We start from the raw sequence: 72,089 nt of genomic DNA on the forward strand, positions 1-72,089 counted from the left end.
GTTCTGAAGACTAGAAGAGATTTCGGACGACTTAGGAAAAGCATGCTATCAGAAATCTGGTACATGTGATCAAATGGAGCCTTTATGCGATCGTATTTATGCTCGCAACTTCTCTTCGAGGTTTTTTAGTTCCAAAAATTCATCTGGGAGAAGGAAATGAATATATGCGATCGCAACCTATGTAAATTCGATCACAACTTTGCCATATACGATCGCAAATTTTCCAAAAAGTTCCAAAAAGTATCCCACTTTATTAAAAAGGCCAGAGACGGATTTTCTTCAATACATGCATCACATGCACGTCGTTTGTTTTTGGTGTTGGACGTATAAATAGACCCACATAACTTTCCAGTAAGTAGATTTGGTACCTTATTCGATTCCTAAAGTTCCATACGATGAAAAAGGCAATTTTGGAGGTGTTTCTTCTCTTATTTCAACGACATCTGAAGATCTGAAGACTGTGGATCATCTCCTTTAATTAGATTAGTAAGATTAGCTGTTTAATGTTCAATTCTAGTAGCTTTTATCAGATTTTAGTCATGTCTGGATAAAACCCTAGTTTTTAGTTATGCATTAAACTAGTACTTTTTACGTGATTGATCATTAGATCTAGTTTTTGACTTGTGTTTCTATCTAGATTTTTCACTTTTGTTCTTAATGAACGTTTGATTTTAGTTCTTGTTAGTCTGATCACTTAGCGATGATTTTATTATTCTAGTTAATCAATTAATAGAATCCATAATTATTCTAATTACTTGGTATAAGAAACAAGTAATAAATCGGTTCCGTATAAGTTAATACCCTAAAATAAAAAGGGGCCTATAAATACCTTTAGATACATGGATTTAAGGTAAGATCAAAAATGGTGGAACATTAAGTAGTTCTTAACAATTTTCTTGTCTGATATCTAATTTAGACATTAGAGAGCAATATCGAGGTCCATCCCTCCATATAACTTTTTAACCTAGCGATTGTCTATTCAATGCAACATGATTTCCTGGATGCTCATTAGACAAAGTCTCAGGAGGATGTATACCAGCACAATGGGATTTCTACGTAGCGACATTGGCACCATCCGTATTGTAGGGGTCGCAAATATTTGGTTTTGAAACAATCAATACCATCTGCAGGTACAAAAATGCCATTTGGGTTACGAAACATAGGATCGATGTAAAACCCCGGTTTTTAGGTAATTTCAAATCCCTCATTTGGTTTAAATTTATGTCATTTTGGTCCTTGGATTGAAAGGAAGTAGCCTTGGGAAGCCCTAGGGGCAAGATTGTAATTTTGGGGTAGGAGGTGCACGCTAAGCGTACTAGGGCGCGCCCTAGTATGCTAGGTGTACTCATGTCCGAAGGAAAACCCTAACTTTTAGAGTTTGTGGAGTATTTAAGCATCTTTATGGACCATTTTCCCCCATCTTTTCAGCCTCCAAGCCCTTGAGTCGTTTTTGGCAAACCCTAACCCCATAAGAGTGTATTTTAAGCTAAAAGTGTGTCTTTTGTGTGCTTAAGGAAGAAGGAGTTGCATTAAGGAGCTTATAAGTTGAAGCAAGCTTGTGGATCTTGTATCATCACCTTCTTGGGAAGCTCTTGAAGGTAAAAAGTATTTACCTTGTTGCTTTGTTTTCTTGGATCTCATTTTTGGTAGCTTTATGTTGTTCTTCTTGTCCCAAAGTCCCATTTCTATGCATTTTTGGTGTTGTACGTTTTGAGTTGTCCTTCAAGACCCTAGGAAGTGTTCTAAGCCATAAAAATGAGGTCCCTTTAGCTAGTTTGGCTCCATGCTTCTTGTAGAAGGTCTTAATGGAATAAGACCTTGCGCTAAGGACTTTATGGACGTGTAGAGTCATAAAGTTGGAAAATTTATGACTCTAGTATGCCTCTCGACCTTGGATCTGAAGTGGGAGCTTGAGTGTTAAAGCCATTAAGCACTTAATAAAGAAAGTGGAGTTGCTAGGTTATGCCCCGCGTAAATGGGACTACGCCCCACATACTCGGTCAGATCACCCATAATCAGTCCATGCGACGCTTGCATACGCTGAGCGTACCTCCGGAGTCGCTCCACGTACTCGCATGGAACAACCAATTTTGAGTTAATTCAGTTGCCTTGACTTAGTGGATTTATGGAGTTTGACCATGTTTGACCATGGTTGACCAAGTTTTACCGTGTTTGACCAAGTTTGACTTTTGAGGGTATTTTGGGTATTGTTGGGATTTTGATGGAATTGGTTAGTTGGTGGATGTAGGCATTGAGTAGAGAGCTAAGATTCAGATTCAGGCCATATCAGTTCTGTTCATCTTGTGAGGTGAGTTTTCCTCACCGTACTTTTATCTCGAAGGCACCAAGGTCGGCCCATTTGTTAGATAACCAAATATTGTTGATATGTTGAGTCTGGAATAGATATGCATGCTAGTTTTGATATGCTAGTGTGATAGATCTGTAGGTTTTACTGCCTTGTGTTGTATCCAACAAACCATGGAGCAATCCAAATATGAGTTGAGGCCCGGGGAGGGCATGCCAGACTCATAATGAGGGCTCATGAGCATTCCAGATATGAGTTGAGGGCCAAGAAGGGCATGCCAGACTCGTACTGAGGGCTTAGTGCTATTCAGTCCGAGGACTGATCAGGCTGGGGAGCAAGCCAGATATAAGTTGTGGGCCAAGGGCAAGCCAGACTTATGTTGTGGGCTCAGGGTTAATCCAGTCTATTAGTTGTTGACCCATTGCATGCTATGATTATATTTGTACTATTTTTTTGTGTATTGTTATTTTGGGGGAACTCACTAAGATTTGGGATTACAGTTTTGGATTATGTTTCAGGTACCTCAGATGATCATGGGAAGGAAAAGGCTTGATTGTGCACTTATTCATGTTATGTTTTATGATTTTGGGAAAACTCTGATGTTAAACATGTTTTGAAAATTACAATGTAAACAATTATGGTTTTTGGTTGGTTTGAAAATGTTTAAATTTTTATGAAATTTTATGGATGTTACAAGTTCGTATCAGAGCCTTGGTTTGAGTGAATTGGAGGAACACTCATGTGAATCTAGTCTCAAACTAAGGAAAAAGATTTTAAAAATGATTTTTTTTTCAAATGGTTTTCAAAATAATCAAGGAGGATGTGATGTGTACGATCAGCCGGAGCCAGTAAGTAGACCCCAAAATACCATACTCTTATTTGATATTGTAATATGTTAGAACAACATGCTAGTGATAGGCTAGGGACCTTCAGGATCTTGCATGATAGAACTGCCTGATTATATGATGCCTGATAGCCTAGGGTTCTTCTCTAATGGAATTGACATCATTACTTTAGTTGCTTAGTTTATGCATCATGGTCATGCATAACTAAGATTTTATGGCCTAGGAATGTTTGGTCTTTCCTTATTTCCTAGTTCTTGTTTGATGAAGGGCTTAGGGTAGGATTAGATATTCGACTGTCTATAGGGTCCAATGTTATGTATGGCTAGCATACACGAGTGTTGTAGGGTGGGTGGAAGTTTCATGGATGAGTTGTGTGGGGTCAGCCGATACAACTACGGGTAGGTGCGGAAGATAGTATGGGCTCGTACTACCGAAAGCATAGGACCCGTAACAAGGAAGTCACAATCCCTAGGGCTTTGTTAGGAGTTGGTTCTCCTATTATGATATGCGTGTTATTTGATATCCTCCTGGATTATTTTCAGTATGGTGAATATGCATCGAGTTGAGACTGGGTCTGGTTCGGGATCAGGAGTTGGTCGTCAGGGTGAGTCAGCTGCGTTGCAAGACAGGATCAGGGAGATCCTACAGGAGGAGGTTGTTGCTCTTTTCTGAGCTTAGTTGCCAGAGATATTTGGCTCTATAAAGAGTTCAAGACCGACATGATTGAGTAATCTGATGAGCGCTATACTACTTTGTCTAAGACTATTGCTGCTACAGCCACTACAGCCGTTGCGGCTGCATGGGTTGGATCGGGTCAGGTTTTTCAGTATCAGGACTTCGACAATACGAAGCCCCCTCCTTTCGATAGGGTGCAGGACCCGATCATCGCCATGAGGTGAGCAGAGAGATGTTGTGTCTTGGGAGCAGTTCACTAAGATGTTCTGCTCCCGATATATGCCACTCGTGGAGCGTGAGAGGTTGGCCCAGAAGAACCTGGATTTGAGGCAGGGTTCTGAGATGGTGACGAAGACCACCAAGATGTTCACGGCGAGGGCTATGTTTTGTCCTGAGATTACTACATCCGAGCAGGCTCATATGACCCGTTTCTTGAGCATCCTCAATACGGAGATCAGACAGTTTATTTCTACTCAGTGCTATGGTTCATTGTTGGAGATGTTGGAAGCCGCCAGGCGACGAGAGATTAGGATTGATATGTAGACGAGGGAGCAGAGGCTGACCTTGGCGCAGTCACAGCCTGCGCCAAAGTGGCTTAAGACCACTGATGTCAAATATGGAGGCCGAAAGGGCCTCAGTTGTGGGAAGTGCGGCAAGGTGCATGAGGGTGCCTGCCAATCATCTTCTGAGTGCCATAATTGTGGCTGGCAGGGCCATATGGCAAGGGATTGCCATCATCAGGCCCCAACACTCAGTTCCAAGATTTGTTATCATTGCGACCAGGTTGGCCATGTAAAGGCCAACTGCCCATCGCTTGCTGCTAGGCCGGCACAGGCTCCATCGCCGGCTCCTTTGAGGATCACTGATGTGATTCAGGGTAGGGCGGAGCCCTCGAGGGCTCAAGTTCACGCTTTCCAGCTTACTGCAGAGGAGGCCAGAGCAGCTCCAGATATTGTGACTGGTATGTTTCTATCCATTATTCTGTTGATTGTGTTTTATGTTATGCTTATCTGTATGCCTCTGTTAGGTACGTTTCTAGTGAACTCTTTGCCTACTCTAGTGTTGTTTGACTCGGGTGCGAGTCGGTCTTTTGTCTCTCGATCATTGACTAGAGAGTTTGATATGCCCATTTGGGAGCCAGAGTGTCTGTTGCAAGTTTCTATCGCCAACGAACACAGGGTTTCTACATCATCAGTATATCGAGGTTGTGTTCTGGAGGTCTTCGGGGTGCCTTACCCGACCGATTTGTTCCCGATCACCATGGGGGCTGTCTGCGTGATTGTGGGTATGGATTGGTTGAGCTGTTTTGGTGTTATGATTGATTGTGAGGGCCAGCGCGTGGTAGTTTGAACCCCAAGTGGGGGAGAACTGGTTATCTACGGAGAGGGAACCAAGATGGGCTCAGGTTTTTGTTCGGCAGCCAGAGCTCGACAGTATATTCAACACGGATGTGTAGGTTATTTCTCTTATATGGTGGATACGCGTGTTGGGGATCATGTTTCAGTGTCAGAGGTCCTGGTTGTCAGGGAGTTTTCCGATGTGTTTTCGGAGGTGTTACACGGTGTGCCTCTTGAGAGCCAGGTCTAGTTCAATATTGACCTCGTGCTAGGTGCCTCCCCGATTGCCAAGGCATCGTACTGCCTGGCACCGCCTGAGATGCAGGAGTTGTCATCTCAGCTGCAGGAGCTGCTAGGCAAGCATTTCATCAGACCGAGTAGTTCTCTGTGGCGAGCACCAATTTTGTTCGTCAAGAAGAAGGATGGTTCACCCCGGATGTGTATTGATTACCGGGAGTTAAACAAGCTAACAGTGAAGAACTGTTATCCCCTGCCGCGGATTGATGACCTTTTTGATCAGTTGCAGGGTGCATCTTCGTTCTCCAAGCTAGATTTGAGGTCCGGGTATCATAAGGTCAGGGTGAGAGAGGAGGGCGTGGAGAAGGTCGCGTTCCAAACTCGTTATGGGAAGTACGACTTCATGGTGATGCCATTTGGGCTCACCAATGTGCCTACGGTATTTATGCATTTGATGAATCGAGTATGCAGGCCGATGCTTGATCCATCAGTTATTGTATTTATTGATGATATCTTGGTATATTCCAAGACCAGAGAGCAGCATGAGGAGCATCTTCGTGAACTTCTGGGGGTTTTGAGGCGAGAAGGGATTTATTCTAAGTTCTCGAAGTGTGAGTTTTGATTACGAGAGGTTCAGTTCCTTGGACACCTCGTTAACCAGGACGGGATATTGGTCGATTCGGCCAATATCAAGGTGGTGATGCAGTAGGAGGTTACTAAAACTCTCTCGGATATTAGGAGTTTCTTGGGGTTGGCAGGGTACTATTGGAGATTCATTCACGATTTCTCCAAGATTGCAGTACCCCTCATTCGTCTGAGGAGGAAGGGGGTGGATTTATGGTGGGGTGCTGAGCAGCAACCGACCTTTGAGACCCTTCGGCAAAGATTATGTGAGGCTCCGATTTTGACCTTCCCAGAGGTAATTGAGGATTTCGTGGTATTCTGTGATGCTTCCATTACTAGTTTGGGGGTGGTCCTCATGCAGAGAGGATGGGTGATAGCATATGCTTTGCGGCAGCTGAAGCCACACGAGACGAGGTATCCAATGCATGATCTGGAGTTGGGGGCTGTGGTTTTTGCCCTCAAGATTTGGAGGCATTATCTTTATGGGTTCCGCTGTACTATCTATACGAATGACAAGAGTTTGGGGCATATTATGGATCAGCCGAACTTGAATATGAGGCAACGTAGGTGGTTGGACGTAGTCAAGGATTATGACTGCGAGATCCTTTAGCACTCGGGTAAAGTGAATCTGGTGGTAGATGCATTGTGCCGTAAGTCGGTTGGGTCTTCAGATGGGGTATCCTATATGAGAATATCAGTGGATTCTCCGCTTTTAGGATTGATTAGGGAGGCTCAGGCCGATGGTGTTTGGGAAGAGAACTGGAAGATAAAGAGGATCAGGGGTGAGATCGCCAGATTTGTTGCGGATAGTCGTGGATATTGACCCGTTGTGGTCGGGTATGGGTTCCTATGTCTGGTAGGGTCAGAAAGATTGTGTTAGAAGAGGTTTATAAGTCTCGTATTTCTATCCATCCAGGGCCACCAAGATGTATCGGGATCTGAAATTGAGCTATTGGTGGCTATGTATGAAGAGGGAGATAGCCTGGTATGTGGAGAGGTGCTTAAACTGCAGGATGGTCAAGGCCGAGCATCAGAGGCCGCATGGCAAGCTGCAACCTCTGGAGGTTCCCATGTAGAAATGGGAGCAGGTTTCGATGGATTTCATCACCAAGTTCCCGAAGACGGAAAAGGGTTTTGATGCTATTTGGGTCTTCGTGGATCGATTGACCAAGAGTGCCCACTTCCTAGCGATTCAGGAGAGTTCTTCAGCCGAGAAGTTGGCCGATGTCTAGATTTGTGAGATCGTTGCATGCCATGGGGTTTCAGTCTCCATTCTTTCAGACCGTGATGTTCGGTTCACCTCCCGTTTTTGGCAGAAGTTCCATGAGGAACTGGGCACGAGGTTGCACTTCATTTTAGCTTATCATCCGCAGACCGACGGTCAGAGTGAGTGGATGATACATACCCTTGAGGATATGTTGTGGGCTTGTGGCATTGATTTTGGTGGAAGCTGGGACTTCTACCTACTTCTTGCGGAGTTCTCCTATAATAAAAATTTTCACTCTAGCATTGGTGCTCTGCCTTTTAAGCTCTTGTATGGGCGGAGATGGCGTACCCCTATTTATTAAAGGTTTTGCGTAGCAAGGAAGTACCTTTGGTAAGGGTACGATGGCAGCATCAGAGGGGCTCCGAGTGGACCTGGGAGCCGGAGGCTGAGATTTCATAGCATTATCCAGATTTGTTCTCTGCACCAGACTTCGAGGATGAAGTCTAGTTCAAGTGGGGGAGAGTTGTAACACCCCGTTTTTTCAGGTAATTTCAAATCCCTCCTTTAGTTTTAATTTATGTCATTTTGGTCCTTGGATTGAAAGGAAGTATCCTCGGGAAGACCTAGCGGCAAGATTGTAATTTTAGCGCAGGAGGTGTACGCTAAGCGTACATGTGGGTATGCTAAGTGTACTAGGGCACATCCTAGTACGATGGGCGTACACATATGTACGTTGGGCGTACTCATGTCCAAAGGAAAACCCTAACTTTTAGGGTTTATGGAGTATTTAAGCATCTTTATGGACCAATTTCCCCCATCTTTTCAGCATCCAAGCCCTTGAGTTGTTTTTGGAAAACCCTAACCCCATAAGAGTGTATTTTGAGCTAAAAGTGTGTCCTTTGTGTGCTTAAGGAAGAAGGAGTTGCATCAAGGAGCTTAGAAGTTGAATCAAGCTTGTGGATCTTGAATCATCACCTTCTTGGGCAGCTCTAGAAGGTAAAATGTCTTCACCTTGTTGCTTTGTTTGCTTGGATCTCATTTTTGGTAGCTTTATGTTGTTCTTCTTGTCCAAAAGTCCAATTTCTATGCATGTTTGGTGTTGGACATTTTGAGCTGTCCTTCTAGACCCTAGGAAGGGTTCTTAGCCATAAAAATGAGGTCTCTTTAGCTAGTTTGGCTCCATGCTTCTTGTAGAAGGTCTTAATGGATTAAGACCTTGGGTTAAGGACTTTATGGATGTGTACAGTCATAAAGTTGGAAACTTTATGACTGTAGTATGCCTCTGGACCTTGGATTTGAAGTGGTAGATTAACTGCTGGAGTCATTAAGTACTTAATAAAGAAAATGGAGTTGCGAGGTTACGCCCCGCATATAAGGGAGTATACCCTGCGTACTCGCTCGGATCCCCCGGTAATCAGTTAATGTGAGGCTTACGTATGCTGAGTGTACCTCCGGAGTACGCCCCGCGTACTCACATAAAACAACCAATTTGGAGTTAGCTCGGTTGGGTTGACTCAGTGGATTTATGGAGTTTGACCATGTTTGACATGGTTTGACCAAGTTTGACTTTTGAGGGTATTTTGGGTATTGTTGGGATTTTGATGGAATTGGTCACTTGGTGGATGTAGGAATTGAGTAGCGAGCTGAGATTCGGAATCGGTCCTTATAAGTTTTGTTCAGCTTGTGAGGTGAGTTTTCCTTACCGTACTTTCGGGTCGAAGGCACCAAGGCCAGCCCATTGGTTTGATAACCTGATATTGTTGATATTCTGAGTGTGGAATAGATATGCATGCTATTTTTGATATGCTAGTCTGGTAGATCTGTAGGACTACCTGTGATACTGTCTGTTTATCTGTATATGATATTATCTGTTAGATGTCGACATATTGTGTGGGTGGGGTTGAGGTTGTACTACTCCGTGCTGTAGCCAACAAACCCTGGAGCAAGCCAGATATGAGGTGAGGGTCGGGGAGGGCATGCCAGACTCATACTGACGGCTCATGAGCATTCCAGATACGAGCTGAGGGCCGAGAAGGCCATGCCAGACTCATACTGAGGGCTTAGTGGTATTCAGCCTGAGTACCGATCAGGTTGGGGAGCAAGCTATACATAAGTTGTAGGCCAAGGGCAAGCCAAACTTATGTTGTGGGCTCATGGGTAATCCAATATGTTAGATGTAGACCCATTGCATGCTGTTATTATATTTGTGATATTTGTTTGTGTATTGGTATTTTGGGAGAACTCATTAAGATTTGGTCTTACAATTTTGGATTATGTTTCAAGTACCTCAGATGATCGTGGCAAAGAAAAGGCTTGATCGTGCACCTCCTCATGTCATGTTTTGTGATTTTGGAAAAACTCTGATGTTAAACATGTTTTGAAAACTATAATGTAAACAATTATGATTTTTGGCCGGTTTGAAAAAGTTTAAGTTTTTATGAAATTTTATGGTTGTTACAAGCGACATATCAGAGATTAGCATACAAAGTATTTAAGTGGCAATTCGGTTGAAACATGGAGGTATATGTTGATAACATGTTCATCAAAAGTAGAAATGACAACTACTTCCTATGGGACATCGCAAAAACTTTTGCAAACCTAAGGGTCGTGACATGAAATTGAACCCAAAGAAGTGTTTGTTCGGAGCAGAACAAGGAAAATTCTTTGGTCATGTGATTACAAGGGTAGGGATAAAAGTAAATACAAAGAAGTAGAATCTCTACTAGAACTATGACCACCGAAGACAGTGAAGGAAATGCAAGCGCTAAATGGTAAACTAGTAGCATTAGGACGTTTTTTTTTATCAAAAACAGTATAGAAAACGTTACCACTCTATAAAACTATAAAAAGTGTATTGGATAAAAAGAATTTTCGATTGAAGGAGGATGCAGAGAGAGCCTTTAAGAAACTCAAACTAACATTGATGGAATTACCCACCTTAACGTCAACAATCTCAGGAGAAGTTTGACAATTTATCTAGCAACATCAAGGTCGACAGCAAGCGCGATATTAGTATCCAATAGAGAAGATAACAAGTGCCTATATAGTTTGTCAACCGTATATTACAAGGAGCAGAAATAGGATACTCATACATAGAGAAGTCCTCATTGTCCTTAGTAAATGTTGCTAGACGATTAAGGAGGTACTTCCTAGCACACGCAATTGAAGTCCTAACCAATGCTCCATTGCAGCTGGTGTTATTAAAGCTAGAAAATTCTGGGAAATAAGCTAAATGGGCCATGGAACCGGGTGGACGTAAGATTAATTTCATACCCCGAATTAGCATTAAAGCACAAGCACTTGCAGATTTTATAACAAAAATAACAACTAACGGAGAAATATCAACAATAGGCAGACTATATGTCAAGAATAAAGACACATAAAATGCCCAAAAAGAAGAATGGACATTACACACATACATATGTTCTTGTGTGGAAGGGGTATAAGCCAACCTGATACTAACTAGCTTAACAGGGGAGGAAATATCATATGCCCTATGATTCAACTTTTCTACTTCAAATAATGAATATGAATACGAAGCACTTATTGCGGGGTTACAATTGGCTATCAAGATAGGATGGTTTATATGAAACCTGATGAAGAAATCTCATGCAATATTTAGATAAGGTAAAGGCGGTGACAAAGCAATTTAAAAATAAACGAGCAGATGTGCTGAGCAAGCTAGCATCTTTCAATGTTCTCGCACCTAACCAAAAAAGTGTTAATAGAAGTAGTACGAGCTAAGGTAATAGAATAACCACCAAGGGTGTCGATTATCGAAGAATCAAGTTATTGGGAAAAACCGATCATGAAATATTTTTCGGATGGTAACTTACCACAAGACGACAAGCAATCCCAGAAGCTAAGAATCAAATCACCTTCTTTTGTAATACAAAATGGAGTTCTGTACAAACGAGGTTACTTATCACCTCAGTTACAATGCGTTAACATGAAGGGGGCCAAATATGTCATAACTAAAATGCACAGAGGCATTGCGGGAGCACACGAGGGAGCGAGAACCATTATGTAAAGGATAACAAGAGTAGGATACTATTGGCCGACCATATATCAAGATATGGATGGCATTATATAAAAATGTGCAAAGTGCGAAAAACATGAATCAGTACGAAGGAAGTCGGCCACTCCCATGATTAGCATTAATAGCCCTTGGCCTTTAACCCAATGGGGGCACTGACTTAGTACAGTCGTTCTCTGAGGCACCAGGAAAAGTGAAGCTTCTGGTCTTAGCATTAAACAACACAAAATGGATTGAAGCAGACCCGCTATCGAAAATAACCGGACAAAGCATCATACAATTCTTTTGAAAGCAAATCATATGTCAGTTTGGGGTACCCCATACACTCGTTAGCGTGAAGATATCTGGATAAACCACAAATTTATCTCAATGGCACACCTAGAAGCGAACGTTCAAAAGGAGGTTACGAATCTAACAACAACCCATGACTTGTAAACGCAGCTAGACACAACCAAAGGATGATAGGTGGATGAATTGCCAAGTGTACTATTGGCATACATGACGACATCACGTACCTCAACGAAGGAAACACCTTTTAGCCTGGTGTATGGATGAGAGGCAGTTTACCAATAGAACTGACCGTCCTAACAAAACAAACAACAAAATTTGATGCGACAGACAACGACATATGATTACTAACCAACCTAGACGTATCCATGGAGAGAAGGGAGGTAGCGGAAATATGGAAAGCAGACTATAAAAAAAACTAAAAACTACTATAACCATTGTGTTAAAGGCAAAATTTTCAAAATAGGAGAACAATTACTATGAAACAACGAGTTGAGTAGACAAAAACCGAAGTGTAAACTAAGACCAATATGGGAAGGCCCATAAAGAATCCAAAAAGTAAATAGACATGGGTCATACATCTTAAAAGCATTGGATGAAGAGACAATACTGAGTTCATGGCATGTCAAAAATTTGAGGAAATTCTATCTGTAAATGAATATGAAGGCAAAGAAAATGCTAACTAAAGTAAAAGTGTGATAACAAAGAAGTCAAAACAAAGCTCAACACAAATTTACAAGAAAACCGGGACAAACGACATCCTTGTAAACATATAACATGGTCTCGAAGCAAGTCATACCTTTGCCTAAACATCATTACCATTATCATGTAAATGGGAAAAACGACGTCCTGGTAAATATATAGCATGGTCTCGACGCAAATCATACCATTTCATAAGCATCACGATCATTATCATGCAAACAGGAAAAATGACATCCCGGTAAACATATAGTATGGTCTCGACGCAAGTCACGCCATTGCCTAAGCATTATGATCATTATCATGCATACAGGACAAACGACATCCCGACAAATGTATAACATGGTCTCGACACAAGTCATACCATTACCTCAACATCATGATCATTATCATGCATACGGGACAAACGACATCCCGGTAAACATATAGCATGGTCTCGACGGAAGTCATACCATTGCATAAACATCATGATTATTCTCATGCAAAGAGGACAAACGACATCTTGGTAAACATATAACATGCTCTCGATACAAGACATACCATTTCCTAAACATCATGATCATTGTCATCTATACGAGACAAATGAAATCGCGGTAAACATATAGCATGGTCTCGACACAAGTCTTACCATTGCATAAGCATCATGATCATTATCATGCATACGAGACAAATGACATCCTGGAAAACTTATAGAATGGTCTTGACGCAAGTCATACCATTGCATGAACATCATGATCAGTCTCATGTTAACAAGACAAATTACATCCCAACAAGCATATAGCATGGTCTCGACACATGCTATATCATGGAAAACACAACCATGATCGCTAATATTTAGCATCATACCGATATATATGCAAAACAGAGAATTTGAACTACCCACAAGGTCTTATGCGTCCAATAGAAAGAGTGAGGGGAAAAATACAAGGCAAGGTAATATGAAAAGAGTTGGTTACACCCACAAGCAGCTTTGAAACAAGCACTTGCTACAAAACTAAAGAGCATAACCAACCCAAGCTTCAGGATTCAAAAACACTTGGCTGCAATTTGAGCACGATAAATATCATTCTCCCGGAGGCATGCTTCATAATTAGACTCTAAAAGTGATCGCTGGTTCGCTAACGTAAAAATATTTTCTGACGCGACACAATACCGAACAGACAGTTCGGCATGCATACCACCAGCTTTCAAAAATATTCCCTCCCCATCCAATTTCATACCTTTAGCTGCTCTTAAATTCACTTCATTAGAAAGATAACGATCATGCAAAGTTAGCGGCCTGTCAAAGAACTTAAAATCCACACAAAGCACAGTTGATATGATGGTCTCGGCACGAGCAATATCTCGGCAAGCCTCATCCAACTCTTCTTGAAAGAGAATAAATGAAGCACAGCCCTCTACACATAACAAATAAAATAGTAAAATAAAGTACAAATAGTGAATATAGTAGAAGCCACAACAACATATCCAATCATATATACCAACAGAAACAGGAGGGGGATGGCCAGATGATAAGGACAACATACAGAGAGGAGTCCTTGAAACCTCACATAAAAAGTGTTCAAACGGATCATGTGTTAATGATCGTTTGCATTTATGAGTCAGAGGAGAGATACAAGAGGGACTAGGATCCACATAACCAATGGAATATGCAAGGGGTAGAGCATTAATGGAAGAGCATGGATCCCCTAAAAGTTGATCAATGGAGAATGCGTCTGACCTGAAGCCCGTCAAGCTCAAAGGCGACTCAGGTAAAACATATGATGGATCCAAGACCTTATCCGGAACTACATCCTCCAACATAATGGAATGTAGAGATATGTCACCAGAAAAATATGAAGTCAAGTTAAAAGCGAATTTGCTACTGTTTAAAACAATTAAAGAACAAAGAGAAAACAAAAAGAACAACATTTATATCAGGTGGATACATAAACATGAAACAAGAAGATTTTACTAAATCAGGAAAAAGGTGTCATTAATTACAGACCAAGTTGACAAACTAATAAAGATGGAAGTTGACCTCGATCTTTCCAAATTGGGTTCATATGGCACAATGCAAATACAACTTCAGGAAGAAAAGACCTGTTTATACAGAAAACAAGAAAATAATGGTATCTATTCAAACGACTCTGCAGACAGAGATACCAAATCATATAACCGAGGCATTAGTCCATCTTTGAAGGGAATACAAAAGTTATGTGCATCTACCGAAAAAACGTGCTTTTCAACCCGCCATTTGTTCCATAAAGATCAGGGGAGAGTGGAAAATGATGAATAGTGAAGGAGTACCAATAGCCATATTTCTTCAACCGATAAAAATATCTCAATAATAGGATGTTCAACGGAATATGGAAGGATACACAAAAAGATTTAGAAGTAAGGATCTTAGACAAAACATTTGGAAAAAGTTGCAAATGTAGAGATATGTCACCAGAAAAATATGAAGTCAAGTTAAAAGCGAATTTGCTACTGTTTAAAACAATTAAAGAACAAAGAGAAAACAAAAAGAACAACATTTATATCAGGTGGATACATAAACATGAAACAAGAAGATTTTACTAAATCAGGAAAAAGGTGTCATTAATTACAGACCAAGTTGACAAACTAATAAAGATGGAAGTTGACCTCGATCTTTCCAAATTGGGTTCATATGGCACAATGCAAATACAACTTCAGGAAGAAAAGACCTGTTTATACAGAAAACAAGAAAATAATGGTATCTATTCAAACGACTCTGCAGACAGAGATACCAAATCATACAACCGAGGCATTAGTCCATCTTTGAAGGGAATACAAAAGTTATGTGCATCTACCGAAAAAACGTGCTTTTCAACCCGCCATTTGTTCCATAAAGATCAGGGGAGAGTGGAAAATGATGAATAGTGAAGGAGTACCAATAGCCATATTTCTTCAACCGATAAAAATATCTCAATAATAGGATGTTCAACGGAATATGGAAGGATACACAAAAAGATTTAGAAGTAAGGATCTTAGACAAAACATTTGGAAAAAGTTGCAAATGGTGAATCCTATAAAGACACATAACCTATAGAAAGAATGACGAAGGAGGACGCCTTAAACCAAACACAAGGTGCCTATGGTATAATCCAACTTTACAATCAGAAGCATCACGAACGCATGAGGAGAAGGTTGAAAGACTAACACCATGACCTTACAAAAGATAATTTTAATGAATGTTCAGATCGAGCAACGTTGTCTACTTCGGAATGAATGGATGACCTGCTACAAGACATGCCAGAAATGATGTGAAAGGAAAAGGAAGATAAAGAAATGGAAGTTTCTAAAATAACGCTTACCCGTTAAATGATGATGACGACGAGTTAAAGCATTAGTTATCCAATGTAATCAAATAAACGGATGTAACTCGCTGACGGTGTAGGCCTTTAATGCAATCATGTATACACCATGCGCAAGACGATTCGTTAGCTGAAGAAGATCTTAAAGTCTGAATGGAAAAACAATTTCATGCCATTCTTTGACCCTTCAGACTGGGGGCTTAATGGTTTATATAGGCCGGTTAATTAACTAAGCCCATTACTGACCTACATCCACCAAGACGACCTGGAAAACCTACTAGACACAAGTATAACCCATCATAAATGGATCTGGATCCGTCCAATCGTATCTCGAACCATATATCAACAAAACACAGCTGATCAAAACCAAACTCACACGAAAATACCAAAGCACGATAAATAAAAAAGTAACATACGAAACATATCCTTGGACTCAGACAAAAAACAAGATCGGAAGCAATAAAATATGAAAACGTTACACATGAGGAAGCTCCCTATTATCCAAGTAATAAGGAAGACTAGATAAAACCTTATAGCCTAAAATAAAAATGGGCCTATAAATACCTTCAGATACATGGCTTCAAGGTAAGATCAATAAAGGTGGAACATTAAGGGTGTGTTTGGTTGTGGAAAATTTTCCAGTTTTCCAGGAAAATTTTCCTAGAAAATGGAAATTTTGAAAACGTGTTTGGTTCTTTCAATTTTCCAAAGTTTTTTAAGAAAAAGAAAATTTTCAGTTTTCCAAATTGTGTGTAAATTAGAAAAGTGATTTTTACAGTTTTCCAAAGTTTTCCAAATTTCTAAGACGAAAAATGAAATCTCCACCTATTCCAACCAAAAACGTTTTAAAAAATTTTCATTGAAAATTGAAAATGAAAACTCAACTCTATTTTCTGAAAACATTTTCGTAGAAAATAAAAACAGTTTTCCACAACCAAACGCACCCTAAGCAATTATTTTCAATTTACTCATCCGATATCTAAGAAGCGTGATTTCTTGCATGGTCATTAGAGGAAATCTCACGAGGATATTTACCAATGCATCGGGATTTCTATCTAGCAACAACTACATTATCTATACTCATACTAATGATGTTTCTTATGGCGACCCGATTGAAGTGAGTCGTTCGTTCAAATTTCTACATCAAACGCAAGTTATAAAGAGTGTCTGCTATGTCTTGTATGCGTGCACCGGTGTGCCTACGCTATAAAAATAAACCAAACGTGAAGTGAAAACAATAATTAAAAATTAAATAAAAGACCATGACTACTTAAACTATAACGTCCCAAATATACAAAGTAATTTTTTTTAAGTTAATCCAAAACAACCATTCATTCATTCCAAATCCTAAATTAAGCATACGAAAAACATAACAATTAGTTATCTGAGTACAAAACAAATCATGAGATGTGGAACACTGGTGGAGGCGATGCAATCATGTCGAGCTCTTCCCCTTGGAACCAGATGTACCTGTGAATATAAACATGAAATCATAAGCACAAAGCTTAGTGAGTTCCCCTAAAATACTATATATCAAACAAGAACGGGCCAACCCAATATACGTGCTTTGGGTCCAGACCACGGATTCGGGCCCAACCCATATCATACATAATCGGGCCCAACTTATAACGTATAGAATCAGGCCAAACCCATATAATCAGGCCCAAACCATAACATACATAATCGGGCCCAACCCATATGATCGGGCCTAGCCCATATCATACATACACATGCAAGAGTCACAAAGACAGCTAGCATCCTACAAACATAATCCAGTGGGTCGGCATCGTGCCTTCGACCCACGAGTATAGTGAAGAGACTCACCTCGATCGGTAAATGAATAGATCACACACACACACACAAGAGTTGCCAGTGCTAAATCCTTCCTAGTAAACATATCCAAAACCAAACCCTAATTAACAATTAAGGTGGTAAACCATATTCAGGGGTCCTAATTACACTTCCTTTTTCCTAGGGTAAAAGACCATTTTACCCTTACAAGACTAGACCCCACCCATCTTGAACAAAAGTCCAAAATTGACCATTTATCCTTTTTGGTGCTAAGCCTTGCGAACACCGTACTATACGTGTTGCGTAGAGCCTCAACTAGAAGGATCGGGGAATCATCCAGCTACGTTGGGCGTAACCTATTTTAAGCCATGCATATCTAGCCATCCACACCCCGTTTAGAGCCATTACTCCCCCCAAAAAAATAAAATTCAATAATGTAAGGAAATGTACTTGAGGAACGGGTGTTACAACTCTCCCCCACTTGAATCAGACTTCGTCCTCGAAGTTTGCTGCTGCAAATAACTCGGGGTAATGTGCTTTCAAACACCCTGCTGCGAATCTCACCTTCGACCCCTCAGGCTAGAAGGTCTTCATCTGGGCATAATACATGTCAGTAATAGGTTCTTTCACCCCAAAGAACTATGGTGACGAACCAATCAATGAAGGATTACGTGAGTTCATAACGTCGGAGATTACATGAGGTATCCTTAATGCAACCCATGTGATGTTCGAGACAATCAAGGAAGGAATCGTTGAGATGATGGAGGAGTGCTTCTAGACCTTTCGACCTGAGGTTTCCGCCAGATAGTTTGGAGCCTGCACACTCAATAGTTGTAACACATGTTCCTCAGGAACATTTGCTTTTATTATTTATGTTTTTTTGGGAATTATGGCTTTACGCGAGGCTTAGATGGCTATTTACGTAGAGTGTAAGATTTGCTACGCCCAGCGTAGATGGATGATTCCCCAATCCTTCTATTTGAGGCTCTACGTAGCGCGTAAAGCATTGTGTTCGCAAGGAATAGAATGTGAAAGGGTAAATAGTCAAATTTGGACTTTTGGTCAAGATGGGTGGGGTCTAGTCCCGGAATGGTAAAATTGTATTTTACCCTAGGAAAAAGGAAATTGAATTAGGACCTCTGAATATGTTGTACCACCTTGATTTTTAATTAAGGTTTGGTTTTGGATATGTTTAGTACGAGGGATTTAGTACTGACAGCTCGTGTGTATGTTATGTGATTTGTTCGTTTACTGATTGATATTAGTCTCTTCATTGTACTCGTGGGTCGGAGGAACCAATATCGACCCACTGCATTATGTTTGTAGGATGCTATTTGTCTTTATGACTCTTGTATGTGTAGGTATGTTATGGGTTGGGCTTAATCATATAGGTCACGCCCGACTATGTATGTTATGGGTTGGGCTTGATTATGTATGTTATGGACTGGGCCTATTTCTATGAGCTGGTCCCGATTATATATGATATGGGTTGGGATCGAATGTGTGGGCTGGCTCGAAGCATATATGTTGGGTTGGGCCCGTTATTGTTTGCTATTTTGGGGGAACTCACTAAGCTTTTTTCTTAACATTTCATGCTTATATTTTTAGGTACTCCTGGTTCGAAGGGGAAGAGCTCGACGTGATTGCATCGCATCCACAGTGTTTCACATCTCATGATTTGTTTTTTACTCTGATAACTAATTGATATGTTTTTTATATACTTGATTTGGGATCTAGAACGAATTAATGGTTGTTTTGGATTAACTTGAAGAAAAAAATTTTACTTAGTATTTTTGGGACGTTACAAGTTGGTATCAGAGTCAGGGCATGGGTCGACGTGTTCAACAAGGATGCCAAACCCTATAGTGGGGGTGAAGGTGGGTTGCACCCGATCTTACATCGGCTGGGAAGGTAAACTAAGTATTCCTTATAAGCGGTGTTGTTACCTTCTCTATCACAACACATTTTAAAGCTGTGAGGGCAACAAATCCCATAAGAACTCTGCAGTTAAGCGTGCCCGTGCGAGTGCAATTCAGGGATGGGTGACCCCTTGGGAAGCTTTTGTTTCGGGAGCCCAAAGAGGACAATATTGTGATACATTCCATAATGGGACATTACAAATGGTATTAAAGCCCTGAGGGCTGCAGTTCCCATAAGAACTCTGTTGTTAAGCGTGCCTAGGCGAGGTCAATTCATGGATGGGTACCCCCTGGGAAGTTCACATTCCGGGAGCCCAAACCAGACAATATTGTGATACGTGCTAGAGAGGGATGTTAGATAAACACATTAGTTTAATCGCACCCTGACAACATCGCCGAAATTTGATCGATGTCCTCGTCTCAGTAAAAAAAACCTCAAAAACCACTAGATAGCTACGGTAAGTAAGAGGTGAATCCACGAGGAGTTCGTGGTTAAACTTTGTGTTAAAAGTAGTCAATGGAAAAGGTATTACTTGTAATTGTCACAAAATCAAATTAAAGTAAAACTAAACTATATGGCTAAAAAGTTTATGTTGCAAAGGCTCTTAAAACAAATTCTATGAATGAGAAAACAAGGTATTTCCGCTTTAGTTGTTCAGATGGTTGGTCAAACACGTTTTCCTTCCCTTAAATTTCAATTTAATTACCTAGACATATATTTAAGGTTTTCTCACAAAAAAATTTAAATTTTGGGCACACAAAATGTTGATCCAACTAATTGTCTTACTCCCTATGTCTAATACGATTAGGAACAACTAGTGGTTTGTCGATAATGTGTCTTACGATTACTTATTACAATGTTGAGCATATAATACCACAAACTGGTGATAATGTATGTGTATTAAACCGATCATCTTAGTTCCTAAACTAATTGATTTCGGAATGATTAATGAATTAACAATACACTATCTTAGTTGCAATACCAATTACATTCATAAAACCCACTTCCAATTACTGTAAGTAAAAATCATAACTTTAAGAATGAGAAAATAATTGAAATTGACTAGAATAAAAGTAATAATCAAAACTTGTTCATCATAAAGGAATTGACAGACCATGTTTTTTGGTGGGTGGTTGTTCAGAAAGATTTACTCATTGTTGCCACATTACTCTATGAGTAAAGTACATAAGATTTTGTGGACTGGTCACCAAAGGGTAGAATATTGAGTACCGGTTTTGTTGTGATAATTTTGAAGCGTCATGAAAATATCGGAAGAGTCCAAGATAATGTAGTTTGTAGATTTCAAAATTACGGAAAATCAATCTTTTTTCCTTCGAAATCTGGTGTTGTCAAGCTCTATTTTTCCTAACAGCATGTGTATGTTACTAAGATCACGTCGGTTGTTTGCGTGGTCTAAATTATGTCTTACATTACGATTATTTGACGTATACGTCATTTTTTCCAATTAATCTAATGATATAACTTGATATTTACTTTTATTGTTATTACTTTTATTCCTAAATTTCGTTCATCATTGATTTCTTAATCTAACAACCATCACTCATCTGTGGGAGACAGTGCTTACATAAACTATTCATTCTCTTTATCTTTTTAATTTTTGCTGTTACATTTTCCATTATGATTGTGTCTCTCTTTCTCTTATCCCACATAAACACACATACATACATATACACATAAACTCTATATCCCCCCTCCCCTCTCTCTCATGACAACCAAACATGTACAACATATACAAAAGAACTTTTACCACGCGACGAAATATACCATTGTAATAGTTGAAATGACGGATTCCCCTGCTACATTACAATACCTTGCTCCTTATAAAGGTGCAACTCTGGTGGAATATTTTACGTACCGTGAAAGACGCACGTCAATAATTTATGATGATCCCTTTAAACAAGCCCAAGCTTATTGTCAAATGTCTATTCTATTAGAAAGCATGCCTAGATGTGACGCTTATCCAGGGAATGTTTCTTATGTACATTCATGTCTTTTGGAAATTGTTGCTAAATTAGGTTCTCTTTTAGCTTAAGGAAGTATGACCACTTTACCAATAGTGGAATCCCAATCAGAAGATGTTTTAGCTTATATTCCTACTAATGCATTTTAATTATTGATAGACAAATATTTGTATCTACTGATCTATTCAACGTTGGAATCCGAACCACTTCTAATGTATGGATCTCTATTTCTAGAATGGGGTATGCAGCTCAAATTAAAGCTATGAAACAAGTAGCCGGTAAATTAAAATTGGAACCGAAACAATTCACATAATTAGAATCTTTTGCACGATTTGCTTGTAATATCGATAAAGTAACTCTAAATCAATTGGTAAGAGGTAAACGCTTATGTGGATTGCTTAAACAATCCCAATCTGCTCCTATCAGGGTAAAAGAACAGATACTTAGTATTTATACTGGAACAAATGGTTATTTGCTTCATTCTCTTTGACCACACCCTAAACACACTTACAAGATTTTAACTTTTTTACTATGTCAACCACTAAAACTGGATCAAACATAAATCTTTTCTTATATTCTTTATTTTTATCTATATCCCAATACAATTTTTAATCCGAAAATTAAATAATAACTATAAATTTGTATTTTCCCTTCAATTTAATTCTTCAATATGTACTAATTCCCAATTTTCATTTGTTTTATTTTATAAAGCTAAAACTAAATTATGTATCCCTCTTTTTTTTTTAATTAATTACTTGGGTTTGATATGATCATTTGGACTAAATAAATAGTATTCTAATAGTTATTTAGCACAATAATATCATTTTGGATAATTAGAAGCCTGGATCTTCATATTCTTTTGACAAAAAAACAAACCCAACTTAATCTTTGATGTTTGCTACATTTTCTTATAAAATTATTCATATCTTGAGATATAATAATTAGTATGAATGTGTGAGTAACATCTCTTTTTCACAACAAAAAATTTACATTTTTATTTACGGTAAAACTTCGTAATTATAAAATCAATGTTAAGAAAGTATTTTTTTTCCAAATTACATTTTTTTGAAAATCAGAGTAATATAATAAATTTGGAATCCTCAATGTTGCTAATGAGTGTGTACAGTCATGTCTCCGCCTTCCCACAATCCCCGATGGTACCAATTGGGTAAGCACGAAGCTTACTAAGTTCTCCCAAAATACTGCATACCACAAATCATATACAAGCATGCATGTTGGGTCCACAGTCATCAGACTAGATTACCCCTAAGCCCAAAGCAGAAGTCTGGATTGCCCTCTCGGACCTCAGCTTATGTTTGGATTGCTCCCGACCCAACAACATAAGTCTAGATTTCCCTCCCGACCCTCAACTTATGTCTGTATTGCCCCAGCTATGTTGGCGTGATGCCTCAACTCAACCTCATCTATAATGATATGTCGACATATATAATCAAAAAAATAATCAAGTAGGCACATAAGCACAAACAACTATAAATCTACCTTTAGAACAATTCACTACCGCCTATTAGGCCCCTCACAAAATACTGCTCCGGTATCAGCAAATCTCCAAGGAATGCATAGCCATATTTAAGTAGCGGTGAGATAGATATCCGTACAGATGATCCTTCTCTAGAGCCACAACCAAACAAGGAACATGAAAGAAAGCGTAGATTATGAGTTCTCAGTCTATCATACGTGACCATATACAGTCCCCAAGGCATCCCACTAGATGATAACCAGCCTACTGGTACTCTAACTAGCATACTACTACTCCTACATCTTAGCAAATAAGGACATATAAATGTGTAATAGATCACTACAGCATAGCAACATCCTATACACAAGGAAACATAACCAAATCTAGTCGGTCGACATTGGTGACTTCGACCCATGGGTACAGTGAGGAACATTCACCTAAAACGAAAAACCCAGAAACACTGCGACATGCTCCGTTTCCGCACTAATTGCTCCCACGAACCTACTAGCACCAAAACATGATAGAATCTTAATCAACAGCCCCAATCCTTTAAGTTTGACTGAAATTCAAACAGATAAAAAATTCAATGGTTAACAAAAGTCAATGGTCAACTGCTCATTAGGACATAACAACCTCTTGGTCACGTCGTGACTAGATAAGGGAAAAATAATCATGAGTATTCAATCATCACGACGTGACATGCACCTTGTCTTGTCCTGAGAACTGGCTGAAAGCCAACATGACAGAGTAAGCTCTTAATCCATTAAGTTACAGACTCATCTCCTCCAGAACGCTTCCTTACACCACAAAAATCATAAACATCGATGCTTCAAGGTATTGCATGCCCAATGGAAGAGCTCAAACTTCACTAAACTTCAGATCTAGCTCAACTAACTAGCAAGGGATACTAAGGACCCATAAAGTTGCCAAATTTATGAAATCCCAACACTATAACTCATCTAGGCATGGAAAATAAAGCATAAAACTCTAGATCTAGCAACAAGAAACGACAAAGCATGATGCTTGAATACTCATAAGGGTCCAAAAGGGTTCCTAGAAGATGAAAATGAGGCTTACAAGCTAAAACTATGCTCCAAAGATGATCTCTTCACCTTCAAGTCACCAATACACCACCAAATGCTCAAGAACTCATACATGGGGCTAGGGTTTCGTTTTAAATGAGTGGAGGCTGAGGTGAATACCCTAGGGCATGAATTAAGATCCTTAACTATGGAGAGAACCCTAAAATTTGTGGGCTTGGGCTTCAACCATCCTCACGACGTCACCATCCTTTTGTCACGTTGTGAAAAGCCCTCAAGGATATGCATCATCATTTTAACTTTTCACGTCGTAACCTCCCAATCGTCACGTCGTGACACCCGATTTTACCCAAAAACTATGACTTTGACTCCTTGATGCCCTAAACCTGATCCATTTTGGAAACTGGGTGTTACAATTCTCACATACTTAAATTAGATTTTGTCCTCAAAATCAGTTCTCATTTCCACTCTCGAAGTAACAACTTGTGGGACCTTCAAACCCGACTCATTCCACACAACCATTACCAATAATGGTTCCAACCTAGGCTCATAAGCCGGTCCAAGCAGGGATTCCAAGATCTAAATCACATCTATTGTAGCGTCGACAAAACAGCTGAAAATATCTTCACACAACCTCTTTAAATCATGATGGAAATAACCCACTTCCTTATCCGAAACCTGCAGATCCTAACGACTTACACAACCTTCAGGTGGGTAGAGCCACCATAATTTTCACCCATGCTGACTAATACTCGCAAACCTGACACAACCATGTCCTCTTGATCTTGTGCCTCCTATTGAAAACCAAAGAAAGAAACCACCACTCGTGCCATAGCCGACAACCTCGCATACCGATGAACTGGTGAAAATTTCTAGCAATACCCAACAGATGAGACTAACTAAGCTTCACATCAAGTATGTTGATCAAAATCCATAGATTTGATCGGTCCGAGATCTTCCCGCCGCCTTACGGGAAAGAGAATATGAAACCCATGGCCGACTACCATCATCGTTAACCCCGCATACACATGAGTCGATGAAACTTGGACGAAAATCAATTGATTGAATACTAAACTAGACCAAGTAGTTGCTTGGACAAACAACTCTGCTCTGTTATCCACAGAAAACACTCATGCTTACCCCCGATCTGCCAACCACTAAAAGCACTCGTTCTTACCCCCGATCCACTAACCAATAATTGCACTTGGGCGTAACCCCGATCCACTAACCAATAATACCACTCAGGCTTACCCCGATCCGCCAACCAATAACAACACTTGTAGCCTAACATAAGCAAACCTAAATCCACAAGACTTAACAAAACCTACCTGGCCTTTGGGCAGTGACTCGGACTTCTAGGTCCCACTCAAACAAGAAAAGACAAGCAACCCTACCTCACAACCCTCAACCTAGGTTCCTAACACCCTAGAGCCCTGAAGCACCAAGCACGCTATGAGTTGATAACCCAATCAAAACTAATACAAATTGTAAGGGAGTTAAACAGCTAGCGACGACCCCAACACGGAAATCGGAAAATTAAACAATTACGTGAAAGCCTTGAACTGGAAAATCTGACTAGGAACTGAATGTTGGTACAAGGGCTTCCTACTGTGAGGTTTCCACTCTCCTCCACATGAAATCTGCTAGACTCTGACAGCTCCAAAATCAAAGGCCAACTTCGACTCCATTACTTGATCCCACCCCTGACATCCAGTTACACAAGAGGATCTGGAACCTCAAATAACATTCAAAAGCTCCAACACACATACAAAAACTCCAAGGGCCACAAGCAATCCAATAATATATAAAAGATTTAAATAAAACCAAAACTAATTAAGATCATTCCATTCCACTGATCAATCAAGTTTACAACTGAACCTCATAACATACACAAAAAGATAAAAAAAGATATCATCAATGCAGTAACCAACTAAATCGAAGAACTAGTAATTCAAACTTCGGCCCCCGAAACTCCAACCGCCCCATGATGACCAACGGGAAACTACCAAGCTAGAGGTGTAGGGTCCAACACCTCGTCGAAAGAGAGAAATGGACAATGAGCTCTGATGTGGCCTTCCTGGGCGCAATAGTAATAAAATTGCGTACTTCGCCTGCAATCCCTACTGAAATGACCCTCCCCCACCACACATGCAGAATACAAAAGATCGGTACCTTCCATCGTGAAATTTCCCGCACTTGATACCCTCAAAACTCTTCCTCTCAACTGGTCCTGAACTCGAGTCGGCAGACTTGAACCACTTAACTGCCAGTTGGAACTGCCCTGAAGCTGAACTCTCCTCCTTCCTATGTGTCACCAACTCAATCTACCTCCTTCTGGCATTTGAATGCAACTTGGTCAATAACTGATATAGCTGAGTCGATACAAACTCCCGAATCTCCGTCTTGCGCATACTCAAGTATCATGACATCCGTACCTGCTTTGAAGCGGCATATTCTAGGTAGAAAAGAGCTATCTCCAAAAATATCTTTGTGATCTCCGTTATCGATTCAGTCGTCTACTTGAGCGATAGGTACTCATATGACAGTCGATCTCGCTCCATAAAGGAACAGACTCTGCATGGAACATCTCAAGAAGCTACTCCCAAGACACTGTGACTCGCTCTGCATGCGAAAATCCCTAGGTCACAAACTCCCACCAATCCTTCACACCCTAGCGAATAATATTCAGCGTAAACTTCACCTACTGGTCATCGAGACACAAACACACGTAGAAACAGCCCTCCACATCAGATATCGATCCCAAGGAGATAATCGAGTCCTTGTTGCCTTTAAACTCCGGAGGCTTCATGTCACTGAACTCTCGGTACATCGCCCCACCTTTCTGAAGTCCTGCAACGGCGACATCTGTAGTGGATTGGGCAGCAGAAGCCTTCACGACGACGACATAGTGTTGGCCAAAATCCTCAATTAAAGCGGTCTTAACCGACCTAAACAACTCCAGAATTGGCTCCTTGGTCGCGATTGCCACTTCATAAAAAATGATCTCGTGAATCTCTTCATCACTAGGACTCGCCCTCTCCGTGCCGCCAACGCCTGATCCTAAATCTTTGATAGCCACCATACTAAAATATACAAAGAAAAGCTCAAACATCAAAACACAATACTCAACACACCAAGATTCCTTATGAATCTCATACAGATCTTGTGCTTTCTGTAGTATGGTCCCATACTACCTTCCACACCTATACGTAGTCGATTCAAAATTCACCCCAAGGTCCAAAGTCACTAGACTATACCACCCTAGGTGTTCTGATACCCACTTGCTACTAAGATCCATAACTAACTTCCTAGGTACTCCTCCTAGGTCGATCGTAATCATGCTCCCACACCTCTGGTTGCCTTATGCATGCTAGTTGTACACAATACTTGATCAGATAGACAATCAAATAATTAAATCTACCCTAAGCCCACAACCAAACAAGGAACATTAAATACGTCTAAGTCAATCATTCTAAGGCTATATAATCTTAACCGTATACAACTACACAACATACACCTAGCAATCCACAAAACAAATAATATATAACAAGAAATTCCTTATACTCTAAAGCATCACCGAAACCAGGCAATACTATCCAATAGTTCCTCACAGAAACCTTAGCTTATCTACTAGAGTGCACTTATAACTATTCACATATCAACAAATTCAAATTCAAAACATATAACAAGTATGGATAGTTTGGGAGTCAATTTCCTGTTCGGGCTCTGGCTGAATGTACACACTGTATTTCCTGTAAAACCAAGGTTAAGTCAAGGCCTACGTTCTCGATCCCTAGCCAAAAATCAAACAAGAACATGACAAAAGACCGATTCCATGTCCCTAACCCAACCATTATATTACAAATTTTCTTTTCCATAACATTTTTAGAAAATTCTCGGATCCTAGTTTGAGTTTGGATTCATACAAGTGTTCTTCTAAACCCCTAAAACAAGGGCTCTATTACCAACTTGTAACGTCCCTTTTTCACAACCATAATTTTCATTTTTATTTAAGGTAAAACTTCACAATTATAGAATCCATGTTAAGAAACCATTTGTTTCAAATTACAATTATTGAAAATCAAAGTAATATAATAAACAAGAAATCCTTAATGTTGCTAATGAGTGTGTACAATTATGTATTTGACATCCTATAATCATCGATGGTACCTGAAAACACAAACATCAGGGTAAGTACAAATCTTAGTGAGTTCCCCCAAAATACCACATACTACAAAACATATACAAGCATGCATGTATGAATGGATTGCTCCCGCACCGACATCATAAGTCCGAATTGCCCTCCCAGCCCTCATTTATGTCTTCATTGCCCCGAGTGGTGGGCCGGCATTGGTGCCTTCGACCCACAGTTATAGTGAAGAAAACTCACCTGAAACGAAGAACCCATAAACACTGCGACACACACCTTTTCTGCATTGATTGCTCCCGGGAACCTACTAGAACCAAAAAATGATAGAATCTTAATCAACAACCCCAATCCTACAAGTTTGAGTTAAAGTTAAACTGATCAAAAAGTTAACGGTCAACAAAAGTCAACAAGTCAATTACACCTCACCATGTGACAACCTCTTAGTCATGGCATGACCAGATAAGGACAAAATAATCTCAATTCTCCAGTCGTCATAACTTGATAGACACCTTGTCATGTCATGAGAACTGGCTAAAAGGAAACTTGAGGGAGTAAACTCTTAATCCATTTAGCCATGGACTTATCTCCTCCAGAAGGCTTCCTTACACTACAAAAACCATAAAAATCGATGGTTTAAGGTCTTGCGTGCCCAATGAAAATATTGAGTTCAAATTAGGTAACTTATGAAGAAAAAGGAGGTTAAGGCCTCAAGCAAGAGCTCAAAATTCACCAAACTTCAGATCTAGCTCAACTAACAAACAAGGGACACTATGGACCCATAACTTAGCCAACTTTATGGAATTCCAACAATATAACTCCTATAGCCATGGACAATAAAGCATAAAACTCTAGATCTAGCAACAACAAACCATAAAGCATGAAGCTTGAATACACACAAGGGTCCAGAGGGGTAACTAGAAAATGGTAATGAGGCTTCAAAGCTGAAACTATTCTCTAAAGATGATCCATTCACCTTCAAGTCACCAATACACCACCAAATTCTCAAGAACTCATAGATAGGGATAGGATTTCTTTTGAAATAAGTGAGCCTGAGGAGAATACCCTAGGGCATGAATTAAGATCCTTAAATATTGAGAGAACCCTATAATGCGTGGGCTTGGGCTGCAACCATCCTCACGACATGACCATCCTCTTGTCACGTCGTAACCAGCCCTCAAGTATATGCGTCTTCATTTTAACTTGTCATGTCGTGACACCCGGTTTTACCTAAAAACCATGCCTTTTACTCCTTGATGCCCTCAACTTGTTCCGTTCTGGAAACTGGGTGTTAAAATGTGAAATGAAAGTGTATTTGTATTATAACAAGGCATGTGGATTTTATTTTTGGAATTTATCTATGAAATAGACTAACATGTAAGATATATATATATATATATATATATATATATATATATATATATATATATATATATATATATATATATATATATATATATATATATATATGTACCTTATGTGATGTATATAAATTAAAAGTGGATTGCTATTATGTATATGTTGTGATATGTCTCCGACATAAGTCCGTCTCCTTGAGGGATGAAAAAGATAAGCCTGAGAATCACAGCAAAGAAAACAAGATCATCAGACATCGTCCAGTATGATATCAGGATTTAAGAGTCGATCCCTTCTCTTGGAGGAGAATGGACCTTTTTATACCTGTGGTCAGGGGAACAAATCCCCTAAAATATTTTCTACTTTTCCAGGCATGGCAGGACGAGGCGGCCTTTTATTGGTAGATCGTGCCACGTGGGTGGCTATTAGCTATTGGTGCAGAACTGCCTGTTGGCAGATCACCGAGCACTACACCTGTTGGCCAGGGGAAATTGGTATTCCTTTATCTTATTTGGAACATGAGTTTCTCCCCTAAAAGGGAGCCAGTCCCGAGGGCATATTGCCGGTGCTAGAACGCGGGGTCTTATGAACAATGGTTTTCTTGCGGGTCTTGTCGGGTAGTGGGTTTTTTATGGGCCATTCCTATGTGGACGGCTTTATTATTCTATGACGTTACTCTGGGTGAGATATGTCAACAAGTCCTCTAGGCTAGTGGACATCAACGTTTTCTCGGGCTAGCGAGGTAATTCTATCCTTAGGCATGGACACATGTCCATCGATGATGGTTTCTGCTGCTTGTTGACGTGACAGAATCGTCAGAGTCAGTGGTTTCATCATTGTAACTATTTGGGTTTCCCGCCTGCATTTAAAACCTTCCTTATGTGATATGATTTCCTTTTATCCTTTGCTTCTTTTTTTCTCCAATATTGCTTCTTTCTTTCCGTTCCTTCCACATTTTTTCTTCTTCGTTTTCATTTCCCTTTGTTACCAGACCATTGTATCTCTGAACACGGGTGTTGCTCCATCTTCCGAAGAGTTTTCCAGGCTGCAGTAGCGATTCGGTTTCCTCCCCGATCTTGGGGTCGAGTTTCCAGGCTGCAGTAGCGATTCGGTCATCTCTCGACCACCAGAAGGTAAGGTCGGAGTTCCTATTCCCATGTTCGAGGCAGTGCTCCGGTTTCCAACAACCGACTTTTTAGGCGAGATCATGTGTCACTATAGTTTCACTGTCGATGACCTTACCCCTAATGCTGTTAACAAGATAGTTAGCTTTGAGATGGCATGTCGGGATTTGGGTGTGCTTCCCCAACTGTGGTCTTTCAAGTACTTCTTGAATTCATCGACTCAATATGGTATTCACATGTTTTCTCAACGCAGAGGTGTTCAAGCTTTCATCGTGAACCAGAAGGCGCCAAAGAAGAATTAGCAGGAAAGGTGGCTCTGGGTGAATCGGTATATAGTAAGTGTTGATGCCATTTCTGACCCCCAACAATCCCCTCCTCAAAAGGGGCGCAACCTTACCCATATAGCGCATTCAACCCTCCAAGACCAGGCATTCTATTGCGGCACTCCAGGCCATCGTGCTCGGACTTGGTCGATGCCATTTCTGACCCCCAACAATCCCCTCCTCAGAAATTTCTCCCTGAGAGAATAGAACCCTCGCCACTAGCTCTGATACCATTTGTTGAGCATCAGCGCTACCAGTTGATCTAAAACCAATTGGTGTTAAAAAGGGCGCAACCTTACCCATATAGCGCATTCAACCCTCAAGGACCAGGCATTCTATTGCGGCACTCCAGGCCATCATGCGAGGACTTGGTCAATGCCATTTCTAACCCCCAACAGTAAGTTATGGTTATCCCTATAGATCCAAATTTTCTGATCGGATTCCTACTCTTTGGGGGGCTAGCGAGCAGGTTTCCAACGCTCTGAAGAGCATCTCTTTCAACGGGGATGTCTGGGAGGACTGTACGCTGGACGTTGTGGGTATGAGTGTAGCTTGGAGGTATCAATGAATGATGCCTTTATTTTTTGTTGTAAAGGATGGTAAGCGCTTCTCCCTTCCTCCCTTTTGGTTTTGCTTTCCTTTGGTTGCGTTTGTGTTTCGTAGTGTGGCATACCCCTCCCTCGATTTTTTCTCTTTTTTGTGTGCTTGATCTTCTTGTTTTGTTGTTAGGTCATGAGAGGATCATTCCATTCGAGATGATTTGGAGGGGTCGTTTTCATGGTGTCTTCCTTTATCAGGAGGAGTCATTGATGGAAGTGCTTCCGTCGCCGGTTAGCATCGACCGTGCATTGGTTGTCTCCGGGCCGATCACTACTTCGGGTCTGATGCCTGATCCTCGAGCTGACTTGGTGCTGGTCGATGCTTCTGAAGACCCTTTGCCTTCTGACATGGAGAAGGAGGAGGAGGCCTCGACCGAGCTGGTGAGATAGGATACCCACGTGGCCTCCAAGCGATGGCTTCCCTGGTTGGATTCACCATAGGCAGAATCTACCGGGACTAGCTCCTCGGGCCGACACTTCCTCAAGAGGCGGAATGTGGACTTCCTTTTGTAGGAGTCCACTATCGTAATAGACATCCCCGATGATGACACTTCGAAACAATCGGAGGGGGTGAAAGAAGGGGCGACGGAACTGCCCCGTGAACCCAAAGAAGAGCTAGTGGAACCTATTGCATTTGGTGAAAGTGTTTTTGGTGTTGACTCGGGTGTTGCTCACGAAGATGCTCCAAACTCACCAGTGCTGCTTCTGACTGGGGAGGGTAATACTGGGAATTCTACTTCTGTTCCTCCAACGGCGCCAACCATATATGTACCGGAATAGGGGATCACCCAGGAATCCCGCCTTACGCAGCACGTGGTGGCGTATGACTGGGTTTGCCATGCCTATCCCCCGGCTACCATCGAGGCTTTGGAGCTTCTTTCTAACTCACATATTTCAAACATTCTTGTATATGCAACTGCTCAGGTAGGCTCATACATGGTGGCGACTTCTCTTCGCCTTCGTCAGAGCAGTTCGAGTTCCGGTGAGCTTGCTTTGATTAGGGCTGAGCGGGATGAACTGAGGGTGAGGTTAATAGAGTTGGAAGGAGAAAATCATGTGGGCGGGGAGAAGGCCTCTTTGGAGGAGCAGGTTTCGAGACTGGATGAATCCGTGGGGCGTTTGTCTTAGTGTGTGGAGGCGTTGGTTGAGGAAAAAGGGGTATTGAAGGGCCGAGTTGAGTAGTGTTGTGGGCAGCTGGAGACGGAGAGGGCGAAGAGGGAGAATGTGGAGGCAGATTTGTCTTGGCTCCTGAAGAAATGGATTGTCCTAGGTGTAGATAAATTGATTGAGAGCTCCGAGTTCACACTTGGGATTAAGCAAATGAAGGTTGCGTGTATGGAAGTCAGGGTAGAGGGTGGAAAGTAGTTAATCAGGGAGCAGGTTGCTACCGGGAAGTTTACACCAGGCGAGCTGAGCGTGCTTCTAGAATATACCCAAGCCATGCACGTTGAGGTAAAATCTTTCTTGGAGACATATTTCTCCTCCTACCTCCACCTTAGCGAGCTCGACATGGAAGGTCTTCTTCTCTTGTGTAGTGACCCTGATGTTGAAGGAGAATATCCTGAAGGAAGTTCTTCCAAGACCGGACCTTCCCCCTACCCTCGGTATGTGATTTCTGTTTGGGTGCAAAGTTATTCATGAATGTCTATGTAATGGTTTGACTCTTTTAGACCCACTTGCACATTGTATTGTCGCCTTGTGACATGAGAGATAGATAGATAGATAGATAGAGAGAGAGAGAGAGAGAGAGAGAGAGAGAGAAAGAGAGAGAGACATGTAAGCACCTCTATATATAGTGGGTTGCATACCACTTGTAGAGGTGTGCATGAGAGATGTAGTTCAAAGTGACTAGTGAGTGAGATATTTATGAAGTTCTAGTCTAGTTCCTTGTTTGTACTCATTTACTATGATCGAATACATCTTTTAGCACCCAAATCATCGTGTTCTTTGTGTTCATTTAATTCCGCATCTCAAATTAAATGCTCATAATTCATTTCAATTGGCATCAGAGCGGGTCTTCGAAGATCAAAGTGACTTTTCAAGAAATGGTGCTTGTTTTGGCTACATTCAACACAATTGGACGCTTATGGTGAGTCTCTCAATGATCTCTCAAAATCTCTTTGATTCGTGCTTGCATTTTTGAATTTTTGATCATTTTGACTCATTGGATCAATTTTTTTTTGAAAAATTGATTTTTTTAGGATCCAATAAATTTTTCATTAATCAAGCCCAATCCAATCCAATCTTATTTTGTTTGATTCAATTCTCAATTTGCAGACAGTTTTTTAATCAAAATCTATTCCAAAGGTAAATTGAATTTTCTGTTGTTAATCTCGAGTCCAAAAATGAATGTTACTATTCATAGTCGATCTCATATGATCAAGCCCATTAATCACATTGATCCAGTTTTCAAATGCTTTACTGTGCATGAATATTATTGAGCCCATAATACTTTTAATCTGAATTCATTGTTGAGCCCAAGAGGTGATTAAATCCATCCAGTTCTAAAGTTCACTTTTGTTCGTCATCTGTTGTTCGGCGTTTGCTTATACGGCTGATGTTCTTATTTCGCGTATTATTCAGTTTGTTCTCGCTTTTAGTTTTCTTCTCATCATTCCTAAAAATCGATTAGTTTTTGTTGTTAAATTGAACTTGTGAATCGATTTTATGTAATTTGTTCAATCCCAAAATCGGTTATGATCAAGTTATTGTTAAGTAATCGTCAAATGGTTCTTTGATTTTCAAGAAATGGATCAAGAACACGTGAATGTGATGAAGAATAGTGAAACAATCACTTTTTGATCTGAAATTTGATGTTTTAATCATCAATTTCATGTTTGTTGAACTTTGAAATCGAAAAAGTTAAACTCGCTAAAAAAGTCAAACTCAGATTTGCAAGTGTGATTCTAAGAATTGAAGGCTGAAATTGATAGATACAAGTTGAAGTTTGGTTATGGATGTATAGGGATGAGTTCGTCTTGTGCAGCGTGCGTGTTTGTGTTATTATGATCCTTTGGCTCTATTGTGGTTCGATGTTCCCTTTTTTGTTTGCGAGCTTCCCGACTAGATGTCGTCCTGAAGGAAGCCTTTGCCAGTTGTGGACCCTTACGACTGTGGTGGGTCTTATGTCGACATCTTCCTTTCTGGGGTAGTTACCTACCTTCGCTGCTCCGGCTTTAGCGGTTTCCCCCTTGCGTTTCTGTTCGAGCTGCGAGACTTTATGGATATGCCCTGTTGTTTGCTCTTTTTCCATGCTCTGGTCCGTCGTTGTGTGATTGCATGTTGGCAGGCTTAGCGGTATCCAGCCTCGCTTGGTGTTCATGCTAACTATCCTCGATGTTTCTGGCATGGTAATGTTGTTGCTGTCGTGCCATTCTCCCCCCAGGCTGTTTGCATGGGGGTCGCAACTTTTCCTCCTGTACTGGATCTGGGTAGTGATTACTATTGTGCGCCGCCTTCTTGGAATGTGGACGCTAGCCCAGGTGGTGATCGCCCGTTGTTGCTTTGCCCGTGGGTTGAGGGTGGTCTCTGTTGCCGAGTCGTTGGTTGTCCTGAATTTTACTGTACCATGTATTGTTGATGGGATGGCTTGGAGCCGGAAAAGGGCTGGCCGCCCAAGGATCATATCGTCGTCGGACCCGTGTTTTACTACTGAGAATTCGATTATCCTTGTTACCTTTTCCTTCCAATTGTGGCTGATTATGGTTGTAAGAGGCCACTACTTGTCTCCTGTGAAGCCGACGAGTAAGCCTCGGTCGGTGTTTTTAGATTCTTTTTCCAAGATGTCGAGAGTCGTTCAAAATAGTGCTCGTAGAGGACGTTGATGCTTCTACCACCATCGACCAAGGTTCACCAGATCTGATGTTGTTTTATGTGGGCGGAGATTATGATTGAGTCTTTGGGGTTTCAGCCGGGCGCTCGCGGGTCTCCCAGTGAGAAACTTACGTTTAGAGTATCTCCAGGTTTGGCACCGATGCTATTGTTTGTCGATTGGTGCCTAGCTCTATTATGGGGCTCCGCGATTGTGAAGATCTCTTCCTTTTTGACTGGTTATTTATTCGCTTCCTTCTGAGTTCGCCCATCTTTTTGTTCGGCTTTGAATTTTGATTGTAGGCTATTCGCGATCTCCATGAGGTCTCCATTCAATTGCTTATCTGATACTTTTCTTTGGATGACCCTTCATTCCCTGGTGTCATGGGTTTTGCTCTAGTGGTAAGAGCTCTTGTTGAGCTGATGCTCGTGGTCGGGCTGTCCATGTGTGTAGGTGAATGCTCCTCCGGCCATCACATGTTGTACGTGGTATGGGCTGTTATACCCTTGGCCATACCTGTATCGGTACCCATGGTTGTACATAGTTACTTGTGGTATGTATGGTGCCTATGTGGAATATGTATGCATCAGTTGGCTCGGTTGTGAACTTAAATTTGTTGGCCCCGTAGTATGTGAGCTCATTTCTTGCACTAGTGTGGCTTGACTGTTGTGACTTTGCGACTAGATTGTTTGGGGATACGCACCTTGGTAGTGGTATAAGTATGGGTTGAACGCTGGTTGCTGAGCGAACAGCGGGATGTGCGACATGCTGGCCATCGGGGAAGACTGATGACCTGTGGACGGCAGTTGTGTAGTGGGTAGAATGGTAGCGGGGGACCAGGTGCTGGTCCCCACCTGTCATAGTGGTGGCGTAGGTCAAATTGATGTTGGTTGTGATTGGTTGGTCGGCGCTCTTTGAGGCACTACAGTGGCTGTCGTGGATGGGTGTTCCATTGCGACGGGCAACGGTCGCCATAAACTTGCAATGAACTCCTCCGTAGATCCGGCTGCCAGCATTGTCTGTGTTTGTTTGATTGGTTGCCCTTCCAGTGTCAACAGACCGCTCCCGTCGAGGGATTGCATTGGTCTGACAGGGCTGGTGTCACCACTGTCCGGCCGTATGGGTCCTTTGTCCGTCATCTCCGGTGCCTAATGTCTTTAGATGGGTTTTGTAGTACTAAGTGCACGCCCGAATGGCGCCAACTATTGTGATATGTCTCTGACTTAAATTCGTCTCCTTGAGGGGTGAAAAAGATAAGCGTGAGAATCACAACAAAGAAAACAAGATCATCAGACGTCTTCCGGGAGGTGATCCCAGAACGAAGCTTCGACGGTCAAGTTTGTGAATTCCTTTGAGAAATGACATCATATGAAGAGTATGAGAATAGGATTTAAGAGGAGGTCTTTGACGGTAGATCGTGCCCCACGGGTGGCTATTTGCTATTGGTGCAGAACTGCTAGTTGGCAGACCACCGAGCACTACACTTTTCGCCCTGGGGAAACTGGTACTCCTTTTTCTTATCTGGAACGGGAGTTGCTCTCCTAAAAGGGGGCCAATCCCGAGGCCATATCGTCGATGCTAAAACACGAGGTCTTATGGACAATGTCTTGTCGGGTAGTGGGTTTTTGATGGGTCGTTCCTGAGTTGACGGCTCTGTTATCCTTTGGCGTTACTCCAGGTAAGATACGTCAACAGTGTAAATAAATGAAATAATGTAAGAAAAAAATAGATTTGATATGCAGGGACAAGATTTGATAACTCAGACCTTAAGTGAATGCTTAAGATCAATGTCTTCTTGCTAATAAATGTTCTAGTCAAGCCTGGAAAGACAACTCAAGTCTAAGTTGATGTATTCAACAAATGATCAAGTCATAAATCGTGAATGAGAATAAATGAAGAACAACAAGAATGTTTGAAATAACTTTGTAAATGCCAAAAGTTGAGTGAAAGATCTGTTCTTGACTTTGCATTGAAAGCTCCTATAAATAGGACTGAAGGATACAGCGAATTAACTAGAAAACTTACATAGAGCTGGACAATAGAAATGTTTCTGACATTCTGATTGTCTAGTATTACAAAAAACTAAGTCCTATGAAATGTCACATCAATAAAAAGACAAACTTAATAAATGCACAAAGACAAAATATTGTAACTCCGAATCAGCATCCATTCCGGACATGAGAATCATTCTGGAATGCCTTCAGCTTCGCATCTTCTTCTCTTCTGGTCCGGACAGATTCCGGACCACTCTTCACATTTGACTCCATACCATTTGTTTCGAAACACATGTACTTCAGAACTCAGACTTAGGATTGCTAGAGGTTCTCTTTCAGGTTCCAACAATCTCCCCCTAAGTGAACTTAGCAATCCATCCAATTATACTGCTTCTTCATTGATGAAGGTGTAAGCTCGGAACAACCATTCTCTGACTTCAATGTACCAGGTCAGTTGACTTACAAACTTTGCTTTGACCTGTTCCGGAGCTTTAGACTTTGATGCACGAGAGATTAACTTCCAAAGTGCTTTGGTTGGGACTAGGTGCTTGTCAAGGACACAGAAAAAGTCCTTTTTGTTTGTTTTCTTTGTTGTATACACAAACCCTAGAATCGGATCATCGATTGGACCATCTTCGAGCAGATCAGCTTCCGGAAGAACATAGGTGATCTTCGCAACGAAGTCTTCAGTTCCGTAGAAATGAGCCAGCTCATAGTCGCATCTGCAGAATTCCGCAACGTAGTCCTTGAAGAAGCTTAGAGCAGCATGAAAGGCACCCATGCCGATATCGTTGTTTTGCATTCCTCGAAAGTGAGCAGCCAGAGTTAGAATGTTGTTCGGATTCAAGGAAGGGAAGTCTGCATCAGTAATGGTTCGATAGTTAGGCTTGTTCCGGAAGACGTGAAATCGAAATAGTGGGCAGTTGAGTTCGAATTTCACTAGGATTTTTCTTGCAAATCCATGGACTTTGGTGATTCTTTTTCTAGTCCATACTTCCTTAAACGGTTGAGCATTCTTGGAGTATAATGTTTCAAGCCTTTCTCGTTCCGTCGGGAGGATCACTTCCGGATCGTCATTTCGGTGAAGAGGAGAAAACTTGATGTAGTACTTGCTGTATGGAGAGAGAGGAAGATCTAGCTGTTCGGAATCGTTAGTGGGAACATCATAGTACATGTATGGAACGATTTCGAGATCACGGAGTATGCCTTCACGGCAAAGAGGAGATATCCCACGCATCGGATCAAGATTATCCTTAAGAGCTTGGATCCGGATGCTGTCCTCCAGAGCCTTGTTGATTTCCTCCTGAGACCATCCTTGTTTTTGCTTGAGAGGATGTCTAGAGTGGAAGGCTTGTCAGCAGTCATTGACATTTTGCCTTTGTCTCTTTTCTGTTCAGTCATGATGACCTGCATGTTTTCATCCACCACAAATTCCGGAGTAGGGTTCGGAAGAGGGTCTTCCGGAATGTCATTAGGGATCCGGAGTGGAGAGCCCTGATGTATTTCAGCAATTTTTGGAGCTGGAATAGGTGGGAGCATAGAAGGAGTGGCTCGGAAGGCTTCATCTGTGATGAAGGATTTGGCTTTGGCCATTTGAATGGCTTTTCAAAGAGCGTCAGGTAAAGAGGATGGCCAAGAGGTTGCGGACCATATCCTCTTTTCTTCCTCAGTCAACACCTTTGGAAATAGCTTATTCGGAGCCTCGAGACCAAGAACTCCTTTGGTAACATATTTTTCTTCTTCACTGTTTACTTCATCATCAGAGGAAATTCCTAAAAGTCCGGACACAACTTGGACTTCATCGTTGGAATTCAAGTCTTTATCTCGGAGTGTGAACTCCGAGGTAGGTTTCCATGGTTGGCTAGGACCTTCTCCCCCTCTTGCAGCGGTGGAGCTTGGAACCGGTGCAAGTATTAAAGAGTCCTTTAGATCATCAAATTTGGAAAAGACTTTCTGAAGGCCCGTGTTGAATTGAAGAGTGAGGGTATCGTATGCTTCGGAAGTGGGAGCTTGAGCAGCAAGGTGGTCGAACAGATGACCGAGAACAGCTAACATCTCATCAAACTTTCGATTCGGAACGTCAACGATGTTCCAAGTGGATCGAAGTAGCTTGATGAGGACTTGTTGAATTATAAGGTTCATCTCATCCTTCTTCTTGATCTCCTTCTCCAGCCTTTGGATTTGTTTCTCATGACGAATATGGGTCTTCTTAATAAGATCGTTGGTAGCAGACACCAAGTCGTCATGGACTTTGAGCATAGAGGTGATTGTGTTGAGATAGTGGTCAACCAAAACATCATATTTAGTTTCAAATTCCTCGATGGAGTGCTTGAGTCGGAGAGAGATCAGTTGATCTAGTTGGGCTTCTCGTTCCGCAACTGAAGGTCTCGACTGTTGTGAGAGAGACTGAAGGATGGCATCGAGTTTGGAATCAAGTCCGGACACCTTTTGATCCATCTTTGTGTTGACCTTGGTTACAGATGTTTCGATTGAGGAGACCTTCTTCATAGTATCCGACACATTGGTTTGAATTTCGAGCAGAGCAAAAGGATCTGTGTAGTCACCAGTTGAGGATTCGGAGTCAGAATCTGAGTGTTGCAGCTTAGCTTGACATGATGAAGTATGTATGGTTAGACCAGGCTTAGTGATGACATCATCTTCATGTAGCTTGGAGTTGTATCCACCATCCGGAGTGGTTGAAGAAGATGATTCGAAGTCAAAAGCAGAGTTGGAGGTTGATGGCTTGGATTGCAAGTGGATGGATGACATGAAGTTAGGGTCCGGAACAGATTTGCCTTCATCAGTGATCATGATTTCTTCGGAGAGTTCTTCATCCGAAACAGTTTGGAATACGTTGGTGTGAGTGGTGGGTTGTTCCGAAGCTAGTTCTCGATTGGCATCATCATATGTAGGAGGAACATACGGAAGATTTCTTTGATGAGCTCTGTTGTACATGGAAGTAAGAGTGGCTTCCACTTGATCTCTTGTCAGATCTGGACGTCTGCAAACAGCCCTGTTAACATAATCTTCCCATTGGGGATCTTTAGCACCTGGTCGTCATGTACACCTTCCGGGTATCAAACCAGTTGAGACATCTGGAGTCAGAGAGACTGCTCCAGCTCCGGAATGCTTAGGATCCGGAACAGGGGTTCCGGAGTGTGTGCTTGTGTGAGAAATGAGAGGGATATCAAATGAGACTCGTGGGTGTGTTCCAGGGGGCTGCAATGAACTATTGTCAACACCGGCATCACCTTTTTGGGAAGGTGAGGGTGGATTATGTGGAGACTCCTCGTGAGTGTATGCATGTGATGTTGAAACATTGAGGGGTACCTCAGACGAGTGGGCTGGTGGGGTGTTCGGACGGCCAGATTCAGCCTGAGTGTCATGAGCATCTTCCTTTGGAGAGGAAGAGCCGACTTTGGGTATCTTTTGAGGCTTTGTCTTGGAGGGAGAAATCTTCCGTTTGGCAGATTTCTTAATTCTTGGATCTGGACACGGAAGGTTTGGCCTTTTCCGAAACAGGCTCAACAGAGACCGGGACAGGTTGTGTTGGGTCAAACACAACCAAAGTCTCCATATGTTGTTACAAATAAATGGAATCGGAAGGTATGGAGGCCAGCATATGGTCCGGAAGTCGTCTAACTGTACCAAAGGAGGATTGGTCCTGAATTCTATAAGATTTGACAACTTTAAAAGAGACACATACCTCCGGAGGAATCACGGAGACCGGAAGTGGTTTGGAAATCTCCTTGAAGAGTTGTTGAATCGTCAGTGCCCAGAACCTAGGGCTTGAAATTTCGTTATCCTTCCTCTTGATGGCAAACTTGCAGAAATCTTGCCATAGGACCTCCGGAAGATCAACTGCATTTGTGCATCCGGAGAAGATGCTATAGACCACATATAGCCAGTCCTTGATGAGGGTGTCGGTGTCACACCCCCAAACCAGAACGGCGAAAACGTTCGGGGCGGAGGACTTCAGGTAAGTATCACAACACATGCAATATAGTAATCAAAGTACAAACAACCATTACATTAATAAGTATAAGTGTTACATAAGTGTTTAAACATTACATATTCAAACACCAAAGTAGGTACAGTAGAAGACAAGAATCGTGGTACGGTACTAGGTAGTCTTCTCAAAAGCTTCAGGAGTGTACCTGTCTACTGGATTCCTAAGAATACAAGTTATTTTGAAAGAGTAGATCAACATTTAAGTTGGTGACTTCATAAGTATTTTAGTTCTATTAAGTATACTCTAAGTTCTTTGGAAAAGTTCGTTGGTTCCTGTAGAAAATCCTATATTTCCTGAGGTGATAAACTGATAACCTCAATAGTTCCCTCTACAATTACTTAGTTTATACTAATTATATATAACCTAATATCGAATGGACAGTTAAATGGATGTATCTGCCCTAAGACCACAACCAAATAAGGAACAGGAAGTAAGGCGGAAGTCGCACATTTCACTATCAATCGGATATTACTTATGTATAACTCTGATGTAAAAACTAAGGAATTATAGAATTAACCACTAAAGGTCCTTTATGTTATACTAGTTTACAGAGAATGAATGACTAAGTTTCAACTTGTAAAAGTAGTTTAATTCTATAAACCATTTCATTTGTAAAAGTAGTTTAAATCCCATAAACCGTTTCATTTGTAACGGTAGTTTAATCCCATAAACCGTTTCATTTGTAAAAGTAGTTTAATCCTATAAACCGTTTCATTTGTAAAAGTAGTTTAATCCCATAAACCGTTTCATTTGTAAAAGTATTCTTAGTTATATCCGTTCTACAGTAAAACATTAGTATTAATCCTGTAAAAAATTATATTATCCATAATACTGCTTTGTGGTTTTAAATGTTCCAAAACCAAAAGTACAAGTATATTTGCCATACTTGATTTCATGATACGTAGTTTTTATTGTAACTAAAAACTAACAGAAGGTATATTTGGTCAGGATGTAATTATCTTTTCTTACTGTTTTAAGAGAAATATATTACTAAGTAATTTACTCGTTGTTTTATCCATGTGAGTTCTATTAACCATACTAATATGACTGATGTGCCTGTTGCGACGTTCTTCAGGCGTCAGAAACGATATGATATTTGACACCCTAGGCCTGCTGGCCAAACTGTAGCGAACAGTGAAGGTGCGGGATTGTCAGTCACATATAGATCTATACACAAATTCACGCCCTCCCTATAGGAGATTCTGGTTAATAAGTCAGGACTTAAGGTCATACTTAGATAAGTACACCATGAACAGTCTCACAAATTTATTGTTTCATCGAGATTTACGATGTATTATTACCCCGTGATTGCTAACCCTGGTACGTTGTATTTGTACCCCTATTAATGCAAACACGGTATGATATATTATTACCCCGTGATTGCTAACCCTGGTACTTTGTATTGTACCCTTGTTAATGCAAACCCGGTATGATGTATTATTACCCCGTGATTGCTAACTCTGGTACTCTATATTGTACCCTTGTTAATGCAAACCCGGCATGATGTATTATTACCCCGTGATTGCTAACCCTGGTACTCTGTATTGTACCTTTGTTAATGCAAACCCGGTATGATGTATTATTACTTCTTTAATATGTTATCCATATATTAAAGGTATTATACATATCCTGGTATAGATAAATGAATTTTGGTAATTTCCTTGGAAAGTATACAATCGTGAATCATACTTGTATATTTAGTTTTGAATCATAAATTATACCTATTATAATGTATATGTTCTATCTGATTAGCATGATTTCTCATAGATGAACACCTTTGCTCAGCATGATACAAAGGTAATGATACCGAATGAAGTAACCTTTTATATTCATATTTGTATAATATATATATATATATATATATATATATATATATATATATATATATATATATATATATATATATATATATATATATATATATATATATATATATATATATATATATATAAGAAGGAAACGACCTTCGGACAAATAACACCGCCTTAATTCCACATCCAAACAAGGAAAAGGAAATAAGATAATTCATTAGTCCTAAGCCCTTCAAATCTTATTTATATATTTATACATATATAAACATGATTTTGCCAATTATAATTTGAAATAGTTTATAAAACCTTTTTCAAAGAATTTAACGGAGTTTACATGACTTTAAAGATTTAACATGGCTTTAAGTCATTTTGGAAGTATTTGGTAGTCCTTAAAAGCATAAGGAAACCCTTTGTGTGATTATTATCACATACAATTATTAACACAATTTATATTGTGTTAAACTTGTATACCCCCCCCCCCCCCTTAAAAAGCATTTAAAAACCATTAAAAATGTAGATTATATGGGTATGAACTCACATGGATAAAACAACGATTAAATTACTTAGTAATATACTTCTCTTAAAATAGTAAGAAAAGATAATTACATGCTGACCAAATATACCTTCTGTTAGTTTTTACTTACAGTAAAAACTACGTATCATGAAATCAAGTATGGCAAATATACTTGTACTTCTGGTTTTGGAACATTTAAAACCACAAAGCAGTATTATGGATAATATAATATTTTCCACGATTAATACTAATGTTTTACTGTAGAACGGATATAACTAAGAATACTTTTACAAATGAAACAGTTTATAGGATTAAACTACTTTTACAAATGAAACAGTTTATGGGATTAAACTATTTTACAAATGAAACGATTTATGGTATTAAACTACTTTTACAAATGAAACAGTTTATGGGATTAAACTACTGTTACAAATGAAACGGTTTATGGGATTAAACTACTTTTACAAATGAAACGGTTTATGGAATTAAACTACTTTTACAATTGAAACTTAGTCATTCATTCTCTGTAAACTAGTATAACATAAAGGACCTTTAGTGGTTAATTCTATAATTCCTTAGTTTTAACATCAGAGTTATACATAAGTAATATCCGATTGACAATGAAATTTATGACTTCCGCCTTACTTCCTGTTCCTTGTTTGGTTGTGGGCTTAGGGCAGATACACCCATTTAACTGTACATTCGATATTAGGTTATATATAATTAGTATAAACTAAGTAATTATAGAGGGAACTATTGAGGTTATCAGTTTATCACCTCAGGAAATATAGGATTTTCTGGAGGAACCAGTGAAATTTTCCAAAGAACTTAGAGTATACTTAATAGAACTAAAATACTTATGAACTCACCAGCTTAAATGTTGATCTACTCTTTCAAAATAACTTGTATTCTCAGGAATCCAGTAGACAGGTACACTCATGAACCTTTTGAGAAGACTACCTAGTACCGTACCGCGACTCTTGTCTTCTACTGTACCTACTTTGGTGTTTGAATATGTAATGTTCAAACACTTATGTAACACTTTTACTTATTAATGCAATGGTTGTTCGTACTTTGATTACTATATTGCATGTGTTGTGATACTTACCTGAAGTCCTCCGCCCCCGAACGTTTCCGCCGTTCTGGTTTGAGGGTGTGACAGATTGGTATATCAGTCATAAAAGATATACAACTATAAACCCATTGGGATAAAAACACTCTGACCAAGAGTTATACTTTAAAAGTATAACAATATTTTATAAAAGTATAAGTACATGCAGAATATATATACTAGAATGAATATCACAAGAAGAACAAAACAAAAGTATTTAGATGTTGGACATTAAAGTTAAACCTAGACAGTGACGTAATTGTTGGATTAGTGTCTAAGCCCGTAACTATATTTGGTATGTACTTGACCCGATTGTGCATGGTCCTTCTGGGTTGCTTTCACCAAAGCAACTTGACAAGGTAATTTGATATGAGAGAGAGGATATTATGGTTTATTAGTATATTATAAGAATAATATATTAAAGGAGAAATCATATTTATTTAATTAGTATTAGTCATAAATTAATTAGGAATTAATTTGGTGACTAAAAGAGATTAATTAAATAAAGGGGTATAAACTGTCAAATGTGTGATAGTTGGATTTTGGGCTAGGAAACCTAATGGACAAGAGGGGGAACGAAAATATGATGAAAGGATCATCATATTTCGTCCAAGGCCCTATTCCAGAAGGTTCCTTGGTCTGCTTGGTGGCTAAGCTGTCCATTAGGGTTTAGACTGAAACCCTAGTAGCCTGCAAGTATAAATATGACCCCTAGGCTATGGAAATCGGTTAGACATTATTCCAAGAGAAACCCTAGGCCGATTTCTAGCATCCTCCCTCCTCTCTCTTATTGCCTTCTTGCTACTTGGTGTTTGTGATCCATTAGAGGAATTACAATTGTGATTCTAAGCTCAAGCAAAGAAGATTCAAGCTATTTGAAGAGGTAAACATCTAGATCTGATGTTGTTTGTTATTTTGATAATATGTATGCTAGATTAGGGTTTGCAAGACTTGGATTCAAAGCATGTACAATAGATAAACCTAGATCCAAGCATTAGGGTTTGTATGAGCACATAGGATTGTTTCTTATGTATAAAACCCATCAGTGGTATCAGAGCCTTGATTGGTTTCAATTGTATGTGATGCTTAACTGTTTTGCTTGCTGAAAATCGAGTTTTTTGCCTCTGCCCGACTCAACTCGGCGAGTCAGTATCTGGACTCGGCGAGTTGGCCCCTACTCAGCGAGTTCAGAGCTGACTCGGCGAGTTCGAGCTTCAGACAGAGGATATTTCGGGATTTAGTTGCTGTTTTGACTTGGATACAATGCCTAAATCGTTTTTGAAGTTAAAATCCGAATTGTATCTTAATTAAATGATTATCCTTGCCAAAACAATAGATAATTTCAAATCTTTTGAATATTGGTTGTTTATATGATAAATATGGATTATTTAAAATTATTTGGTAATTATCTAATGACTAAATAAAGTTAGATCAAATATAGATAATTATGAAATTAATTGTTTAATTTAAATTATGTGTTATTTGATCCCTTATGTTTTGAAAAGTTCAAAACTTGCCCTCAAGTTTTGAAATTTGAATTTTGTGATTAAAAGTTTAATTTGAATAATTTAAATTTCAAACCCTTAGAATTTTACAAGTTTAAAATTCAACCTTATGCTATTATATTATTACAAGATTAATTAATATATATGTATAAGAATAAGCTAGTCTTATCGCTAGTACGCCTCATTCACGAAGCCAGTCTATAAGGTGGGTATAAGGTTGCTGCCTATAAAATGGCGCTTAATGGGTGTACACTCACACCTACCGCTTGCTTGACTGGTGGAGGGTCGTTAGCCGAACGGATAGGATAGGGCATTTAATTCATCATTATAAGTATAATGGAAATATTAAAGTAACTACATTGTTTTATAAATTCCCAATCTTAGTTACTTTGGGGTAAAATGTGAAAATGATGCTACTCCATGGAATTACACTTTGTACCCCTGTCAAACGTTAGTGGAGCGTGCGTGGTTAACCGGCACACTAATTTGGGATTGACATTGGTGACAAAGGGTGGCTCGAGGTTTTATCATAGATTAATGGAGCGTGCGTGGCTAACCAGCACATTGATTAGGTGATGAAGACATTGAGTGCACCATGTTGATTCGCATGGTTATTCACAAACTTATTTGTTATCCTCGGCATCCCAGTCGCAAATCTGAAGGGCATATCGAGATTTAAACATGCCATTGAAATGTTCAATGAATCTCAAAAGAAATCTAGGAATTTTCAAATACATTTAAAACTTAATTCTTTTCGTTTTGCATGGTGAAAATTAGTGAATCGTCATTCACTTACCTTCAATAGTATTTACTTTTAGATTACGGCATCCCTTTTCTAAGTTGTATATAATGTTGTTGGATCCTAGCCCTAATTTCTCATTTGGGTGTTTAATTGGGGATTCATTTCTAATCAAACCTTGTTCCTTTCTATTTCAGATGTCTAATGCAAACGCAAACAACAACACTTCTGGGTCGTTCTCGTTGATGAACCTGTGTCAAAAGGTGACATTTGATGGCTCGAACTTCAACGAGTGGATGAGATACATTCGCATGATAACTCGCTACGAGGACAAAGAATATGTCCTCGACGAGAAGCTAGAGAAGATTAACCCAGAAGAAGCTACTCCTGAAGAGCTGGCCGCCTTTGAGGCCCACGAGCGTGATGCAACGAAAGTTCATTGCATCATATTGGCCACCATGAACCTCGAACTCCAAAAGTCCTATGAGGACATGTATCCATATGAAATGTATCAAGATTTGCTGGACAGGTACCACCAGAGCGCGAGGCAAGAGCGTTATGAGATCATCACCAACATTATCACCGCTAGGATGGGAAGTGGAGAATCCCTAACATCTCATTTGCAAGGAATGCAAAGGTATGTTGATCGTCTTCACAAACTTAATGTTAAGTTTGATGAGGATTTGGCTATCGACATCATCCTCCACTCCTTGCCTTCCTGCTACAACCAAGTCAGGATGACCTACCACATGAACAAGGAAGAGGTCACCCTGAGTAAACTCCAAGGGCTCCTGAGGACAGCTGAGAGCAACCTCAAGGACAAATCTGTTGCATCATCCTCTACTATAGCTGCTCCTGTGTTGGCAATTAGCCAAGGAAAGGGTAAGAAGAGGAAGGCTCCTTCCAAGAGCCACCATAAGGGTAAGACCCAAGATGGTTCCTCTTCTAGTGGGACCAAAGCAGGTTCTATTAAACCCTCTTCTGACCCCAAGGAAGCAGAGTGCTTCTACTGCCACCAGAAGGGCCACTGGAAACGAAGTTGCCCCAAGTATCTGCAGGATATCAAGGATGGGAAGATAAAGCCCACCTTCGCAGGTATGTATTTAATTAAATCTAATAACTCATCACTTGCTACTTCATGGGTCCTTGATATAGGATGTGGTTACCATCTTTGTTCTGATTTGCAGGGGCTAAGAAAAAGTAGGGAAGTGGAGCATGGAAGGATAAGCTTGATCATGGGAAACAAGAAGTCTTCACCAGTAACCAAGATCGGAGTTTATTCCTTAGTGTTGAGTAATGGGTTAGGAATAGATTTAAATAATTGTTGCTATTCGCCAGATATGGCAAGGAACATCATTTCTTTTCATGGATTGTTTAGACAAGGTTTCAGATATTCGTTTGATAATAGTAATGGTTCTATTAATGCTTATTTGAATGGTGTCTTTTATTTCAATGCATTACCTTGTAATGGGATTTATGAATCTGTGTTAGTTATTGGTAATTTAGGAAATGATGTTTTGAATATTGATTCGTCCACAAGTTTGGACAAAGCATGCTTGTGGCATTGTCGCCTTGGCCATGTTAATAAGAAACGCATAGCCCAACTCCAAAAGGATGGAGTCTTGGAGTCATTCGACCTAAGGGACGATGACGTGTGTGAGTCTTGTTTACTTGGGAAGATGACCAAGTCACCCTTTACTGGCATATGTGAAAGGGGTGAGGGTGTATTGGATCTCATACATACAGATGTATGTGGACCCTTTAGATCCACCACAAGGGACGCTTGTCGCTTCTACGTGACTTTTACAGACGATTATAGCAGATATGGATATATCTACTTGATTAAGCAAAAGTCAGAAACCTTTGAGAAATTCAAAGAGTTTAAGAATGAAGTGGAAAATCAGCTGGGCAGGAAAATCAAGATGCTTCGATCTGATCGAGGGGGAGAGTACCTAAGTCTTGAGATTCACGACTATCTAAAAGAGTGTGGAATAGTTTCACAATTGACGCCTCCTAGAACGCCACAATTGAAAGGTGTGGCTGAGAGACGTAATCGAACCTTGTTGGACATGGTTCGCTCTATGATGAGTCATGCTTCGTTACCAATCTCATTCTTGGGGTATGCCTTAGAGACTGCCGCCCATATCCTTAACTTAGTTCCCACCAAGAAGGTTACCAAGACACCTCACGAGATGTGGACAGGGAAAGCTCCCTCGTTAGCACATATCAAGGTTTGGGGTTGTGAAGCTTTCGTAACACGAGAGACTCACGTCTCCCAGCTGCGGAAGTGCCTGGTGGACGATTCAGCAGTGGTACCTTTGGAGGACATCCAGATTGATGACAGCCTGAATTATATCGAGCGGCCTGTGGCTAACCTAGACCGGAAGTCGAAGGAACTGAGGAACAAAAGGGTGGAGCTGGTGAAGGTGCAATGGCAGCATTGGAAGTGCTCGGAATGGAGTTGGGAGCCCGCGGATGAGATGATGGAGCATTATCCGGAGCTGTTCCGAAAGGGAGCGGCAGACTTCGAGGACGAAGTCTAAAATAAGCGGGGGAGATTTGTAACACCAGGTTCATGGTATGATTTTATTTATGTTTTTATCTTATTTTTGCCACGAACTCGGCGAGTCTGCGTCCCGACTCGCCGAGTAGCAGCAGGGTGGACACGGGATTTGAGCGGTGAACTCGGCGAGTCGATGCATGGACTCGGCGAGTCCACCTGTCTGGATGAAACTCTATTTTCAGACATTGCACCCTATTTTACCCATTCTAAAACACCCATTTCGTCCCATTCTCTTCCAGAAGAACTGGAGAGCGAGACCCTAGCCCATTTTTATCCTTGTGAGTGATTTTGGCTTGGTGAAGGAAGTTTGAAGCTTAAGAGAAGAAGGAGGAACTTGGAGGGTGCAAGGAAGTGTGGTAGATCCGAAATCTACCCTGGGAGAAGCTCCTAACCAGGTAAGAAAGCTCCTTCTTAATGTTTAGTATAATAGATTCCCTTTTTGTCCCTTATATGTGGACTTCAAGACCTTAAACCTCCCAAACTCCATGTGTTTATGCCCTAGGAGCTTAGATTTATGGTTTGGAACCATTGCATGTCTCAGATTTGGCCATAATGGGTGAAGAGTCGAAGGGTACTCGGCGAGTGCCAAAGTGCACTCGGCGAGTTCCATGAAGATGGCCTTAGACTCGGCGAGTTGGATAAACAACTCGGCGAGTCCTATGAAGATTGTCTGGTACTCGGCGAGTCGTTCTTCAAACTCGGCGAGTCCCTTGAATATAGCCTTGAACTCGACGAGTTGTTCTTCCAACTCGGCGAGTCATATGATCAGTCACTAGGATAAGAAGGGTTTAAGTGTAGGAGGTCCAACCCTCCGTAGTCGCACGTGGAATTAGCAATTTAACGTGTAGCTATAGTCCCAAAATCTCCAAACCTCCAAGGTTGATGTTCGGATGGAAGATTGGAGCGATTTGTGAGATCTGTTCGTCGGACTCGGCGAGCTCCCCCTTGGACTCGGCGAGTCCAGTCGCGGGTTTGTTAGTTGTCCCCGTCTAGCGAGTCAGGCTGACTCAGTGGGTGGGAACAGGGACCCGATGAGTCAGAGTCGGGGTAGACACAGAAGGACTCGACGAGTCGCCATATGGACTCGGTGAGTCCAGTCAATCAGAAGGTTGACTTTGACCAAGGAGTTGACTTTGACCAGTCATTTGACCTTAGGGGTATTTATGAGTACCTAATCCATGTTTACGGATATATAGCCGGGGGGGGGGGGGGGGGGATTACCGGTGCGGCAGCCAGGCGTAGTCTGAGCAGGTTTTTGGCAGCTACTCTCGAGGTGAGTTTCCTTCCAGTAGGGACGGGTCTAAGGCACCAAGGTCGGCCCGTATAGACGATATGTTAGTATCAGAGTGTGGGCGGAGCCCGTATCTCATAGCTGAGTTTGATTGTGTTATATGCCAGTATGATAGAATTGCTTATACTTGTTGTCTGTGTGATACTTGTATGTTATGGCTTAGTAGCGGAGTGTGGGCGAGGCCCGTATCTCCATGGATAGCAGAGTGTGGGCGAGGCCCGTATCTCTATGGGTGTGGGCGAGGCCCGTATCCCTTAATTACTCATTATATGATTGCATGGTATGTGGCATTATGGGGGAACTCACTAAGCTTCGTGCTTACGTTTTATAGTTTTGTTTTCAGGTATCTCTTCAGCTAGGGGAAAGGAGCTGGCACGGTAGCGGCATATCACACACACTCTTGTTTCCGTACTATGGATTTTCTGGGATGTACTATGAATATTTTACTATGATGTTACCGGTTTTCAGACATAAATTAATATTATGAATGTTTTGTAACGATGTTTTATGTATTAACCTAATTTAAAAATGAAATGTTTAGCTGGTATTTTTCGGACGTTACAAGTTGGTATCAGAGCCCTGGTTTGAGGGATTCGGACACACCTTCGGGGTGTCTGGACTCAAATCGAGGGATTAAAAGATTTTTATAAAAAAAAATGATTTTCTAAAGACTAAGTAAAAGGGTTTCTAAAAAGAAAAAGGTGTGTGATGTGCGCGACCGGCTGAGCTCAAGTAAGTTTTCCCCAAAGTACCCATACAAGTTTACGTTATGATTATCAGTTTCAGTTTCAGTAGAACAGCATGCTAGAATAGGACTAAGGATCTAGGAATGATGCCTTATGTGCCTGCTTTATGTGTTTCGGCTTTCTGAGAATTGCATGCTAGTACAGATCAGTCAGTATGATAGCCAGAGTAGTATATACTCGATTATGCGTACTCAATGCCCGAATGCTGCTTGCTTTGTGCTATTAGGAGTTCTAGTCGTCTTTCACTAACTAGTGAACGAATATGCTAAGTTACATATTGCAAGGATTAAATAATTTCAGAAGGTTGGGTCTAGCCCTATTTCGCAGCTCTTGTTTGAGTCCAACCGTTGTAGGATAGGACCTCTCATTCGAAAAATTATCTAGTCTGAGTAATATGTAATACTATTCGCGAGCTAGTTAGGGAAAGAAAGCAGGGACTTCTTGTGCAGCTGATGGCAGAGAGTGGGATGGTGATTACTTAGGGCAAGCCTAGGGCGAGAGTAGCACGAGAACCGCAGTATTAGTAGAAAGGACTTGGTTGAGTTGAGGCAATTCTTGAGGAAAGTACGGATAGACGTGGAAGGTACTATGGGCCCGTACTACTGAAAGCGGAGGATCCGTACTCGATTCAAAAAGGGCCTAGACGAGACCGAGGACTTGTGATATGAATGTGAGCCTCGTTACTAGAATATAGTATAATGGTGGTTATGCTATGTTTTGCAGCATGGTGACCACACGACAAGGAGCGGGAGGCTCAGGATCAGGATCGGGTTCGGGTTCAGGGTCCGAACCAGTTGATGAGGGTCTACGCGAGTTCATTGCGTCAGAGATTACCAGGGGCATCCTTGAGTCGACTCCCATCATCTTCGGGTCGATCAAGGAGGGTATTGTAGAGTTGATGGAGGATCGTCTCAGGGCGTTCAGGAGTGATATGGCGGCTAGCCAGTCAGGACCACGCACACTGTCCTTTAAGGACTTCAGGGGCAGTGATGCATCAGATTTCCATGGGGCAAAGGACCCCATTGCTGCCAGACGATGGATTGTAGACCTTGAGTCTGCACAGCTGATCAGCTTCTGCCCCGAGGGGTCGAAGGTACGATTTGCAGCAGGGTGCCTACGTGACAGAGCTAGAGATTGGTGGGAGTCGGTTTGTGACTCTTTGGGAGCCGCGGCCATTGAGGCTATGACATGGCCGGACTTTGTGACACGATTCAGGGCGGAGTTCGCGCCTGCGGTGGAGCTCCAGCAGTTGGCACGGGAGTTCTTGGATATGAGGCAGACGACAGAGACAGTGGCGGAGATCACTACCAAGTTCCGGGAGAGGGCATTACTGGTGCCCCAGTATGCAGGAGATGAGGATATGAGGAGGACCCGCTACCATGACATGCTGCGAGCCGACATTCGGGAGCATGTCAGTTTTTCAGCTTGCCCTACCCTGGATTCTATGATTGCTAGGGCGAGGGAGAGGGAGATAGATCTAGAGCACATCCGGAAGAGGAAGGCAGAGGAGGGACAGACGATAGGGGCTTCGGGAAAGAAGCCCAAGGGATCAGATGGTAGGCCGAAAGGCCATTCAGGAACGGGCCGCTGTAGGAAGTGCGGCAGGTCGCACGAGGGAGCGTGTAGATTAGGATCGACAGGCTGCTACAGGTGCGGCAAGACGGGACACTTCAGCAGGGATTGTACTGCCCCTGCTCCGGTTATTCAGACATCTGAGTTGCTGTGTTTCCACTGCAACCAGAGGGGCCACAAGAGGGCCAACTGCCCCCAGTTGACAGCAGCAGCGCCAGTACAGGCGCCAGCTCCAGCGACCCTGCGGATTACAGATGGCCGGCAGGGCAAGGCAGAGGCTCCGGTGGTGAGGATCCGGGCATTTCAGCTGACTGCCGAGGAGGCACGCGCTGCACCCGATGTGGTGACAGGTATGATTCTTTCCCTCTGACCTATTTATATGAGATTTATGAGATTGATATGTGCTCTGTGTATATACGTTTAGGATCGTTCCATGTGAACGGTATTCCAGTCCAGGTGTTGTTTGATTCGGGGGCTACCCGATCCTTTGTTTCTCTTGCACTTAGCAAGAAGTTTCCTGAGTCCTCGGGCATGTTGGATTGCCCTTTAGAGGTCGAGATTGCGGACGACCGGTCGGTGCGAGCATCAGAGGTCTTCCGAGATTGTGTGTTAAGGTTGTTCGAAGAGCGGTATTTGGTTGACCTAGTTCCCATTCCATTGCAGGGAAACAAGGTCATTATTGGTATGGATTGGCTGAGTCCCAATGGGGCAGTGATAGATTGCGCGTAATAGTTAGTACGAGTCAGAGCCCCAAGTGGGGGAGAGTTAGTAATTCAGGGTGAGAGATCACAGCGAGGGCCAGCCTTCTGTTCGGCAGCGAGGGCAAGGCGTTACCTTCAGCAGGGTTGCGCAGGATATGTCGCATATGTCATGGACACCCGGGAGGCGGGTAAGGCGACGGTGGGCGATGTGCCCGTAGTACGGGAGTTCGCGGATGTATTCCCCGAGGAGCTGCCTGGGATACCTCCAGAGCGACAAGTGGAGTTCAGGATCGACCTAGTCTCTGGTGCGGCTCCGATAGCCAAGGCACCGTATCGGTGGGCTCCTCCTGAGATGCAGGAGTTGTCTACACAGCTTCAGGAGCTGTTAGACAAGGGTTTCATTAGACCGAGCAGTTCACCCTGGGGAGCCCCGATTCTGTTTGTGAAGAAGAAGGACGGGTCGCATCGGATGTGTATCGACTATAGGGAGCTGAATAAGGTAACGGTGAAGAACCGCTACCCACTCCCGAGGATTGACGACATCTTTGACCAGCTTCAGGGAGCATCTTGGTTCTCCAAGATAGATTTGTGTTCAGGGTATCACCAGGTGAGGGTCAGAGAGGAGGATGTGCAGAAGACGGCATTTCGGACACGTTATGGCCACTATGAGTTCGTGGTGATGCCTTTCGGGCTCACCAATGCTCCTGCCGCGTTCATGGACCTCATGAACCGCATGTGTAGACCGATGTTAGACCGGTCGGTGATAGCATTTATTGATGATATCTTGGTTTACTCCAAGACGCGAGAGCAGCATGAGGAGCATTTGCGGGAGGTTTTGGAGACCTTGAGAAGGGAGAACTTGTATGCTAAGTTCTCCAAGTGTGAGTTCTGGTTGCGTGAGGTGCAGTTTCTTGGGCACCTTGTCAACCAGAACGGGATTTCGGTGGATCCGGCCAAGGTGGAGGCCGTGATGAGATGGGAGGTTCCGAAATCTCCATCTGAGATTCGGAGTTTCCTGGGATTAGCTGGCTACTATCGGAGATTCATCCAGGATTTCTCCAAGATAGCATTACCCCTGACCAGGTTAACGAGGAAGGCTGTGGTCTTTCGTTGGGGGCCTGAGCAGCAGGCAGCATTCGAGACACTGAGACAGAGATTGTGCGAGGCGCCAATCTTAGCCTTGCCAGAGGGCATGGAGGATTTTGTTGTATACTGCGATGCGTCCATCTCAGCTTTGGGCGCGGTATTGATGCAGAGAGGGCATGTCATCGCCTACGCGTCGAGGCAGCTGAAGCCTCACGAGGAGAACTACCCGACGCATGATTTGGAGTTGGGGTTGTTGTGTTCGCCCTCAAGATTTGGCGTCATTACCTCTTTGGGGTTCGCTGTACGATTTACACGGACCACAAGAGTTTGAGGTACCTCATGGACCAGCCAAATCTGAATATGAGGCAGCGTCGGTGGCTTGATGTGGTAAAGGATTACGATTGTGAAATCCTTTATCACTCGGGGAAGGCCAACGTGGTGGCCGATGCGCTTAGCCGCAAGGCGGCGCCGATCAGGGATATTTGCATGCGGATGACAGTGGTGACTCCGCTTTTGGAGCGAATCCGGGAGGCTCAGCAGGAGGCTATGAAGGAGGAACATCGGAAGAGTGAGCGGTTTGTGGGACAGGTTTCCTCCTTCGACTATGACAGCAGAGGATTATTGACATTACACCGCAGGGTGTGGGTTCCATATCTCGGAGGCGTGCGCCAGGTTCTGATGGAGGAGGCGCACAAATCCCGATTCTCCATTCATCCAGGGGCAACGAAGATGTATAGGGATCTTCGTCTGGACTATTGGTGGCCCTGCATGAAGCGGGATGTAGCATGGTACGTTGAGCGGTGTCTGACCTGCAGGAAGGTCAAGGCCGAACACCAGAGACCGCACGGCAAGATGCAGCCGTTGGATATCCCGCTGTGGAAATGGGAAGACATCACGATGGATTTCATCACCAAGCTTCCCAGGACCGCGCAGGGAGTGGATTCGATATGGGTCATCGTCGATCGATTGACCAAGAGCGCCCACTTTATCCCGATTCAGGAGAGCATCTCGGTCGAGAAATTGGCCGATATCTACGTCAGAGAGGTGGTGGCACGGCACGGGGTGCCAGTTTCAGTGATTTCGGATAGGGATGTGCGGTTCACTTCCAGGTTCTGGAAGAAGTTTCATGACGAGCTGGGTACTCGTCTGCATTTTAGTACAGCCTTTCACCCGCAGACGGATGGCCAGAGCGAGCGGACCATCCAGACTCTGGAGGATACGCTGCGGGCGTGTGTTTTAGACTTTGGTGGTAGCTGGGATACCTATCTTCCTTTAGCCGAGTTTTCATATAACAACAGCTATCACGCGAGTATTGACCGCTCTCCCTTCGAGATGTTATACGGGAGGAAGTGCAGGACCCCGATATGTTGGGGCGAGGTTGGACAAAGAGTCATGGGGAGCACCGAAGTAGTGCTCAAGACGACAGAGAAGATTCAGCAGGTCCGGAGCAGGCTTCAGACTGCTCAGAGACGGCAAAAGAGTTATGCCGATAAGCGCCGATCAGACCTGGAGTTCCAGGTCGGGGATATGGTTCTCCTGAAAGTGTCGTCGTGGAAGGGTGTCATCCGATTCAGGAAACGGGGCAAGTTGGGTCCCAGGTATATTGGACCGTTTAGGGTTGCAGCCCGAGTGGGCAAGGTGGCATATCGGCTGGACCTGCCAGCCGAACTCAGTCAGATCCACAGCACTTTCCACGTCTCCCAGCTGCGGAAGTGCCTGGTGGACGATTCAGCAGTGGTACCTTTGGAGGACATCCAGATTGATGACAGCCTGAATTATATCGAGCGGCCTGTGGCTATCCTAGACCGGAAGTCGAAGGAACTGAGGAACAAAAGGGTGGAGCTGGTGAAGGTGCAATGGCAGCATCGGAAGGGCTCGGAATGGACTTGGGAGCCCGCGGATGAGATGATGGAGCATTATCCGGAGCTGTTCCGAAAGGGAGCGGCAGACTTCGAGGACGAAGTCTAAAATAAGTGGGGCAGATTTGTAACACCAGGTTCATGGTATGATTTTATTTAAGTTTTTATCTTATTTTTGCCACGAACTCGGCGAGTCTGCGTCCCGACTCGCCGAGTAGCAGCAGGGTGGACACGGGATTTGAGCGGTGAACTCGGCGAGTCGATGCATGGACTCGGCGAGTCCACCTGTCTGGATGAAACTCTATTTTCAGACATTGCACCCTATTTTACCCATTCTAAAACACCCATTTCGTCACATTCTCTTCCAGAAGAACTGGAGAGCGAGACCCTAGCCCATTTTTATCCTTGTGAGTGATTTTGGCTTGGTGAAGGAAGTTTGAAGCTTAAGAGAAGAAGGAGGAACTTGGAGGGTGCAAGGAAGTGTGGTAGATCCGAAATCTACCCTTGGAGAAGCTCCTAACCAGGTAAGAAAGCTCCTTCTTAATCTTTAGTATAATAGATTCCCTTTTTGTCCCTTATATGTGGACTTCAATACCTTAAACCTCCCAAACTCCATGTGTTTATGCCCTAGGAGCTTAGATTTATGGTTTGGAACCATTGCATGTCTCAGATTTGGCCATAATGGGTGAAGAGTCGAAGGGTACTCGGCGAGTGCCAAAGTGCACTCGGCGAGTTCCATGAAGAAGGCCTTAGACTCGGCGAGTTGGATAAACAACTCGGCGAGTCCTATGAAGATTGTCTGGTACTCGGCGAGTCGTTCTTCAAACTCGGCGAGTCCGTTGAATATAGCCTTGAACTCGACGAGTTGTTCTTCCAACTCGGCGAGTCATATGATCAGTCACTAGGATAAGAAGGGTTTAAGTGTAGGAGGTCCAACCCTCCGTAGTCGCACGTGGAATTAGCAATTTAACGTGTAGCTATAGTCCCAGAATCTCCAAACCTCCAAGGTTGATGTTCGGATGGAAGATTGGAGCGATTTGTGAGATCTGTTCGTCGGCCTCGGCGAGCTCCCCTTGGACTCGGCGAGTCCAGTCGCGGGTTTGTTAGTTGTCCCCGTCTAGCGAGTCAGGCTGACTCAGTGGGTGGGAACAGGGACCCGATGAGTCAGAGTCGGGGTAGACACAGAAGGACTCGGCGAGTAGCCATATGGACTCGGTGAGTCCAGTCAATCAGAAGGTTGACTTTGACCAAGGAGTTGACTTTGACCAGTCATTTGACCTTAGGGGTATTTATGAGTACCTAATCCATGTTTACGGATTTATAGCCGGGGGGGGGATTACCGGTACGGCAGCCAGGCGTAGTCTGAGCAGGTTTTCGGCAGCTACTCTCGAGGTGAGTTTCCTTCCTGTAGGGATGGGTCTAAGGCACCAAGGCCGGCCCGTATAGACGATATGTTAGTATCACAGTGTGGGCGGAGCCCGTATCTCATAGTTGAATTTGATTGTGTTATATGCCAGTATGATAGAATTGCTTATACTTGTTGTCTGTGTGATACTTGTATGTTATGGCTTAGTAGCGGAGTGTGGGCGAGGCCCGTATATCCATGGATAGCAGAGTGTGGGCGAGGCCCGTATCTCTATGGGTGTGGGCGAGGCCTGTATCCCTTAGTTACTCATTATATGATTGCAGGGTATGTGGCATTATGGGGGAACTCACTAAGCTTCGTGCTTACGTTTTATAGTTTTGTTTTCAGGTATCTCTTCAGCTAGGGGAAAGGAGCTGGCACGGTAGCGGCATATCACACACACTCTTGTTTCCGCAATATGGATTTTCTGGGATGTACTTTGAATATTTTACTATGATGTTACCGGTTTTCAGACATAAATTAATATTATGAATGTTTTGTAACGATGTTTTATGTATTAACCTAATTTAAAAATGAAATGTTTAGCTGGTATTTTTCGGACGTTACAGATTAAAGCAAGCATCTCGCAGATGGAATCTTTGTTTTGACGAGAAAGTCAAAGAGTTTGATTTTCTGCGAAACGAGGATGAGTCATGTGTGTATGTCAAGACCAGTGGGAGTATAGTGAGCTTCCTCGTATTGTATGTCGATGACATACTACTCATAGGAAACGACATCCCAACCTTGCAGGAGGTAAAGTCCTGGCTTGGGAAGTGTTTCGCTGTGAAGGACCTCGAAGAAGCTGCATATATTCTGGGGATAAGGATAGTGAGAGACAGAAGTAAGAGACTGATAGGACTCAGTCAGGATACATACTTGGAAAAGGTACTAAAACGTTTTAGTATGGAAAATTCCAAGAGAGGGGAGTTACCAATCCAATGCAATACCAAACTGAGTAAGACTCAGAGCCCAAGTACAGAGGCAGAGATAGCAGATATGAGCCGAGTACCTTACGCTTCCGCAGTTGGCTCGATTATGTACGCTATGACTTGTACTCGCCCTGATGTGGCTTTCGCTTTGAGCATGGTCAGCAGATATCAAGGGAACCCTGGTAGAGCACATTGGATTGCTGTCAAGAATATTCTTAAGTACCTACGAAGGACCAAGGAATGGTTTCTAGTCCTCGGTGGGAGTGATGACTTAAGGGTACGAGGGTACAGTGACGCTAGTTTCCAGACGGATCGGGATAATTACCGATCACAGTCGGGCTGGGTCTTTACCCTGAATGGAGGAGCAGTGACTTGAAAGAGTTCCAAGCAAGAGACCGTAGCTGATTCAACGTGCGAATCGGAGTACATTGCGGCAAGCGAAGCGTCAAAGGAGGCTATATGGTTGAAGAACTTCATAGGAGACATTGGAGTTGTGCCAACCATAAAGGAGCCCATGGAAATTTTCTGTGATAATGAAGGAGCGGTTGCCTTGACCAAGGAACCAAGGGATCATGGCAGATCTCGACATATCGACAGGAAATATCATTTTATTAGACATCGGGTAGAAGAGGGACTCCTCGTTGTGAAGAGGGTATCGTCAGAAGATAACTCAGCAGATCCCCTTACGAAGGGACTGAGTAGGGTCAAGCATTTGAAGCACGCTAGGAGCATTGGGCTAAAGGACGATATTAGTTTAGATTAGATAGGTAGGAAACTTGTAATAGATAATTTTATATTCAACATTTGATGATTAAATAAAGGGGTTTTTTTTATAAGAAAGTTATTATCCTATGTTGATTATTTATCTATTGTTTCAATTTTGCATGTTTTGACTTCCTGAATAATAAGATTATTCGAACAGTCCACAATCGATCATATGTTGGAAGTAGATATGAAAGAAGATTGTCATAAATTAGTTTGTAGATTGTCTAAAAGGTTTTAGACATAGCAAAGGTTTGCTGCAAAGTTTATGAGTGCTTATGAAATATGTTTTGAGCATTGGAATAAACCCGAACTTGCTAGTATCACTTCTTGAATGTTATCATAAGTGATCGCAAGATGATAATATCATATAATCTTAAAACCTAGAGATATGGTTGTTGTTTGCTAGTTGATTATATATTGATAATACGAAAACGCATCAGTAACTTGATGTTATAAAACGTATTATTGTGTGTAACTTAGCTAGTAGATAATAAGAGCATATAAGTCGAAGTTTATCTGTTCCTTTTATTCTAAGAGGATAAAAGCGATATCTTGGCCACTCGATGATTTGGTTTGACTTATGTGCCGTGCCCGGTCAGGATAATGTTGATGTGTTCAACTGAATTCTATGTCGAACGAATCAGAGATCGAGAAACAGAATGCTAGACAATAAGTATTGTCTGCATGATATCTAGAACAGAGGATTATAGGATCCCTTATCTGAAGGACAGGATTTTGATCAGAGTGACAGAAGCGTATAAGAGCTACGATTGCTAATCGGATTCTGAAGACGTATGTGAGATATAGTTACTAGACTTATTCAAGTGGGAGACCGTTGAATTAGTGTCTAAGCCCGTAACTATATTTGGTATGTACTTGACCCGATTGTGCATGGTCCTTCTGGGTTGCTTTCACCAAAGCAACTTAACAACGTAATTTGATATGAGAGAGAGGATATTATGGTTTATTAGTATATTATAAGAATAATATATTAAAGGAGAAATCATATTTATTTAATTAGTATTAGTCATAAATTAATTAGGAATTAATTTGGTGACTAAAAGAGATTAATTAAATAAAGGGGTATAAACTGTCAAATGTGTGATAGTTGGATTTTGGGCTAGGAAACCTAATGGACAAGAGGGGGAACGAAAATATGATGAAAGGATCATCATATTTCGTCCAAGGCCCTATTCCAGAAGGTTCCTTGGGCTGCTTGGTGGCTAAGCTGTCCATTAGGGTTTAGACTGAAACCCTAGTAGCCTGCAAGTATAAATATGACCCCTAGGCTATGGAAATCGGTTAGACATTATTCCAAGAGAAACCCTAGGCCGATTTCTAGCATCCTCCCTCCTCTCTCTTATTGCCTTCTTGCTACTTGGTGTTTGTGATCCATTAGAGGAATTACAATTGTGATTCTAAGCTCAAGCAAAGAAGATTCAAGCTATTTGAAGAGGTAAACATCTAGATCTGATGTTGTTTGTTATTTTGATAATATGTATGCTAGATTAGGGTTTGCAAGACTTGGATTCAAAGCATGTACAATAGAGAAACCTAGATCCAAGCATTAGGGTTTGTATGAGCACATAGGATTGTTTCTTATGTATAAAACCCATCAGTAATCATATCTGGGATCAATACAGCCTGATCAACTATATTCATTTGAGATATGACCAACATGTGTTTGGGAGTGATTGTAACGTTGCAACAAGTCTAAAACTTACCGAGGTACCAGAATAACTCTAGAACCAAACATAAAGATTAAAATACTATGGGAGTATTTTAGGATGCCATGAAAAGAAAACTGAAAACTTGTCAAGTTCTTATATCTAGAAGTCCAAGAATCAAACTTATAATTAAAATACTATGGAAGTATTTTAGATACCATAAATAACCTTGGGGAAATGTTAAAAAGTTCTTTTCTGATAAGTCTATAATTACTAAATGGATATGGTAAGGTTATATATAGTGGAGATTTTATAGACTTAGAATATGTGATTTTCACTCTACTTCATGTTCCTTGTTTGGATGTGGTTTTAGAGTAGGATTACTTATTCGAAGGTCTATTTGATTTGGATTATATATAATCGGTACACACCATATGATTATAGAAGGACCAGAAAGAATCACCTTCGTAAAAATTTAAATTTTCTCATAGATTCTTTAGACATTCCCATTCTCGTATAAACCCCTTAGATAGATGTAGTTACTCCAGAAATCAATAGAAGAGTCAACGAGGATCCAACAGAATTTCATTAGAAGAATTCCGAGAAAGAAACAGATGATAAGTAAATAAACTATAGAAATCATTTAGTGTCGTTACCCTATTAAGGACACCAATGAGAGATTCACATGAACTTCTGAGATTCAAAATCTTCATTACAAAGTAATGGGGATCAGTGTCAGAATCGGAAGTAAGACAGCTCAGGAATTCAATATACTTACGGAGGAGAAGGACACCCTATAGATACCAGGAGAAAACAAATCATTACCACCCAGAATAGAACAGAGAACAAAGGAAAACCACGTGTGATTCATGTGAAGTGTTTGAGCACCTTTTCATCTAAGTAATAACTAGTAAATCGATTCAACCTTGTGAGTTAGTGATTACATTACTCACATTAGGTTTTGAGCTTATCCTCTTTTCCTGTCACGGCTAATAACAAAAAAAACAGATCACGAAATCTCAATTGATTGTGATTACTTCTCAAATTCATAAGTCTATTTTATGTAGACTTTATTATGAATTGTTTTCAAATCATTTCGAAAGTTGGAAAATGATATCCACAAATCGAAGGTAACTTAGTTCGGATGATACTCGGTTCATAACCATTCTAGAAACTTATTTTTGCTCCTTACCAGGACTGCATCATAGGGATGCAGGTCGAATCAATGAGAACAATATAACAAAACGAAAGATTTATACGTAGATACCAATGGTTAGAATACATCTAGAGACAACTATAATCGCTTACGAGCTTATTTTCTTATCATGTAACAGAATCATGCCTCCGAAGAAACGTAACCAACCCACCAGCAAAACACCAATCCTTCAAATAGATGCGGCTACGTTTCAAGGTGCAGTCACAGCAGCTGTAGCAGCTGTCATGGCACATCTTAATGCTAACAACACAAATGTTAGTAGTAATGCTATCGGGAACCCCGATCATGGTGATGACCAAGTACAACAACGAGTACCTATTTGTAAGGACACTTCGAACCTTAAGCCTAATATCCTGAAACGAAAGTTCAAAAACAAGAAAGGGAGTTGTTCAACTCAAGAACCTAACAGAGGGCAACGAACTGGGGCAGTCAATACCCCCATCAGCCCTGTTATTCCAGCACCGACCACGCCGTACTTAGGAAATCTCCCACACTGCAGCAAGTGCAACTACCATCATCATGGAGTTTGCCGAGAGCTGCATTGCAATAGATGCAACATGAAGGAGCATACCACCCGCATCTGTAGAACTCCAGTTGAGTTCATCACTTCAACTACCAATGTTGGAACCATTCCCATATGTCACCTTTGTGGTGAAATAGGACATTACAAGAGGGACTGTCCAACAGAGAAGAACGACGGGAGAGCAGGAGGAGTTTGACCCCAATGCATAGGAAGGCATCAAAGAACCCTGGTATATTTTGGTACGCTTCCAAACCCTGATAATTATCTATAATTATGATTACTCTCCCATCCAAATTAAATCACATCATTCATATAAAATTTGAAACCCTAACAGGTAAGCTATGATGACTTAGTGTATACATAAGGGTCATTTATAATTAAGATTTGTAGACCTAGAGTGAGTTATCTCGCCTCATTTCCTGTTCCTTGTTTGGTTGTGGATTTAGGGCAGGGTTGCTCAGTCAAAGGTCTTACCAATCTTAATTATACATGACTTGTATAAACCAAGCGATTATAGAGAGACCTAGTAAGGATCATTTCATGAAAGTTCATAATTTCAAATTATCAGAACCCTCGTATTGGTAGTACCCGCCAATTTCAAATCAAAAGGGCATTCGTAACCAGAAGCGCTAAAAACTTAGGTACATAGGATAGTTCATTATCCTAGTAATCATTTCCCCTAAAACAACTTAATATCTATTTCGTTGAGAAAATTCCGACATCCTCATTCGACATGGTTTGGCCTGGTCCTTACCCTGTGAAAATTCTTATGCTGTGTAAGAGAACTTTTTCCTTAATCAGCCATAAGATGAAATTCTTCCAATCCATAACGCAAACCCTTAGGTTGTCTCTCATTTCAAAACTTCAGAAGTACCCATGCGAAGGATACCACGCCCTTCTAGCCTACTCAGTAGACAGGAAACTTCAAACGAAAAGCACCAAAGTAGTTTTAGAAGTCAATAACCACCGAAGTACCCCAACAGATCTCATAGGAAAATCATTGTACTGCAGGTCAAGTTCAAGAATAGAGACTAAGAACTCATTAGGTTAATATATCGCTGCTAAGCGTATACACGGGAGTGGTATATAATTTAGACTTAACAAGATTTAGGATGTGTAATTCCGCCCTATCTCATGTTCCTTGTTTGGTTGTGGACCTGGGGCAGAGTCACCCATCCGAACGTTTTGTGAAATCTAAATTATATATGACTTGTATACACGAGGTGATGGTGGATGAGCCAAGTATGAGTCTTATCATGAACTTCGGAGCAAAAACCTTCATCATATATTCTACTAGGAGGAATTCAACGTGAGACCATGACAGTGGGTCGAGCTACTAAATGACTACGAATTCGAAATTCGTTATCATCCCGACAAAGCCAATATAGTAGCTGACAACCTAATTCGGAAAGAGTACTCAGGTCGTAGAGCCAATCATTGACTATAACAATCCATTCAAATATGTCCACACAAAGTAAGGAGGTTCAACAGGAAGCCTTGAAACCTGAAAATGTGGCAGGTGAAACCTTGGGAAGAATGGATAAGAACGTATGCGATCGACTATGGTAAAGTATGGAATGCCCATTTACCAATTAGTTGAGTCCTTTACCATGCTAGCATTTAAAGTTGCTCCATTCGAAACCTTATGTGGTCGCAAGTGCAGATCCTATATGCACTGGACTAAATTAGGTAATACGCAACTAGATAGAGGTCCAATTTCCACACATCACCTTCGCTGATCTGGAATTCATCCGAGAAACTACCAAAAAGAAAACACGAATCAGGAAGCGACATAAAGCTTCCAGAGTTAATCAGAGAAGCTACGGCTTCAATAAAAGAAAACCGTTGGAATTCCAGGTTGATGACCTTGTTATATGAAAGTCTCACCCTGGAAGGACAATATACGCTTGAGAAAGCGTGGAATACTAAATCCAAGGTACATACGACCATTTTAGATTCTTACCAGAATCGGTCTTGCAGCTTATAAACTTAAACTACCACAAGAACTTAATAACATTCATCCCACCTTTCACATATCTAATCTAAAGAGGTGTCTATCCGATGAAACACTTGTTATTTCACTCGATGAAATCAAGTTAAATAAAAGTCTACACTTTGTAAAAGAACCAATAGAAACCATGGATAGGGAAATCAAAAGAACCAAGCAAAGTCTTACCCCGTTAGTGAAGGTTCGCTGGATTACAAACTGGGGACCTGAATTCACTTGGGAAAGGGAAGATTAGAGGAAATGAAAATATCCACATCATTCCCCTAGTCCATAAGTATCACTTTAGACTTAATATCGGGACGAAATTCCCTCTAACGGGGGGATAATGTGACACCAGTCAAATTTAGGTCAAAAATAAATTGATCAATAATCCTAATTGGGATGAAGAAATTGGTATAGATTGTAACAAGGTTTCCAAAAATATAAAGAACACTGAAATCCGAGTTATAACGAAGAAGTTATGACCAATCGAAGATCCGCGACAAAACCGGCAAAACACTGTTCAGTGTAAAAAGTGAATTTTCGATAAAAAGGCTTTTTAGCCTTAGCAATCTAAATGAAAGTTGTAGAATATGTTAAACCGAGAACTTTCATAAAAAGAACGTAAAAATCTGACTTCGTATGAGGAAGTTATGATTTTTCTAAGTTTCGGTTTAGCAGTAGACAGCTAAAAATTCGAAATAAAAATCGATCGATATTTAGCCAACACAACTTAAACGAGAATCGAAGGTCTCATCAAAAGTAGTACAACGGTAAAAAGACAGACGAAAACGGACGTCGGATGAAGAAGTTATGAATTTTTAACGGATTTCCTGTCCCGGTCTGCTAAAAATAATAATATTAAAAATAAAGTCAAAATTAGCCAACGAAGTCTATACGAAAGTCGTAGAGTATAACTTTACCTACGCGTGCATATAAAGAATGCCAAAAACGGAGCTCGTATGCGAAAGTTATGAATTTCGCAAGTTTTTGGCACGAAAATCGAGAAATATTGAAAACCGGGAAAAATCGCATGGACCCTCTTCGGCCACGTCACCCTCGCATGCGAGGCTTCCCTATGTCCTCCACGTGTTCGCTTCTGATTGGACTGAAGTACTCGTGGCAGCTCCTGATTGGACCGAAGTTCGGTCCACTCCTGATCCGACACCACCGAGGAAGCTTCCGAACCTCGGCCTCGTGGCCTTCGCTGCTGATGACGCGTGGCTGCTGACTCTTCCTCGCCTTCGCCACCTGTCTGAACACGTGGCAGTTGCTCCTCCCTTCGGACCGCACCCTCGCACCCTATATAAAGGGTGCGAGACTTCTCGGATTATGGAGATTTTTCACCCAAATTTTCATCCTTTTTCACCTTTTCAACCCCTAAACTTTCTTACGACCGCCCAAGGCCCCGGTATCGTATCAAAAACCCGAAGCAAGCCCTGAAGACCCGGAATTCTCGAGAAGCTAACCTCTTTCCAGTCGAAGTGCTGCCCGCATAAAGCCCGATTTTTAATCAAAAACTCACGGTTTCTTCGAGAAAGATCATCTATAGAAACGAAACGCTACCCAAATCATCACTTATCAAATGAGACCATACCCTTATAATCTACCTTTTTAATTGTTTTTAAATGCTTTTTAGAGGGGGGGGGGGGGAATACAAGTTTAACACAATATAATTTGTGTTAATAATTGTATGTGATAATAATCACACAAAGGGTTTCCTTATGCTTTTAAGGATTTCCAAATACTTCCAAAATGACTTAAAGCCATGTTAAATGTTTAAAGTCATGTAAACTCCGTTAAATTCTTTGAAAAAGGTTTTATAAACTATTTCAAATTATAATTCTCAAAATCATGTTTATATATGTATAAATATATAAATAAGATTTGAAGGGCTTAGGACTAATGAATTATCTTATTTCCTTTTCCTTGTTTGGATGTGGAATTAAGGTGGTGTTATTTATCCGAAGGTCGTTTCCTTCTTAATTATATATATATATATATATATATATATATATATATATATATATATATATATATATATATATATATATATATATATATATATATATATATATGTGTGTGAATATAAAAGGTTACTTCATTCGGTATCATTACCTTTGTATCATGCTGAGCAAAGGTGTTCATCCATGAGAAATCATGCTAATCAGATAGAACATATAAATTATAATAGGTATAATTTATGATTCAAAACTAAATATACAAGTATTATTCATGATTGTATACTTTCCAAGGAAATTAACAAAATTCATTTATCTATTCCAGGATATGTATAATACCTTTAATATATGGATAACATATTAAAGAAGTAATAATACATCATACCGGGTTTGCATTAACAAAGGTACAATACAGAGTACCAGGGTTAGCAATCATGGGGTAATAATACATCATACCGGGTTTGCATTAACAAGGGTACTATACAGAGTACGAGGGTTAGCAATCACGGGGTAATAATACATCATACCGGGTTTGCATTAATAGGGGTACCAATACAACGTACCAGGGTTAGCAATCACGGGGTAATAATACATCGTAAATCTCGTTGAAACAATAAATTTGTGAGACTCTTCATGGTGTACTTATATAAGTACGACCTTAAGTCCTGACTTATTAACCAGAATCTCCTGTAGGGAGGACGTGAATTTGTGTATAGATCTATATGGGACTGAAAAACCCCGCACCTTCACTGTTCGCTACAGTTTGGCCGGCAGGCCTAGGGTGTCAAATAACATATCGTTTCCGACGCCTGAGAAGACTACCTAGTACCGTACCACGATTCTTGTCTTCTACTGTACCTACTTTGGTGTTTGAATATGTAATGTTTAAACACTTATGTAACACTTATACTTATTAATGCAATGGTTGTTTGTACTTTGATTACTATATTGCATGTGTTGTGATACTTACCTGATGTCCTCCGCCCCCGAACATTTCCGCCGTTCTGGTTTGGGGGTGTGACAGTCAGTACCACCGTGCTTGCCGGACAACCCTCGAATGATAAAGTGCATCAGCACCGTCCATAGACCAGAGACGGTCGATTTCTTGAAGTCTTTGTCCCTATAATCTTGATTGTAGCCAATGTGATTCAGAAACGTCTGAAACTCTTTAGAGGTAGGCTCTTGAACTGTGAAACCCTGGGGGTTTTCTTTCACATTGATTGCTTTGAGAAAAGTGGACTTGACGATAGGCACAATCCTGTCACCGATGATCTTCGTCTACAACACCCCTTCATCAAGTTTGATGCTTGTGAATGCTCTGTGGAGATGATGAAGTGGAAGAGGTGGTTCGGGAACTTTAGTGAGAGGAACAGAAATTAGGTGATTTGCTTTGAACTCGATCATAACACGAACAGATTCATCGTAATCTTCAGGGTTTAGGGAAAACAGTTGTGTCTTGTCCCTTAGAAACGGTTCAGGGGAGGTTGATGATGATGAACCTTTTGATCGTTTATTTTTGGCAATGGACTTCTTAGGAGTTGAGGCGGTTGGAGAAGTTTTTGGTGGTGAAGAATGGGAAGCCATTTTTGCAGAGTTATGAATGCTTGAAGAACACGAAGAACACAGATAGAATTTAACGGTTTAGGAGGTATTGGGCGCGTAAAGAGGTAAAAGGGGGGTTTTAATGGGTATTTATAGGTAAGGGAGGTGGGTCGGGTTAGTAGGGTAATGATGAGGATCCGAAAGTGAAACGGGTTGCCTTAAATTAGTAATTGGTTTAGGGGGCTGAGTTGACCTGGGTGGTGAAAGGTGAGGTTGATTGTAGCTTGAACTCGAAAACCCTAAACGGCGATTCGATGGTTGCTTTATGGGGCGTGCAATCGTGTCACGAAATTCAAGGAAGCTAGGATAAGGATCTTGTTAAAAAGATAACCGTTGAAAAAACGCTTCACCTTATTAACCTTTGGAATTCCGGATGAGCGGTTCCGGACAGAGTTTGATCCGGAGAATAAAAGTTTGTGCTCTGGAACATTGTTGTTTTGAAAAGTGGTCCGGAATGAGAAATAATCCGGAGAGAGTTTCGATTCCGGAGACAAAAATTTAGTTCGATTTGAAAAGGTTTGTGATTCCGGAGCAGAAATTCTGGAATAATTATTTTCAAGATTTTCCAGAGTGAAATTTGAGAAAAGTTTCCAGAACATGATTAGGAAAGCATTCCGGAGTGAGAATTGAGAAAACTTCCGGAATGGAATTTGAAATTCCGAAGTGCAGAATGCAATACCTTTCCGAAGTGGAATTCTGGGATGACATCATGAAGTATATTTCGAGATGACAATGTGGACTTTGAATAACAAATAATCAGGAAGAACTGTACAGCTTAAAAACTCAAGTGATGGTCAGAAATAAAGACAAGTAAAATGATCCTATGTATTCAGAGAGAAAGTAGTTTCGAGATGAAAAATTTAGATCAGAACTATATTTCTTTCGAATACGTCTATCAAAGAGAACAGGTCTCTTGAAAGAGTTGAGGATCTGGTATCATCATACCCATCTTGTTCAGAAAACCATTGAATTTGGTTTCGTCTAATGCCTTAGTAAAGACATCAGCAATCATATCGTCATATGGAACAAAAATGAATACAATGTTACCATTTAGAACATGATCTTTTATGAAATGGTACCTTATATCAATGTGCTTAGTCATTGAGTGATGAATTGGGTTATGGGAAATCGCAATGGAACTTTGAGAATCACAATAGATAGGAATGCGTTGAAAGCGGTAACCATAATCCAAGAGTTGAGATTTCATCCACAAAACTTGAGATGTACAGTTGGTAGCTACGATGTATTCGGCTTCGGCTGTAGAGAGTGCAATGCAGTTCTGTTTCTTGGATGACCAACTGACCAAACGACCACCTAAGAATTGACAGCCACCTGGAGTGCTTTTTCTATCAATTTGAAGACCACCATAGTTTGAATCTGAATAGGCTTGAAGTAGAAAGCTCTCGTTTGCTGGGTACCAGATTCCGAGACTCTTTGTACCTTTGAGGTATTGGAAAATTTGTTTCACATCCAAGAGATGAGACATCTTTGGGTTGACTTGAAATCTGGCACATAAACATGTGGAAAACATGATATCCATATGACTTGCTGTGAGATAGAGCAGAGATCCAATCATTCCGCGGTACTTCTTTTTATCAATTGAAACACCTGAAGGGTCGGCAAAGATCTTGTGTCTGAAGCCCATTGGTACCTTGGCTGAGGCGTAGTTGTCCATTGAGTATTTCTTGAGGAGTTCTGAAATGTACTTCTCTTGGTGAATGAAGATTCCTCTGTTAGTCTGTTTGACTTGGAGGCCAAGAAAGAAGCTTAACTCCCGATTCATGCTCATTTGGAATCGATTGATCATTAGTTTAGCAAAGTCAGCAACCATAGATGAATCCGTAGATCCAAAAATGATGTCGTCCACATAAATTTGTACCAGCATGAGATGCTTTCCATTTGATCTTCGGAACAGGGTGGGATCTAGAATTTCTCTTTGGAAACCGGAGCGTTTGAGAATATCAGTGAGGGTCTCATACCATGCCCGAGGATCCTTCTCGAGTCCGTAGACTGCCTTCCAGAGTTTGTAACAGTGGTTCGGAAATGAGAGATTTACAAAACAGGGGGTTCTTGAAGGTATACTTCAGTGTCAAGTTCACCGTTAAGAAAAGCACTGTTAACATCTATTTGGTAAACTTTGAAGCCTTTGTGAGCAGCATATGCAACAAAAGATTCTGATGGCTTCAAGACGTGCAACAGGAGCAAAGGTCTCATCGTAGTCGAGCCCTTCAATCTGTGTAAATCCTTTTGCCACCAATCGTGCTTTATTTCGAATAATAACTCATGCGTCATCTAGCTTGTTGCGAAATACCCATCTCGTACCGACAATGGGATGATTCTGAGGAGGATGTACGAGAGTCCAAACTTCATTTCGATCAAATTCTGCCAGTTCGTCTTGCATGGCTGTAATCCAGTCAGCATGATCTAATGCGTCCTTAATGGATTTGGGTTCAACCATGGATATAAATGCTGACAAATGGCATTCATTTTGGATACTTGTAGCACAACGAGTCTGTACACCAGCATTGGGGTTTCCGATTAATTGGTTCGGAGGATGATCCTTTGTCCAAACATGTAACCTTGGGAGTTCTTGTGCAGTCGTCGATCCGATCTCAACAGTGGAATTGATTTACTCCCCCTGAATGATTTAAATGTTAGGATGATGCTCCCCCCGAACTTCTGAACCAGAGAGATTGACATCATCATCAGAAGGGAACTCAAAGAAATTTTCATTTTCATCAACGTTGAGAGGATTGGAGTCATCAAAATTAGCAGCTGCATCTTGGAAGCCATCCACATTTGATTCAAGAGAGGGATGATCATTCTCCCCATCAACCTGAGAAGGTTGAAATGGTTCGGAATCAAATGGAGGGAGGCTTGGGATCGAACCGGAGACGTTTTGTGAGACAGGGGCTTCCGAAGGAGAGATTTGATTGAGAGTAGGCCTTGTTCAAGATTCCGAATCAAGGGCGGTTTCGGAAGGACCAAAGAGAGTTTCAAAGTCAACTTCAAGAATTGTTTGGGGATTCGGGCATCCTGGTGGAGGTGCATCAGACTCCAAAATGTGAGTTGTAATATGGGTTAGGCCAGAATTCCGAACGAAGTTGTCATCGAAAGTAACGTCAAAGCTCTCTTCCGAAACACGAGTTCTCCGATTAAGAACTCTGTAAGCTTTTGATTTTGAGGAGTACCCAAGGAAGATGGCTTCATCAGCTTTAGGTTGAACCTTTGTCAGCTGATCACGATTGTTCTTGATGAAGCACCTGCATCCGAAAACATGCAAAAACGAGATTGTTGGCTTCCGACCATTCATTGCTTCGTACGGTGTCATGTTGAGGCGTCGATTGATGATACTTTGATTTTGAGTAAAACAGGCAGTAGATAAGGCTT

The sequence above is a fragment of the Lactuca virosa genome, chromosome 4 (genome assembly GCF_052849685.1).
Source record: "Lactuca virosa cultivar CGN04683 chromosome 4, Lactuca_virosa_CGN04683_v6, whole genome shotgun sequence".
Taxonomy (NCBI): domain Eukaryota; kingdom Viridiplantae; phylum Streptophyta; class Magnoliopsida; order Asterales; family Asteraceae; genus Lactuca; species Lactuca virosa.